This window comes from Xyrauchen texanus, chromosome 19 (genome assembly GCF_025860055.1).
Source record: "Xyrauchen texanus isolate HMW12.3.18 chromosome 19, RBS_HiC_50CHRs, whole genome shotgun sequence".
In the NCBI taxonomy this organism is placed as follows: domain Eukaryota; kingdom Metazoa; phylum Chordata; class Actinopteri; order Cypriniformes; family Catostomidae; genus Xyrauchen; species Xyrauchen texanus.
This window is the reverse complement of record NC_068294.1, coordinates 40,598,590-40,653,518: the sequence shown is the minus strand read 5'-3', so window position 1 is coordinate 40,653,518 and position 54,929 is coordinate 40,598,590. Positions and strand designations below refer to the sequence as shown.

Sequence of the window (54,929 nt, the reverse complement as noted above, 5' to 3'; positions counted from 1 at the left end):
GCTGGTAATCTGGCATAACAGGCATTTTCCTGGTGGGCCGACGCACTTTGGGGCCGATCAGGGATGGACTGGCCACCGGGAGAACCGAGCAGGCCGGTGGGTTGACGAAATGTGCTGAATGGACCGCGATTTCTGAATTGTGTCCATTTTAATTAACTGAGTTTTACCTGCTGATCCATATACAATGCAGCCAAAGACCAGTACAGACCATCATTGATGTATATATATATATATATATATATATATATATATATATATATATATATTCTTTAATGCCATTCTATGAGGACATTCTTCTTCTTCTTTGGATTTATTGGCAGTATGCAAACCAGCTTAGATGCATTTCTGCCACCTACTGGGATGGTGCGTGAAGCATTGATGAAGAAGGTTTGATTTGATTTGATTTTATATTGTATAATGTTATTGTTCCTTAACTAACTAACTAACTAAATATCGAAATACAGTTAATTATTGTTAGGTATTGCTACATCAACAGGCAAATACATAAATGAATAAATGTATATGGAAATTGATATTTGTAGAATTATTATTAAAAGACAATGAAAGACATTATTTTGAGTGTACTTTTTGATTGACCTTACACATGTTTTTGCCCACTGAGTAGCACTTGTGATTATATTATGCATTATCTTCAATAAACTGAATGTCTATGAGCTTGTTTTGTGCTTATCTTTAGTAAGTATTGAAAAGAAGCACTGTGGTATGCAAAACTTCCCCAATAGTCTGTCAAACCTTTTTAACTCACATTATAAATGCTTGATTTCTTTTTTCTTAATTTCATTATAAATACATATTCACACCTTAAAGGTGCACTTAGCAATTTTTCTTCTTTAAAAAAAATTAACTCCTAAAGAGATAAATTGTAATTTTGCAATATATGTAGGATATCATGACAACTCATATGAAAATAAACACTCCAGTCATATCAGTAACCTTATAAAAGCGGTTTTATTCTTCATGGAGAGGGTCCCCTCATGGGGGCGGCCATGTTAGAATCAAATGACCAGCCGAACACTACTCCCTTAATCTCAGTAACCATCCTGTTATTTGGGTACCTGTTATGTTAGGATACTGCAGTGAATACTACATTTCTACAATGCCATCTGAAACTTTAAACTATTGATTTTCAGTGATGCAGCATCCAAGCCACTAGGTGTCAGTGTAAATCAAAGATGAGACAAAAGATACCGAGTGCACCTTTAATAAAACAAAATTTTCAAAATTCATGATTTATGTCATTATACAGCAATAAAGCATATTTTAGTTTTCATTTACTGATGCCATTGCAGAAATTCACTGTCAGTGACCAATAACAGCGCGGTTAGATTAAGTGAGTAGTATTCGGCTGGTCATGTGATCTAAAATGGCCGCCCCCCCATGTGCGGACCCTCTCCACATAGAATAAAACAGCTTTTATAAGCTCACTTATGTAACTGGAGTCTTCATCTCATGTGAGTCATCATCATTTTATATATATATATGTTTCAAAATGACTATTATTTTAATTAGGAGTAAACAATTTTGAGGAAGAAAATAGCTAATTGCACATTTAAATGTTTGTGTTTCATGGGAGGAGCAGCCATTTTGCATGTCCCCCATTTCATCACTAATATATTTTTATGGATTATATATAATATTTAACAAAAAATCAAATGATACCCACGTTTAGTTTTATTTTTATAAAAAAAATACCATGCTTTCACTGTCTATGCAGTTTCTTATAAAATACTTCATACATTTACTGAGAAAATAGATAACAGGTTTGCAGATTTAGACTACATTAATCTATAGTAGGATACTAGCTGGTTATTTGAGGACCAAATATGACAATAAATCATGAGACAATAAATCATATGGCTTTTATTGAAATCTTTTTTAAACATTTGTAAATAAAACAGTTAAAACATAAATAAAACAATAAACATATGGCATATAAAACAATGTCCCACATATGTGGCAGTTTTGTAACCTTTTATCTATTATTCTATTTAAAGTATTAAAAATGTTATTGCTATTGATTGGTCATTAAGACTATAGTATACGGTTCTGTCAACTGCTCAGAGATGAATGTTGACCTCACTGTGTGTACCATCACCATCAATAGTGCTGTCATTGCCATCTGAGAGGAATCCACTGCCGGAGTGATGCGTCTTACACTCCAGCGCTGTGACTCTTTGCTTCAGGCGCTGTTGAGTGGCCGTGTACTCACCCAGTAACCGCGCAAACCGTGTCTGTAGTATTTCAAGAGAAGCTTCCAACCGCGCCAATTTCTCCTCTACCTGTTCCTCTCCCATTCCACCAGATCCCATCTCCTCCAAAAGACCTTCTTTCAGAAGAATCTGTCTTCCTCTCTCTTCCAAAACCTTCTTGGCATCTGGATACTCCATAACAGCTTCCATAAGATCGTCTTTTGACAAACAAAAGAGGTCAGAGTAGCCGATACTTCGGATGTTAGCTGTGCGACGGTTGCCCGTTTTGCTACCTTTGATGTTGAGGATGCTAATCTCGCCAAAGCAGCTGCCGGCTGTCAAGTGTGCGTACTGGGTCACCCCATCATCAGCCACAACAGCAAGACGTCCCTCTTTGATGATGTACATCTCTTTTCCAATGTCCCCTTTTCGGCAAATGTAGTCTCCAGGGCTGAAAACCTGCGGCCGTAGCTTCAAAACCAGTTCCACCAAAAGGCCCGCCTCACAGTCCTGGAAGATACGGACCTTTTTCAATGTTTCCAAGTGCACGTTGATGGCGATCTCGGCCCGTAGTTTGTCGGGCAGGTTCTTCAGGACTTCTTGCTCATCGACGGCTTTCTTGTTGTTCCACAAGTAGTCAAACCATTTGATGACCCGAGCTTCTAGCTCTTTGCTGACCTTTCGAAACTGCATGTAGTGTTTGATGGCATCGATGCGAGATTGGAACTCGGCTCTTGTGGCATTCATGTTCGAAATCATGGATCCTACGTTACCAACGATGGTGGCGAAAATGAGAACGCCAACGAGGAAATCAAAAACGACAAAAAGATACTCCTCATCACGCACTGGAGCGGGCATTTCTCCAATGGTCGTCAACGTGAGGGTGGACCAATATAGGCAGTAGACGTATCCTCGCGTGAGGGTCCCAAACTCGGGATCTGAGATGTTTGGGTAGACCCATTGGTCAGTTCCAAAGCCCAGAGACTTGGAGATGGCAAAGTAGATGCAGGCATTCCAGTGGATGATAACTAGGATGTAAAGCACTAAGTTGCAAATGCGAAACATGTTTGGGTAGTTTGTACGAGTCTCGGTGCGGTCGAAGAACTCAAACAGGCGTGAGAAGCGTAGTAGACGATTGAAACGCAGCTCAGGAACATGGATGCCAATGGCAAAGTAGGCTAGATCTGTGGGAAGTATGGAGAGCAGATCCAGTTTGAACTGTAACATATGAAAGTAGCTCTCTCTTAACCTTGTGAGGTCCTTGACCAGAAGACCCTGCTCGAGGAAAGCTGTAATACAGAATTGAATTGTTAGTTTCTAAATGATTATTTTTTGCGAAAATTTACTCAAGTATACCGCATTTTTGCATGTATAGGCGTATATACTGGTCATACTCACATATCCCCTTAAAGAGTATTTTTAACGTTTATAAACTGGCCCCATTTACTTCCATTGTAAGTGCCTGACTGTAATCATGACTTTTGTTTGCCCACATACTTTGGCCATGTTGAGGTGTATAAATGAGATGTTTCTAACCTGTTCTCAGTCTCACACAGGTATCCAATATATATATGACGTCAGAGATATAATCCAAAACCAGCCACAGAATGAAGTTTCTAGTTTGAAGCTCATCAAAGCAGGCCCTGTGTTTGAGATGTATAATGATTCACCATCAGCTTGAGAAAGTACCACCCCTTTCACATATAACACAATGACACTTATTTACATGAATCATCATCAAAATGAGATCCTGAAACACACACAGTCGCTCGTGAGGTTTAATTACACCACTTGGATTCAGGGGCGGAGCCACAACACAGAGCAGTCTGTGGTGGCACAGAAATGTTCGGGCAGCATTTTATATCGTCGGACTGTGGTGGGGGGTTGAGTGGATACAATGGGACCGGGACGGAGAGGTTTGGCGACCTTGGTGTGCGCACATGTTTGTACATTTGTACAGAGATGATTTGACCTCTAAAGAATGAAAATGTACCAAGAAATGACCAAAAAATGACTAAAACAGCAATTGCGAGAGGGGTGGCCAATGGGGTGGCCAGGCTTCGGCCCATGGTGGCCACGGCCACCCCATTGGCCACCACCTAGCTCCGCCACTGCTTGGATTTAACAGAAGAACAGCTGCTAAAATACCTTCCTTACATGCCATAAGGAATATTTCAATAAAAAAACTCTTTTGTCTTTCTAAGGCTAATTTCATAGCTAACATTGTATGTATCCTAAATACACACATGTAGATCATATTGTCAAAGTAATCGCTTGATTGGAAATGACATCTAAAAAATATTCTACCTAAGTGATAGTTACCTTGATTTTCTTGTTTTTTTCAAACATCACATCATCTCAAGAATGCATACTTATGGATGTACTTTAATGACAAAAGTCTTTGAAAAAAGCACTATTGTATAAAATAAACGCATTGCATTAACAGTGATTGCATTATTAGGGGATGCCATTTTATATGGTTGTTTAAATAAGTTTAATTATAAATTGAAATTCATCGTTAAAATTGAACAATAAATATTCACCTTGCAAAGTTCACATCCAAAATATTCAGTTTTTCAAAAATGTCCTCTTTAATATTCGACAGGTAATATTCGTCCATAATATTTAGTTTTGCAAATTGTCCTCTAAAATTTCAGTAGCTCAAATTTGGTTGGAAATTCAACATTGTACATCCTGACAATGCAGGAAAAGCAGCAGAGTGCCGATGCTCAATCTTCACTTGTTGTTGATCAACACCACCTAGCGGTGAAGCCTAGTAACCGCAAGTGAAGGTTGAGCATCGGCACTCTACTGCTTTTCCTGCAATGTCAGGATGTACAATGTTGAATTTCCAACCAAATTTGAACCACTAAACCTTTAGAGGCCAATTTGCAAAGTGAAATATAACGGACCGAATATTACCTGCCGAATAAATAAATGTAATATTTTTCAAAAAACATAATATTTTTTATATGACCTTTTCTTTTTTTTTTTTTGTTCTTTTTTTTTTGGATGCTGAATATTTATAGAATTTTTTAATGATGAAATTTTGTTTGAAATGTTTTCAATTGAAATATTCACAGCTTAATTATACAACTATATGAAATAGCATCCCCCAAAAACTCAAGCACTGTTTATTTTTCAGTGTGCTTTTTTGTTTCAAAGACATTTGTCATACTATACTTTCATGCATGCTCTTCACTGACTCTATATTTGTTTTGGTTTACAAAAACACTTACTTTTGAATAAACTTTATCAGGGGCAAAATAGACTGGTGTGGTGGTCTCAGAAGTTTTGAAAAAATTATAGAAATCATTTTCACATGGTAAATATCGAAATGATAAAAAAAAAATTTCTTTGTTTATATTATAATAGTTTTATATTTGTAAAAAAAAAATATATATATATATATATATATATATATATATATATATATATATATATATATATATATTTAGTTTTCTATACATGACATTTTTAAGAAGTACCAAAAATACAGCAAAGGAAGAAGGCCTGGCAAACCGATTCATTTTTAACGAGACCATCATAAAACAAATAGAAAAAAGTTGAAATATGTTCATTTTAATAAAACCCAACCACTGGGACGTAAAAGTTGTGAGAGTTGAAGAAACTTTAAACTCAATATTTAAGCCAAAAGTTGAGAATAATGTGTGACAAATGTACATAATTCTTTGTTTTTACCTCGCCACCACGAAGCACCAGTTGTACAATACAGCAGTGGCAATAACAAACAGCCAGCGGTAGTACATGTCATCAGCAGGTGCCATTATGAAAACATCAGACTTCTTCCTGATAAAACATTTTTAGCCGTTAAGACATCTATTAAAATTTCAGGGCAATGAAGATGTCTCGTCTAGATGATGGTTTGATGTGATAAACTCACTTGGTTTTGGTACTGTTGTGCCCATCTTGGGCATCAGTTCTACTGATGCTGATTCGGCTGGGTGCGATTTGTAGCTCAGGGCCCCGGAAACGCTCTAAGAAAGAATCGGGCCTCTCCTCCTCCTCCTGAAGGCCTTTATGGGCCCAGTCTCTGAGAGTGACCACCATACTCACCAGCCTTTAAAACAGAGGAAACTAATGAATCAATAACAACTTCAAGAGAAGTTATTTGCATGGCTTTAGCATGAGGCTTAGAGTTGTATGCCCTGATAAAATCCGAAGAAAAGGACATGCAAATGTTTTCTTTTTCAAGCATTTTCTGTTCCTAGACTTTTTGGAAGTCCTAATCTTGTGAAGTCCATCTGAGCAGGCAAGTTCTTCTCTACATAAACAGAATGGAGGTGATTTCGATTCATCCTCCAATACCTGTTCGGTATGCATAGTTGATCATAATATGTATCTTTGTATAAAGTTCCTTCATTTTAGATCACATGCCACCTGCATGTGATCTAAAAAAGCTGTGACTATAGATAAATCAATTGCAGAAGCTCACCTTGACATGGCACCTCTGCCACGGAACGAGTTCTGTGAGTTCAGTCCACAGGGTTCGATGGTGGCCACTCGCTGCAATTCCGAAGAAGTGTCATCACATATGGACTGACCACTGCAGTGACAACAGAGTCAAGTTGGGATTTATACATACTGACAGACTGTATTTCACCATTAGATAACTGATGAGAATTGTAGAAGTGCAAAAATAGCCGAAGTTGAAATCTCACCGGCTGAGAATGCTATCTGCTCGCTCTGATTCATCTTCAACTGAAGTCTTTACAGACAGTCTGTGAGCAGATAAATCCATGCTCTCCACCAACACTTGGCCCGTCATACTGTTAAAAGATTTTCCGTATGAATATCCTTCAATAAAAGCCATTTATTGGTCTCCCTTCACAACTGCATAATCTAAAATCACAGTTGCACAAGAAGAGGGCCACTATTACACACACTCTAAACCCTAATGTTGTCTTAAAGGGATAGTTCACCCAAAAATGAAAATTCTCACATCATTTACTCGCCCTAATGCCATCCCAGATGTGGATGACTTTCTTTCTTTTGCAGAACACATATTAAGATTTTTATAAGAATGACTCAGCTCTGTAGGTCCGTACAATACAAGTCAATGGGTGCCAAAATTTTGAAGCTCCAAAAAGCAATAAAGGACTTAAATATTTATCTGTTTCTCACCCACACCTATCATATCACTTCTGAAGACATGGATTAAACAACTGGAGTCTTTTGGATTACTTTTATGCTGCATTTATGTGCTTTTTGGAACACAAACATCTTGGCACCCATTCACTTGTATCCTGAGGACCTACAGAGCTGAAATATTCTTCTTAAAATCTAAATTTGGGTTGTATGGAAGAAAGAAAGTCATACACATCTGGGATGGCATAAGGGTGAGTTAAGGATGAGAGAATCTTTATTTTTGGGTTTAAACAACCCTCCTAATACTTTCAAAAAATGCCAGTCAAAAAATGACCGGAAAGATAAAAGGTGTCTTTTTTTATTTTTTTGGGATGATTAAAAAAAACAAAATTCTCCAGAGTAATACCAACAAAATTATGCACTTTTTATAGGATTTTATGCTATTTGGATCTTTTTTACTTGTACATTTCTCAATTTGAAAAGATGCAATGACCAAAATTGACCGAATCGTAAACGTTTCTTACCTTGGGGCCACAATTTTTTTCAATGATTTTGTGTGTGTGTGTGTGTGTGTGTGTGTTTGCATGCATGCATGTGCATTTGTGACATGCTTAGTGTCTGTGATTCTGTATGTGTTGGGTTGTGTGTTCTGTCTTCTGCTGGTTTTAGTCTCACCCATTTATTCCCATGTGTGTGTGTGTGTGTGTGTGTGTGTGTGTGTGTAATGGGCATTGTGGGTCACACCCCTTCAATTCTGTCTGCCTGTGTTCTGCATTGTGGCTAATTTATAGATTTTATTTGACAAATTTCAGAAAAAAATGCTTTGTGTTATAGTCTCACTGTTCGTTGTGTGTGATTGGGTTTTATAGAGTCACCCCCTCTTTTCTATAGTTCTTTCTACATTGTGGCTGATTTATAGATTGTATTTCACAAATAATAATTATTTTTTTAATTGTTCTGCATTATGGTCTTTCCCATTCATTTCCTATGGCCGGTCAATTTTGACCACAAAGGTAAAAATGCTTTGCTTATTCAGTGACATATATGGCATATGGAATCAAGTCCATTTGTGTGTGTGTTCAGATAGCAAGTGGGAGCAAAGCCACCAAGCCTTGTACCTATCTGAGAGAGGAAAGCATTTTTTATTAAATCTGAATTATCGATTCTGGTCAAAATTGACTGACATTACTGAAATGTCAAGTCAAAATGTTTGAGCTCATAACGCAAATATCTATGTTCCTTGAACTTATTTTTCTACCAGCATAGAAAAACATTTAAACTGATATTACACTGGTAATACATGGATTGTTTCCCATTTTGTATGTAATTAAGTATGTGTTCAGGGCATATTTAAATGCAGTTTGTAAGTAGAGCAAGTTGTCATTCAGCCAGTGCTTTTATCCAAAGTGTGTGATGTTTTACCCATTACAAAAAAGGAAATAGCTCCTGGACCACTTCTTAATGTGTTTGAATTGGCAACTTTTTCAGTATGTTGCTGTTTCACATCTACATATGAGTGCATAAGAAACACACTAAAATTAAATGAAAGACATACCAACCAATAATGTTCTTTTTAAATCAATATTATCATTATAATTAATTTTATTTGAAAAAATAAGAAGTTTAATACAGAATAAACGTTACTCAGTTATCTATTTAAATTATAAATATATAAATTGCAAAGTTACTGTGATGGGTTTAAATGATGTAGCACTTTGTGTATGAAGAGGATTGGCCAATGGAAAACCCTTGTTTGTTCTCACCCACTATAATATTTTTTTATAAAAAACAATAAGAAAATCTGAAATAAATGGCAACTTTTCCTTAAAGGTGCTGTAAGTGATTTTAGCCATTATACTTCCACTAGACTGAGCAGCTGGATTAGCCATGCCCCCTCTTTCCAAAACCCTACTTTACTGAGGACAACACTGAACAGAAACAGTTGTTAAAAACAACAGCAGCAAAATAGCGCCCTCAACTGACAACTGTTATGAACCACATGGCATAAAAATGGCATTAAGCCTCAATAATTCGCTTAAACTACAATACTATGAGAACGAGCAAAATGATTGACAGGTCGAAAGCGTTTACAGAGTCTAGAGCTGTCACAGAGACAGATGAGATATCTCAGGACACTTTTTTCAGCAACATGTTTTGCATTTTACATTTATACATTTATGCATTTGGCAGACGCTTTTATCCAAAGCGACTTACAGTGCACTTATTACAGGGACAATCCCCCCGGAGCAACCTGTAGTTAAGGGCCTTGCTCAAGGGCCCAACAGTGGCATCATGGTGGTGCTGGGGCTTGAACCCCCGACCTTCTGGTCAGTAACCCTGAACCTCAACCACTGAGCCACCACTGCCCCCACTGTTTTGCATAACTTTCCACGGAATAAGTTCTTGCAGCACCTTTAACATTATTTCTAATTAATTGAGATTACTTAGATTTTTCAAGACAATCGGTTTGCATGCTTTTTCCAAACGTACTTATTTGACTCAAGTAAACTAAACTTAATTCTTTAACTAGCTACAAGTAAACTTAACTCATCTGTGATAAAAGTCAGTGGCGCCTGCAGCTGTATGCACTGCACATGCCATGAGCGCTCCGACTGACCTGAGAAATTTGTGATGTTTTCTCATACAGTAAAACAGTTTTGGGATATTTACGAACACAGAGAACAAACAGCGCTGAATACAGTGAAAATATCTTTGTACAACGGACTGTACAAACTGAACGTGTTTTTGCATCCGCTCGTGCTGTTTTTCAATCGTCTTCCATGTAAACATTCGCTAGATGGAAGTCTTTTGACAACTGCGTCACATTTCTCTGTGTTTTTAGGATCTCTTGCAGGAGCGCTGCATTTTTAGAAGCCGTGTCAAGTTAAAAAGAACTTCCTCAACTGATAAAAACACATTCTGCTCTTTTCGTTGTGGTGCATGTAGCTTTTTTAGCAAAAGAACGTGTCTTTTCTGAACGATTACTTCAAGAAATGTTTTTAGACAATAGTTACATGACCGCTACTCATAAATGAGAGAGAGAAAAAAGCTTCTCTCTAAGTCATCAGAATTTAATGCTTTGGTTTTGTTAAAAAAAAAAAAAATCCCACCCCCCAGATATTAGGCAGAGTTATGTGCATACCCTTAGATTACATTTTGCAGGCGCCCATGATTGAAGTAAAAAAAAAAATAGATATATTTAATGAGGTTAAAGCACGTGGGAAGTTATGACAGGACTCTAGATTAGAGACATATGGCACATTGGATTCTCCTCAGTACTTCTTAGTGCACATAAATCTGCAATTTTGGAAAGTACAATTGAGAAGAGAAGGATGGCTTGAATATAACAAGCCTTAATTTCACCAAAGGTAACACTAATATCTACATAGGTTCCCTACATAGTCTCTCACAAAGATCTGATTGGGCAAATATCTCTAAATATGACTTAGAACATCCCCATCTATTTTGTTTTTAATTAATGCGCATAATGCAACATTTTCTGAAACACTATAAAATGTGCTATCGACAGTTATGGACAAGACGCTTCCATTGTTGCTTTATTCACTCACCTGCCAGTTTCGTCTTCTGTCCTTTTTGGTTCCTTGAAATGATGCTACGTTTTATTTTTTCATAACTTTGAAGCCTCTGGACGGTTCAGACACTGTGGGAAAAGTCCATTTTTGCTGAACCCCCACCATATTTCTCTGATTTCAGTGTTTTACTTGGACAGCTCATGGATGTGCTTGTATTCCTGCTGAAGCATCATGCAAATGACTGTGGTCCGCCAGACCCCTGAACACAGTGATTGAAATGAGGATGAGATGGGAGATAAGTGTCTAGGGACAGGGAGGGGGACAGACAGCAAAGACATGAGATGAACATGGAGAGATATTAGCATATGGCACTTGAGACATCACACAGCTCTCCCACCTCCTCATATCTCACTCCATTTCTCTCAAAGTGCTTTAACATGAATCAAAATGTCTTATTTTGTCTTTTACATGGAACATTTGTTTATCTTTAGATTGGAGCCTCTGGTGTAAACGGCCTTAAATGCATGGTCCAGTGATTACATCCATGTCTTCTGAAGTGATACGGTAAGTGTGGGTGAGAGACAGATTAATCTTGAAGTCCTTTTTTACTATAAATCTCCACTTTCACTTTTACATCAAATGTGGTGCATCTGAAAGTGAAAGTGGAGATTTATAGTAAAAAAGGACTTAAAGGACTTTGATCTGTTTCTTACCCACACCTGTCATTTCTTTTCTGAAGATACAGATCTAGATTTAACCACTGGAGGTTTATGGATTACTTTTATGCTGCCTTTATGCGCCTTTTTGGACCCTCAGATTTCTGGCCACCATTCACTTGCATTGAAAGGACGAACAGAGCGGAGATATTCTTCTAAAAATCTTCATTTGTGTTCAGGAGAACAAAGAAAGTCATACACATCTGGGATGGCTGGAGGTGAGAAAATGATGAGAGAAGTTTCATTTTTGGGTGAACTGTACTTTTAAACCGTCGTCTCTCAAATAATTTAAGTGTATCTGTTATTTCAGACAATTCAGGTATTAGTCGGTTCATATAAATGAATTAATGGTTCACTTATATGATTCACTGATTCACTTGAGCCCACTCAGGCTTAAATGGACTTTGCCTTCTTTCTTTTGCTGTTTATCACTATATTTAGATTCAATTACATAAAATAAGGTGGGTTTTTTTTTAGCTTATTTGTGTATATTTATCGTCATTTTATGTTACATTTAATGTTGTCACCCTATTTGTTCGACCCTTACAAAAGTTACAATTGAATCGACAGGTCGGTATTTGTATGCTACCATCAGTCAACCTCAGGCAGAGTGAAGCAAGGTGTGCTCGAGGTGGCACATTACTATACTACTCTTTTAGTAGTTGACCGATATGTTTTTTTTAATGGCAGATGCTGGTAGGCTGTTGCCTTATAAAATTCCATGGTTTACATTGATAAAAGGACAGTTATTTTTAAACACTATTTACTCAAAATTAATAGATTTGAGACCAACATGGGGTAAGCAGCACTACAAATCCTGCCTTTTATATTAACTGCTGATGACATGAGTCAGTAATACAGCAGCAAATGCTCTTTGTAAGTAATCGAGTATTGGCCAGAGCAAAGGCTGCATCAAACACACGCCGCTGTGTGCAATCAGTGCACTTCAAAGACACAAGCATCTGCTGGAATAACAATAAGCCTCAGTGTATGAAAGCCTCTCGTCTCTCTGAACACCACAGGACTGTTTTATTTGCTCTAAATAACACAACTACAGAAACATCAAGCCCATTTAAAAATTCAGATTTTGTGGATTCTGAATAAAAATGATTTCCCTGCTGGAAAAAGAAAATAGAAAATATTATACCAGCCTAATCTGGCTGCCTAGACTTAGTTTGTATTCCAGTCTGGCCAGGATGGTCAGTCAGCTGGTTTTCGAGGGGTTTTTGACAACATTTCAGCTATTCAGACCAGCTAAAACCAGCTAAGACCAGCAAACCTAGGCTGGTTTAAGAGTTCTTGTTTTTTTCCCCACGAGTTTGTCATGAGTTTAGAAGTGCAGCGGGCAGAGAAAAGGACATTTAGATTCAATTTAAGATCAAAGTCAATATGAAATGGCATTCATAACCCATTAAAAAAGGTCATGACATGAGGAATCAAATTTTACTTTGAGTTTGAGAACTCAGAACTTCCTACTCGATACAAAAAGAGCATTTATTTAAACCAAGCTGCAAAAATGGCTCATTTGGAATTTGTGGATTTTGTGACATCACAAGGACCAAATATATCTGCATATAACTGCCTCTTCAGCAAGACATCAATGTCGCACCCTTAGCCCTGCCCACCGGCACTCAGTCAGACAGGTGAAGAGGAGATGGGCCTCATCTGTCATGGGAGATTCATTTACACCAAAGGGGACTCAGACAGGACACCTTCCTAAAGTTTTTTTCAACATTAACATGCACTAGACGAACTGCTTTGACCGTAATCATGCATCTCGTACCATTTTTATTTAACTGTTTATTTTTTAACTCTTAAACCAGACCCCCATTTTGTGTCTTGCTGTTTTGGGTATAAACGCGTCTAGGAGGCGTTTTTTCTCTCATTTATGCCATTTATAATTGCTGGTCTAATTAAACATGGACCAGGTTGACATCTATGACTGTTTTGACAAATTTCTGGCGATGTGTGTCGCACGGTACAAGCACAACTTTTAAAAATGTGTCTGTTCTGGTCCTTTCCACTTCTGCTTTCGGCTCATATTAGTATAGATTGCTTTCAAACCAGTCACAATATGATTCAATCTTGGCAAAGGAACTGTTATTGAAGGATGAGGCAGTTAACAACAATATTGGACCCCGTGGCAGGGTGGAGATTTCACACACCCGGCCCCTAATCAAGCCTCAGAGAGGGATAAAAGGCAGACAGGAAGCTGCAGTGCGGGAGGGAGATAGATTTACGTACAGCTGTCCGACACCTGTGTGTGTTTGTCTTTTTGGTCAAGTTTTATATTAAACAATTATTTATATTGTCAAGCCGGTTCTCACCTCCTTTCCCTTTAACCCCTTTACAGACCACATCGCAAAACTTTAAGTAAACAGCTTTGTTCATATTTATATTTTGTTCAGTATTTCAAATGCCATGACTGTTTATGGTGCTGCTGTGCTTGAGTAAACAGTTTAATATCTTCGGATGCATTGTTTAGGAATGCGTGTTATGTGTAAATCCTGAAATGTAGTTTTATAATGGTGTGGAGCTTGTTCATTCTCTTCCGATCGAGTTTCAAATATGGCTTTATTGGAGGGGCTGCAAGATGTTAGCCAATCAGAACAGCGGGCATTTACGTTTAAGTTTTAAGATGGTGCTTAGACCAAAACCAAGCGTTTCAGACAGAGGGCCAGAGACAGGGTGGAAAATGATCATATATGACCAAATTATGACTCTTTTGGTAAAAAATAAATAAAATAAAACGTCTCTAACATTATCAGTGTAACTAATAATTAGATAATAAAATTATATATATATATGTAAAGAGTATGTCAACAGAATATTCCAGAATGAAAAGTTCTTAGTTACTTATAGTCATCTATGCACATTAAGCTGGGACACATTTTTAGCTTTGAAAAAAATACATTAGCAATTCAGAAAAAAAACAAAAACATGCTGAAGCTGAAATAATATGAACAGTTTTATTTTCTGCTTTATTTGCAATGTTTTTCAGTTACAGACATTTGGTGTGAGCTGCTTCGGTCCAAAAGTAACATGCTGCGGTAAGACCAGCCACTTCCAGTTTCGTTCCCCGGCAACTCGGTAACAGGTTTGACATTGAACACATGTTATAACCTTCCTCTGCAAATCAAAGTTGCACCTCTATTTTTAATCTTCGTACTGAACAAACAACATGAATCGGTTAATGCTTAAAGCTTTAAGACATATTCTGAGGAGTGTATTGCTTTAAATATAAAATATAGATCATGCATAGTTCATTCTGTCGGATCTCTATTGTACGTAAAAAGCATTGTTTCGTATACATATACATAAGACAAATTGTACAATGAGATTTAACAACGGAATGTGTAAAAGCATCTCACCAAAAATTATGTATACATATTATTCTTTCCTGGTAAATTCCGTAACATGTATAAAACTTAAGGAAAATAAGCGGTCTATGACTTAAAAACAGAAAACTAAAACACAATTGTGTGCTGCATAGAGGCAATACTGCATCTAGTAAGGCCAGTTGTGATGCTACCATTCAATGCTGCCAAATTGAGAAGGCCATTTTAAACTAACCCGAACTTATTTGATCAATTATGTAAATATAGTATTTCAAAGCAGAGCCTAGCTTGGCTTGAATCCAACGCAGATATGCTTTAGTCATTTGATTGAAGATATAATTTGACATGGGCTTGTCCCTTTCACAGAGCTGCTATCTGTGTGGAATCATAATTGCTTTGGTCTTAAAGAACCAATCCTCCCTTTCCAAAAACTCCCCCCCCCAAACTTTGTAGTCCTGCCAAACTTAAAAATAATTCTTTAACATCTGTTGGCAATGTTTTTAGTTTTTTCTTTTCTTAAATTGTGGTTGTAATAAATTTACTGAGCCAGAAGCATTTCAACCAGCAAAATGGCTTTTGGGTAAGACATCAGCGTTTGATTGGCAGGATCCCGTTTTACGCCCTCTTCATGCCTCTGCCCATTAGACACGCGAACACAGTCATCACCATCTTGGGTTTCACCTCCACAAGATCATCGGGTAGAGCGTACACACGAGCGCCAATTTTCCTGGCCATGGATACAGCATACCTGCACATATGAGATTCATAATGAAATATTGTATTGATCCAATTTTTACTGCTCTTTAAATTCATGGCAATGTTTTACACTTATTCTCTCATAAATTTCATAGCTGAATATGTTTTTGTATCATTACCCCACAGACAGTTCTGTGGTAACAATGACATCAACAACAGAAACTTCAAAAAGACCTCATTTTAATTGACACTTGTTAGAGAACATGTAAAAATGATATATATATATATATATATATATATATATATATATATATATATATATATATATATATATATATATATATATATATATATATATATATATATATATATATATATATATTATATTATATTATATTATATTATATTATATATTTGGGCTTTCCATTTAACTATTCAGTGAGATAAATTTGATTAAAAATAACGCATTAAAACAATTAATCGCAATGCCCCCGGACTGTAATAAGGAAGATTCCTGAGAAATGATAGCTTGTAGTACCACCTGTTTACTCCAGAGGGCAGTAATTGAAATTTCATCTGTATGATCAACGCGCAGTTTATACAGTGAACAAAACAACCCTTCAGCAGCAGCACAACACAAACATGCGTTACCTTCTTGCGTTCAAAACACTTGATGGAGCGCAAATCCGAACTAAATGATCTCAAGATGTGTTTAAAGATTGAGTATTAAACTATATTTAACTTGACTCAGTGACCTAAAAATTTATATTTATGATGCAACGCATCCAAGACGCTACACAAGCATGTCTGACGCTTGTTGAAATTGACGGGTCCTTAAAAAAGCCCTCATAATAAATCTGATTGATAAATTCACTTGTGAAATGGATTGCTGTGAACTGTATGCCAATGATTGACTTATGATCAATAATATGGTAGTAAACATTACATTGTATTCTAAAGCTGTTTTTTTTGTATTGTCTCATCAATGATTAACTCTTCTGTAATGTATTTTAATTATCTGAATATTTTTTATTTTATATACGGTGTATATATATATATATATATATTTTTTTTATTTGTATTTTTTTTTTATATTTAAAGACAACTATGTATAATTATTTTATCATTATATATTGAATTATTGTTATATGAGGGGCTTTCTCAGCAAATATTTGTATATGCGATTAATCACGATTAACTAATTTAATTAACATTTTTAATCGATTGACAGCCCTAATATATATATATATATATATATAAAAAGATCTTTAAATGTGACAGTGATGAAGTTTCAAAAAAAACTTCAACAACTTTCAGACCCAATAAGTGCTTTTAAGGTTCCTGACTATTTATAAAATAATAATAATAATAATAATAATAATAATAATAATAATAATAATAATGATAATAGCAAACAGATTTTTTTTTTAAATAAAAAATAAATAAATAAGTAATTACATAGACTTTGGCAAAATGTTATGTTATTTAATAAAAAATATATATTAATAATGATTATTATAAATAATAATAATAATAATAATAATAATAATGTTTAAAAATACGATAATGATAGTAAATAATGCTTCCTGTTTTTTCTTCCTGTGTTGAAAGTGGAAAGACATGTAAATGTATGTGATTAAATTGTCAATGTACTAAAAAAGTGCAGTTGCAGAGATACATTTTTCATTCTCTGTTGACTTGATAAAGCTTTTTTAAAATGCGATTAAAAAAAACATTTATATTCCCTAATCTTAAAAAGAGTAATCTAAAAATTCTCCATCACGGTTTTGTCAATAATTAATTTACATTATTATTCATTTCTATATATATATATTTCTTAAATATTAAATATATTTTATTTTTATTTATGAAAAGTGGAATTTATTGGCTTGCAACAATTACTGTAGAACGACCCCAATATTGCTCCATCTAAAATAAAAAATAGTTACAAATATGTATGCAGAATTTTATACCCAATACAAAACACAATATAAATATTCAATATAATATTCAAGTGCAGTTGCAGAGACACATTTTTCATGATGAACTTGATTTTTTTAATGTAATGTAATTTACATTTTTTCTATTCCCTAATATTAAAAGGTAATCAGAAACATCTCCATCACTGTTCTGACTGTAATTTATTATATATCGATTAATTCATAAGCTCTTGATTTGATTTCAATATGATTTGATTCGATTCTGACTGCACATAAAGAACACTGTAAACTAATCTCACTTTGCATTGTCCAGTTTGTCCACATCACTGAGGCTTCCTCTCTTGACGAGGTCATAGTTGACGGAGTTGGGCTGGATGGCATCAATCAGGTCCAATACTGCCAGACTGGAGCTGATCTCTTTGTCCTACATCACAGAACACTACAGGTTATTCAACCCAAGCATGCAAGTATACTGAATACTGGACATTGTATGAAGCATGTGACAATTATGAGGAATTCCAGTTGGATACATGAAGTATAAAAACGTTCAAGTTCACCTTGAAACTTGATATTTTGCTTGATTTTCCCGCATTTGACAGTGTTTTATTAACCCAGTTGACGATGATGTCATCGTTGACTTTCTGTCCGTCTCCCAGATCCTCAAGGACATTTAGAGTGTATCTACAGGAGAAGACAGCAAAGAAAATCTGCACATGAGAACTACTGAACATGTAAGCAACCTTAAAAAAATTGACATCTTATTTAGCCAACAGGGTATGTCTAAATGTGTTTGGTGTTTTACCTCCTCATGAGTTGCCAGACGAGGGCAAGAGTTAGTGTGGGGTTCCCATCATTCAAGTCTTGCCCCCCGATGCCCACCAGTGAGAAATTGGCTTTGGTCTTCCCTAGTTCCACAGCGTAGTTACAGTTCTCCAGCTGAAAGTGCACAAACAGACAAACACGCTCTTATAAAGATGATGGAAATCATTTTAGTCCCATATATCAAAAATTCAAACTTTCCCTTAGGGGGCCTGGGTAGCTCAGCGAGTATTGACGCTGACTACCACCCCAGGAGTCGCGAGTTCGAATCCAGGGTGTGCTGAGTGACTCCGGCCAGGTCTCCCAAGCAACCAAATTGGCCCGGTTGCTAGGGAGGGTAGAGTCACATGGGGTAACCTCCTCGTGGTCGCTATAATAAGGTTCGCTCTCGGTGGGGTGCGTGGATGCCACGGAGAATAGCGTGAAGTCTCCACACACGCCATGTCTCCGCGGTAACGCGCACAACACACGTAATAAGATGCCACAGATTGACGGTCTCAGACGTGAAGGCAACTGAGGATCGTCCTCCACCACCCGGATTAAGGTGAGTCACTATGCCAACATGAGGACTTAGAGCGCATTGGGAATTGGGCATTCCAAATTGGGGAGAAAATAAAAAAAATTAAAATTTCCTTAAATGAAGTGCTCACCCAAATATGAACGTTCTGTGATCATTTACAGCACGTTACGTGCTCATGTGAGAACTTGCATCAATTTGTGCTAAAAACAAATGCAAGTTTTCACTTGAACACGCTAGCTAAAAAAGAAAATTCAGTCATAATTTACACCATTTTGCATGTTAATGCTAAGAAAACAATTTCTCGCATGAACACGTAAGCCACTACTAGTGTACACGTAGCGCTCCTGAACGTGCATGAAGTCAAGAAAAAAGGAATTGTTTACCCAAAAATCATAATTTACAGCGTTTCGCATGTTCACGCGAGACCCTGCGTAGTTTAGTGCTAAAAACAACGAAAGTTCTCGCTTGAACGGGCGTCACTGGGAACGATCACGAAGTTAAGAAAATAAATAGTTTACCCAAAAATGTTAATGCGTAAATAAATTGCATCGTTTTGGGCTAAAAACAAAGAAAGTTCTCACGCAAATGTGCATTACTGTGAGCAAGCTTCTCTCATAGCACACATGAATGTGCACTAGAATAAACGTTTTTGTCATAATTTACGTTTCGCATGTTCAGGCGAGATCTTGCGTAGTTTAGTGCTCAGAAAATCAGTTCTGGCTTGAACACGCAAGCCACTACTAGCAAACTTCTCTCCTAGTGCTCATGAACACGCAACAGACATCAAGAAAAGAAATAAAAAACAATTTTTTTTTAATTGTTTCGCATGTTCACTTGAGCGTAGTATCAGGCTAAAAACAATGCAAGTTCTCACGTGAACGTGCATTGCTGTGAGCAAGCTTCTCTCATAGCATTCGTGAATGTTCAAAATGTTTTCATAAGTTACGATTCCGTTGTTCACATGAGAACTTGCGTAGTTTAGTGCTAAAACAACAAAAATTCACGCATGAACGTGCAAGTCACCGGGAGTGAGCTTCTTTAATGGCCCTCATGAGTGCACAACAGAAGTCAATATTTTCACTGAAATATTACCTATAATTCAGATCCTTTCATCAACAAAACTTAACGAATGCCTTCAGAAGACTTTGAATATGTCGCACGAGTCATACGGACACTTTTGACAGTAATGTGTTCGACAGAAGAAAGAAAGTCATACAGGTTTGGAATGACAGAATTTTCATTTTTGGATGAACTATCCCTTTAAGAGAGATATCACATACATAGGACTCCCAAACTTTACAGAAGTCCACTACCATTTTACTTTCACATTGAATTTGGTGTGTTGGTCATGACATTGGTATACATAATTTTGAATAAATCATCAGTAAAAGGATCTACAATCTACATGTAATGAATTAAGCTGCATAATAATGTCACAAGGCAATACCTTTTTCATGTTGGCCCCTAGTTTTGGATATGGTGGCTTGTTGACTTTGTTGTTCCAGTCGACAGGAACCTTGATCTTCTCATACAGCTGCAGGATGACCAGAGCATCTTGAAGATCACTAAGAAGACCAAAACAGATTCATCACTTTTTATTCCCAAAAAACACTCCCCAAAAACCTTTATTTTACATGCAAGTTTTTGGGCGTAACCCAACGAGGTCAGAAAGGAAAGAGTGTTTGCGATTTACCCATATAAGTGATGCACATGAGGACTGACACCCAGAGAATTCATCCAGTTCCTGAATGTTCTTTCTTCTCTGGTTTCTCCTACAGAGATCAAAACAAGCATAATTCATCTTTTAGATATTCTACCCATTTTTTTTTCATCTACTGGGCAGAAATCAGATATGAATCATCTCTACAAATACATTTTTACTAGTTAAAATGCTAATGGTCGAGATCAGCAATGGAAGAACTAATAAGACTATAAGTACTAATAACTGTTGATATCAGTGATAGTAAAAACATTCATTCTTGATATAAAAACTAACGTCATTATTCGCAGATTTGATACCCATGCTTGATATCAAAAATGGAATTTGAAACTAGTAAAAAACCTTTAGTAAAAACTGTTATTAAGGGAGTCCCGGGTTCGAGTCCTGGCTCAACTGGGCATTTCTGTGTGGAGTTTGCATATTCTCCCCGTGTTTGCATGGGTTCCCCCCACACTAACATGCAGGCTAAGTGAATTGGAGGCTCTAAATTGCCCCGTAGGTGTGAGTGAGAGTCCCCCAGCCACTGGGGGTTCCGTCAGGAAGGGCATCTGGCGCAAAAGCTGTGCCAAGTCAAATATGCTGATCACGGATGGTCCGCTGTGGCGACCCCTAATGGGTGCAGTCGAAAGAAGATGACGACGCAGACTAGTGTCTAAATACTGATATCAACAATTATCATTTTCACTATTATTCCAATGCTGATATTAAGAATTAGCATTTCAACTAGTGAAATCTGAATATTATATTGATCTATAACTAATATCCTGCATGTGCTTACATTTTGAAAGGGCTTGCAATAAGACTGCAGCCCGATTCTAGATGCGACATCAGACTTATTAATATGATGTCTACCACAAGGGGGCACAGTTTTATACCACTAGGGCGTAAACTGTTGAAACCTCAGGAAATGACCCAACAGCCCCTCCCTTTGAATGTCGGGCTGACATGCCACATACAATACCATTAAGTATATTTTTGGAAGCAAATGTTTGGTGGCAACGTCACCGAGTCTCCTGAGTCATTACGTGGCAGATGCATTTAGTAAATGCTAAAATGCACAAAACGACAGGAAAGAACAACAATCATAATAACACCCACCCTCCAGAAGTCCCCAGTTGATGTCTTGATTCTCGGGTTTGGTCAGCGCTGGGTACTTGTTGAAGAGATTGGCAACAAACGCCAAGTTGAGTTTAGGGTTGCCAGACACAACGTCAGTGGAGGTGACAAACTGCCTGCAGCCGAGTCTGTCTGCCTGCTGCAACATACAGTCCGCTCGCTTCAGGTCATCTTTCTCCTGCAGAACGGAGACGAACAGAAATCACTGTACTTGGAGTCTGACAAACTTGGTTAATCTTCTCTTCTCTGCTTCAGTGGGCCGAAATTGCTTAAGCCACATATGCACATAACAAAATATTCTCCAATTCTGCATCATGGGTCAGTGAGAGAATAAATCGCTCCAATCAAAATAAAACAGAATTAAGGGTGATTACAAAAGTGAAAGTGCCAAGTTCATAGGGTGTGCAACAAAACCTTGCTGGGAGAAAAAAAACAAAGCTGGTTATAGATGGTCTCCAAGCCTGGCCAAGCTGGTCTCCAGCTGGTTTAAATGGTCAGCCAGCTGGTCTGGTCCAGCCGGACCAGTACTCCAATCCCCTTTAAAACCAGCAATCAGCTGACCAGGTTAGCCTGGTTTTAGCCATTATATTTCAGCAGGGAAGTCAGGCTGTGTTCAGGCTGTGTTCCAAAACTTATTCAACATATTTTCTAAACAAAAGTCACCAAATCCTTCTTGTAGGGCCCTTCTACGAGGCTGTTAGCAAAGGGTGCATGTGATGACATTTACTGGCATTTCTTTTGCATTCATTTAGTGAAAAGCATGCCTTGATTATTTCAAAGCATGATTTTTACTGTATTTAAATTCTTTGATTCAACATTACATTTATTTATGGTTCCTCTGAATGATTTATTTGTTGTTGTTTTTCAAAAACGTAACCTTTCAAGCCATAAAAAAGTTTTAAAAAAGGAATATTCCGGGTTCAACAGAATTGACAGAACTCGCGTAGGGTTAGAAATTAACTTGATTTATTAAGGGGCAAAATTTGCCCCCGGGATCTGATTCTTTGGGCCATTTTTTGACCTTGTGTTGTAAAATATATTTCAAATGAATTACTTCAGCAAGGCTGTTACCTACACATTTACATCAGCACCGACTCATATTTTGGGAAATGTATTACGCTTAGAATAAAACATTAGGATGCATATGAAAATATAAAAAAAGAGGGCATTTTTTGCCACTGCATTTTGACTTTTGCTGCACTTTCAGTGCCACAAGCCCCATTAATTTCTGACCCTGGTCTCTTATTTATTTTTAGAAAAGAAAAACTCGTGGCTACATTAATGCACTTGCACTGAAAGTGAATGGGGCCAGTCCATAAACGTTAAAATACACACTTTATAAAAAGTATAGCATGATTTTAGAGTGATAACACATTAAGGGTTTGCCAGCTTTAGTGTTTACTTGATTACAGGGTTTGGCAGCATTACGTTGTCATGACAACAAAGTTGCAATATTCAATATAACGTTACACAGATAAGGTTAGTAAGCGATTGTTATCACGCTAAAGTCACGTTAACACTAAGTCTTGTCTATCTTTTGAAACAGAGTGTAATTTAGTGTAGTTTACGGACTGGCCCCCATTCACTTTCATTGTAAGTGCCTCACTATAGCCACACTATAGCCACTGTTTTTTTTTTTTTTAATAAACGAGGGCCAAGTTGAAAATCTTTTTGCGCCAATCAACATTATGCCACAAATGTTGCCGATTGAGCTCAACTTGTATTGAACCCGGAATATTCCTTTAACACTGGGTCATGTTCAGCTGTCTGTCTGACCACAGCCGCCTCATTCAGCACACAGTCAACAACAGCTCTGAGCATCATGTGGGGTTAAATACACACATGGCAGTCTACAGTGACACGCAGGGCATTCAAACATTCAGGCCTCAGTGTGTTTGGAGGCTGCTGGGAAATGGGCGGCATTATTATGGTCCTCCAGCAGTGAATGATTTGAATCATAGTATATTGGGGGTGGAAATTGGCATCCGCAGTGAGTGCTGTGATGTGGTTTTCAGCTCATTTTTAAATTGTGCCTACTGGAAGTCATTATCGTAAAAGTTATTTTGAGGATAAACATGCTTCCTTAGAATCTGCAGTTGCTTTTGTCAATATAATTTACAGTATACGCAATTATTTAAAGGAATGGTTCACTCAAAAATTTAAATTACAGTATGTCATAATTTTTTTCACCCTCATGTTGTTCCAAACCTGTATGAATATCTCTTTTTTTTTCTGGGGAACTCAAAAGGAAATGTTAAACAGGATGTTAGTCTCAGTCACCATTCACTATCATTGTATGAAAAAAAAAAGATGCAATGAAAGCATATGGTGACTGAGATACTCCCTTACATCTCCTTTGATGTTTCATGGAAGTCAGTCAGTCATAAGGGTTTGGAACAACATGAGGGTGAATAAATGGTTTCATTTTACATATTTTTTTTTACAGTAATGCACTAAATACACACGCAAATATGTTGGACACACCCTCCAAAGGGAGGCTTTTGCATGTGCACTCATTAAATACAATTGTATTTTGAGTCAATATGGCATTTATAGGTTTATTTATAGGATTGTACGATATCATCGTAAATCCCTGCTATTTAACAAGTGTAAGAGTAGTTGATGAGAATGCACATGACACTTGTCACTTGAAATGTTCATAATTCACAAAGAAAATACAACATTATGTACAAGAAGCAATTGCACCACTGATGCACACTTAAATAAAAACTATTGGTTTTTGACAACTAAAAAGTAGGAAGACTTCCAGAAATTTCCTGTAGTGTGTCATCTAAAATTGTCCAGCTCTGTCCTGACTTACAATGAGCTGCTGATGTAAATTAAGCTTTGATATCCTGAAATAAGCCACACTCCTCTAAGAGCAGCATACTGCTGGAACCACTTACAGAACATTAGAACTTCTAAAAGACCTCAATTAATGCCATGCTTAGTCTCCTTTTTGTACTGGTGCATGATGCAGAAATGTTGAATGAGAGATGTGCACTGTATAGTGATAATGAACTCACGCTGAAGCCTGACATGTTGATGTCAATATGATCTTCACCCTCCTTCTGGCCTTTAGGTGCGATCTGGTTGAGCAGGTGGAAATAAGCCTTGGAGTCCTTCAGATTTGAGAGAGAGAGAGAGAGACAGAAAAAAAATCAATATAAAAAATCTAAAATACATGGAGGGTGATGCTACCTTCAACTCATGATGGAATGATTGTATTTGCAACACGAGCACCCATGAACGGCGCTACGTCAATTAAAAAGTCACGGTGGAAGCTAACTGGTATTAAGCCAGATTATGCCAACAGGCTTGCAAAATTTTTTATTTATCAACATTATGCATCAAAATTTTTCAGTAGAAATATCTATTTTCTCCCCAGTTTGGAATGCCTAATTCCCAATGCCCTATAAGTCCTCATGGTGGCGTAGTGACTCGCCTCGATCCGGGTGGCGGAGGACGAATCTCAGTTGCCTCCGCGTCCGAGACCATCAATCCGCACATCTTATCGCGTGGCTTGTTTGAGCGCGTTACCGCGAAGACATAGTGCGTGTGGAGGCTTCACGCTATTTTCCGCTGCATCCACGCACAACTCAACACATGCCCCACCGAGAGTGAGAACCACATTATAGTGACCACGAGGAGGTTACCCCATGTGACTCTACCCTCCCTAGCAACCAAGCCAATTTGGTTGCTTAGGAGACCTAGCTGAAGTCACTCAGCTTATCTAAACATTCTTAAAACAAGGTGGATTTACTTGAAAAGCTAAATTGTGCATGACAATAAGACTTGTTTTAAGTGTTGAATTCAGGTTTAAGATATTTCAACTTTAGATATTTTTTCTTGAAAACAAGAGTGCAAACAAAGATTCCCTATTATTGTTTGTTGCAGCATGAGAACGATAAAATACACCGATAAAGCACCAATAACACGAATGTGCATCCTTTGCGAGTTATTTTGTTGAGCTAACACTAAAAAAAGCTTCCAGAGTTTGTCGGGAAGTGAATACAATAGAAAGAAATACCAAATTGTCCATTACATGCAAGTTGGAACTCTCCAGGAGGACTTGAAGGCAGCATAAGATATTTACGTACAACTTGAAGAATTGAGGATGGACACAATCCATATGGAGATATAAAAAAATATGAGGAACAAGCAATCATGCATGAACTTCAGAGAACATACATGACTGGGGGATTTCGGACATCAAATGAATATAAAACAAAACAACAACAACATGGGAACCATCATGCCAGGGAGCATACATTAACTGATCTGGCAGTACATTTGACAAAGTACCTTAATAGAGTTTGAAAAGTCTCTTAACTGCAGCGTAGAGAGAGATCAGACAGATACGTCAATAACTCAGATCAGATATCCAGAGTGATATCTGAATAAAATGGATGTAGTTGTAAGAAGTCAAGAGTTGAACAGGAAATCATATAACAGATTATGTCACACTATATCACACTATAGGAGTGGTGGTGGCCTAGTGGGCTAAAGCACATAACTGGTAATCAGAAGGTTGCTGGTTTGATCCCCACAGCCACCACCATTGTGTCCTTGAGCAAGGCACTTAACTCCAGGTTGCTCTGGAGTTAAGTGCTCTGTAAGTCGCTTTGGATAAAAGCGTCTGCCAAATGCATAAATTTAAATGTAAATGTATCTGCGATATCATTCATGTCTGTAGCACAAATAGTGTGGGACAAGTTACGTGTCAAAGTGAAATACGAGGTTTCTTCAAACCACTAAACCATGAGCAACAGTAACAGTGATGCTTGATTTAGCAAACACCGCTAACTACAATGACAGCACAACCTCTGTTGTATTGACAGGCACACATTATTCCAGTCAGAACAGCAGGTTTCTGTGCTGGCTCAGCAACACTGACTAATGTTTGTTTGGCCAGGACTGTGTTTATAGTTCTAGAAAAGGGGTGGATGGTCTGAGAGAGAGAGGAAAGAGATCAAATGTGGGCTCTGAAAGCTGAGCTGGCTGTACAGCAGATGGACTGAGCAATACAGAGATTGAGCTATAAATCCTTCTACCTTGCTTGTTTGCCCAAGTCCACGTCCACACTTAAACAGTCCACATTGATACATTTCTTTTGAAACGCATCTACTTCTCGATGTTTTGGCCTTCTGTTCATGTTGGTCCAGCGAAAACGAAGCTTGCGAAAAAGCTCTCCAAAGTGAATAAATTTGAAAATGCTGTATTCACGTTATAGAAACGGAGATGTTCAAAAACAATGATGTATTTGCTGTATTGAGATCCATGGCATTCAGATGGAAGCCCATGTTGAGGTGGTGTTTTTGTGCCTGCTATTAAAGATAAATGTTACTTTGTATAACCTTCACATTCCATTCCTATTCGTAATTGCACAGGACATTTTTTGTGCATGCGTAGTAAGTGGATTTAAAGAGACAGTTCACCTAAAAAGGAAAATTCTCTCTTTGTTTATTTATCCTCATGCCATGCCAGATGTGTATAACTTACTTTCTTCAGGAGAACACAAACAAAGATTGTTTTTTTAAGAATACCTCAGCTCGGCATGTCCATACAATGCAAGTGAATAGTGGTGGCGTAGTGGGATAAAGCAATGAACTGGTAAGCAGAAGGCTGCCGGTTCGATTCCCACAGCCACCACCATTGTGTCCTTGAGCAAGGCACTTAACTCCAGGATGCTCCGGGGGGGATTGCCCCTGTTATTAGGGCACTGTAAGTCCCTTTGGATAAAAACGTAAAAAAAATAAATAAAAACAATTAATGGTGATTAGACATTTGTAGCTCCAAAAATCACAAAAGGAAACACAATAACCTTTGTGGGGTACATCCATATCTTCAGATGCCATATGATAGGTGTGGGTTTAATTTAAAACTGTTTAAAATGTAAATCCTTTTTACTCTAAATCTCCACTTTCACTTTCAGATTTGAACATGAAATTAAACAGGCATCACATGTGGCTTTCAAATGTGAAAGTGAAAGTGGAGATTTAGAGTAAAAATATAAATTAAATATTGATTGGTTTCTCACCCACACCATCATATCGCTTCTGAAGATATAGATTTAACCACTGGAGTCATATTGATTACTTTTATGTTTCCTTTTGTAATTTTTTGAGCTACAAAGTTCTGGTCACCATTTACTTGCATTGTATGGACCTAAATAGCTCTAGAATATTCTTCTAAAAATCTTTGTTGTGTTCAGCATCATCATGCCCAATCCCCAACACTCTCTAGTTCCTTGTGGTGGCGCAATATCTGCCTCAATCTGGATGGTGGAGGATGAATCTCAGTTGTTTCCGCTTCAGAGACCATCAGTTCGCTCATGTAATCACGTGGCTTGGTGAGCAGGTTACCGCGGACCCTTTTAGCACGAGTGGATGAAGGTAACCCAGGTCATTTTCCCCCTTCCATGCAACTGGGTCAATTGGTTGATTAGGAAGCTTGGCAGGAGTCACTCAGCACACCATGGATTCGAACTTGCCTATGGGGCCGTTTGCTCGAACACGTTTTTGCGACGTCTTTGACCGTTGTGCTACATCTTGCTGTTTTTCCCGGCCCACACGACTCCACATGCCGAAGTGTCCTTGGGCAAGACACTGAACCCCATGTCGCTCCCAATGGCAGGCTAGCACCTTGCATGGACTCATTGGTGTATGAGTGTGTGTGTGAATGGGTGAATAGGACACAGCATAAAGCGCTTTGGTAACCTCTAAGGTTACAAAAAGCACTATATAAGTGTAGACCATTTACCATCTGTCCACAGAACCCTGGTTGAAAATAGCATCAGCTTTCATATTTACTAAATAAATTGGATAAGGCCACTAGCACAAATCTCAGGTTTAATATCCTCATGAAGACATCCGTTTGGACAGTGTGTGATACCTCATAATCAGAAGAGCTCATACAAACTGACCTTTATATCATGGCTGAAGTTGTTGATCTTGCTCCAGCCAGCGTTGTCCAGGTGGTAGTTGGCCCATCGGAGCAGCAGTTCCTCTGGAGAAAGTTTCATCAGATCCTCTATAGTCTCTCCGTCCCGCAACAGAGCTGCCAGAGCTAAAATAAAACACACGGTGACATCCAGACTTTCACCATCATATTAAAAACTCAATGCAATCAAAATTTCAATAGATTGAACCAGTTCATGTCTGTAAGTTGAGTCCCTCTATATGCTAGCGTTCTCCTAAAAGTTGACCAAATTACCATTTTAAGAATTCTACTGGCAAAGAGTTTGAGGACAGACATTAAAGTCCCCAAGTTCAGTATGGGAGCAAATAAACTGTTCAGTCCAGTAAAATGAGGTCAGGTTTAACAGCTCAAGTTTGCCACACTGTCAGTTCTGTCAGTGAGGGTTAATAATTCACTATCAAGAAGAAACTAAATCAGCTTGTCATGATTCCTGGATGTTGTCATCACTTGTTGTGGCACTGTTAGGATGTGTGTGCAACAGTGACACGTACCCTCATTTCTGCTCAGCTCGATGTCAGCGAACAGACCGATCTTGATGATCTGCCACAGAAGGCCCAGGACCAGATGAGGTTTCCCCTCCCGCAGATCTAGAGCCCCGATGTTCACCACGTGACAGCCGATGGCAGAGGCAGAGTTAAGAGCCAGGTTTAAATTTTCCTGCAAGACAGAAGCAATGATCACACTTACACAAACAAGAATCAAGCCATGCAAGAAAAAAATAAGCACTTGTATTAAAAAAAAAGTTATATATTACTGAATATTCAATATATATTCTAATGGGATTTTTTTGTATTGCAGCATTGATATTAAAGGGGACCTATTATGCAAAATTCACTTTTACGTGGTGTTTGTACATAAATTTGAGTCGGCAGTGTGCACACAACCACGCTACAATTTTAAAAGTCCACCCACTCCTCTTTCTTATATATCTATTAATCAAAAACAGTGTGTGTCAAAATGAACGGTTTTCGTTTCTGCTCTAAAGTGAGGTCACGTTAGATCAGGCCACCCCCATGACTGGTGACAGACTCCACCCTATTATTATAGATCCTCCCGAGTGATCTACACACAGTCCGCCATTTTTCCCCCGCTCAGAAGCAGATATGTGCCCCAAAACATACATATATGTGTGTGTATGTTTGTGCAAATCATTTTACACCGTGTGATTTTGTGAATGAGTGTTAATATAAATATGGATTTTCAATTTTTTTTATTCTCTAAACTACTGTTCGTGTTCCAGCTTTATATCCTGAAGATGTAAGTATCAAACTTTATATTTTGTGAATGTTTGCAAATCACCTTTCCGAATGTGCTTGATAGCTGATTCCACGGCTAATGCAGCTAAAGTTAGCATTGTCTCTGATTGTATTCACGGAGACCAGAGCTATGTCGGGGGCGGGGAGAAGCAGCTCATTTGCATTTAAAGAGACACACACACGAAAAACTGTGTTTTTGATTCCACCCAAAATGAGGCATTTACAACCTGGTATAATAAATGATCAGTGGGGTATTTTGATCTGAAACTTCACAGACACATTCTGGGGACACCTGAGACTTATATTACATCTTGTATAAAGGGGCATAACAGGTCTCCTTTAAATACTAAAACACAAACATGCATATATAAGACTATATACATAAATACATACATACATACACACTGTATATAATATTAATAACATAAATATATAATTTATTTTTGTTTTATTATTTATAACTTTATTTATTTTTCCCCTAAATTATCAAGTTCATAATTGGAATTTTTGTAAAAACGTTTCACTTCAAAATGTTGTTATCCTCATTATAGTCTTTATAAATGTAAAACCGTATATTTTAATACTGTAATACCATAATTATTAATGACATTTTTTTATATATATATATATATATATATATACACACACACATATATATATACATATACACACACACACACACACACACACACACACACACACACACACACACACACTTTAAATTAGTATAAATAGAAATCTATATATAAATAAAATTACATATTATTATTTATCTATAATTTATTATAAAAAATGTTTTGCACAGTAATGAGAACTGGTGCATAATTGTCATGAAACTGAAATATTATTATTATGGTGTGAAATCTGAAAAAGACATGTTCCAACACGTGTTATAAACATAATGCTGGAAAACAGTTTTTTTGCAGTTATGACTCGATAAAAGTTTACAAATGAACAAATGAACCTCGGACTGAATTCCCTTACAATCTAAACTAGATCTATTCTTAATTTCAAATAAAGAAGGGACCATATATAATCAAACCTGTATTGTGAAGGGTGTAAGTTTCTTCTTGTTGATGGTCCTCTCGTCAATGGTATCAGGCACTGACAGGTTGATCATTTTACTAACAGAACACAAAAACATGTGAATTTGGGAGGATTCTTACATGACAAAAAAAAACTATGAAACCACAGACGAGCCATTTATTTGGACTCACCAGAGCACAATACCATCACCCACAGCCTTGAAGAGAGAGTTAGCGTTGGGGTCCATGGGCAGCACATGTTTACAATCAGGGTCATGTTCCAGCGCAGTGTTGATCCAGTTCACGAAGGCAAACCTCTCCTCCTCTGGACGAAAATACAGAAAACACGTTCACAAAGTACCAAAAAGTGTATTTAAATATGTTACCATAAGTACTTTTTTGTACACCCCTAACACTACCCTAGTAGTGTTTTTGGGAATTTTATTTTACCGGAGAATGAGTGCTGTGTGCCCGCGCTGGACAGCTCAGACGTGCCGCCGATTGCCAGGATGCCCTCCTTCCTGTTGATGGCCTTCCTGAAGCTCTTTGCGATGTCACTGCTCTTCAACTCCTGGAAGATCTGTGGAGACACACATGAGAGCAGAGTGATTCAGAGATCCTGGTTATAATAACCCGACTGATCTCCTGATTTTGCAAAAAGAAATTATGTGCTTCATTACACGGTCACAAATCGGTATTAACCCTGTTAAGGCGGACATTAAACTATTTTTAGTAACATGAGACAGACTATAATAAGAAATATTTTTTTTTTTTTTGCACATGGATTATATGCATCTTAATTATATCCTTGAGGCCCAGAAATACATTACTTAAGTTTTTCTTAGCCCATACATGCTAAAGTGGTAAATCTTGAGGTATTTTCAGGAGGACTCCTTGGGCTTTTCAGAGATACCAAATGTTTGAGAGTTTAACCATGACAACTTCCTCTCCTTGGTCTATAAATATGGATTGAAATGTATCACATTGAGAGATCTAATGAGATCTTTATAATGACAGAGCAGGCTGCATTTACTGTATGTATATATATATGTTTTATTTGTATTATTTTGTGGCGGGCATGAATGTAATGATGATTCAGAAATATACCTCAAAGCCTGTTGTATCATATTTGATACATGGATTTCAAAGGGGGTTTTCAATAAAATAATATACAAAATTTTAACCAAACACACGTTGCTTATTGTGACAAGGAGGAGGGCGTGGCCGGGCCCTAACAATGGACACCCGGCGCTGAATAAACCCAATAAGTCGGGAGAGGGATAAAGAGTAGCCGGGGACGCCAGTTCGATAGAGCGATACACGCAGCAGTGTTCGTATGCGTGTGCTTTTGTGCCAACTAAAAGTCTTTTGATTGTTAACCAGGTTCCTGGTTCCACTTATATTCAGCAAATACTCATTTTAATATATCAGTAACAATATAATCATTTATATTGAATACTTTATTAAAATATCATTTATCCCGACATAAGAGTAACTTTTCGGGCAAGTCTGCTGCCATTTTAAATAGATCGATAAAACATTGAAACCACTTTTTTAACAAATAAACACTAGATTGTGAAACATAAATGTGTGAAACTTTCATACTAAATGTTGTTTGGTTCATCAGCTTAAACAGAGAGTGATACAGGAGCCGTTAAACGTTGTCATATTTGATACAAACGGCTTTATAGGGTAAAGGAAGCTTTGAATAATTACTAGGTCCGCCCCCGACCAAAGATTTTCCTAGTCGACAAGTAGTCACTAGTTTAAGCCATTAGTTGACTAGTTGTCGCACGTTTATGATATTAATTTAATATTTAGGGGCATCAGAAAATGGTTTGAGTTCCAGGGCTGAGTGAGAATGTTATAAGTAACATTGCTAACACTGTTCTACATTACAGATAATACTAAACCGTAATAATGAGCCTTTAAAATATACATTTTACTAGCGCGCGCGCACAAAGCGAGCCGAAGCGACATTGGCAAAAGCGGTAATGATTCTGAATCTGTCAGAAAAAACAGCAAGAGACGATCTGAACATTTTGTTAAATTATAGAGAGAAATGCACATTCAGGTCGTGCCGACAGACGTTGATCTCGGGGATCGACGATAGTCAGAGTGATCGCCAATAGCTGATACCTTTGATGATGTCAAGATGATATTTGGCTCGTTTACCCATTAATGTATTAAATTATTATTATCAAATGAATATTACAAATAATTTGCCCACACTATATTATATTATTAAGAACACATGACAGAAAAGCGTCTATGTGCATGTATGATGTGCTGTTTGTACGGAGGCGTGCAGTCTCGTGGAACAAGCGCATGTATAAGGTTCTCACTCTTTCTTTCCTGTCTTCTGAATTTTTTTTGCAAGAATACATCATCTATTAATGCTGCAGATGACCTCAGACCCCTCATCTCAGTTCACTTTATTTCCACAGAGCAGTTCATTGTGACCACAACTCTATACATCTGTAATTAAATCAAAATACTACATAAACCCATTCACCACGAACCCTGATTTATATTTCAGAGATTATTATCATTATAATAATTATGTTTACATTTATAATTGTTTTTATGTCTTCATTTGTGTAAGTAATTTTCTGGCTGTATGTTTAGACAGATACTTGCCAGACGATAAATGGAAAGGTGGTTTAATATATATATATATATATATTTTTTTTTTTTTGTATTGTCTAGCCAATGCTTGACACGTCTGCCACAGTAATGTGATGCATTTTAATTATCGGATATTTTTTATATATATAAATGATTGTTTTTATAAATTAGCAGGGTTTTTTTTTTTCTTCATTTTTCGTACATTGCCTTGCACATTTCTTGCACATAACTTCTACCTCCTTATGCTGCTGGCACTGTTATGGCCACCAGCCATATACATATATTTACACATTTACATATTTATACCTCATTTTGTACAATGCACCTTCAGTTTATGCTTCTTCATTTGCACCTTGTACTGTATTATAGACATTTGCATTGAGTTGGTTTCTGCTTCTCTACATCATAACTTTGCACTAAAAAAAAAAAACATATTGTATATACTTATATATTTTTATATATAAAAGAATTGCACTTTTGAATTGCAAAAGTTTGAATTAGCTTGTTTTATTTTAGTTTTAATACGCATTGATCGTTTTATAAAAGCAGTAAGGCACTCCGCTGTATGTTATGCCTAACAAAGCCCTTTAGCCATGACTATATTCACAATATAGCACAACCTCTTATATTTTATTGCTTAAATACATGGCAACCAGCACACTCACACATGCAACAGCACATGTGAATTTCTTATTTAAAAATACCCAAACACACATGTGGTCCAAAACACATGCTGCATTTTAAAGTGTCATATATGCCCATAATATGTGACATGTGGCATGTTTGTATAATCAAACAAAGTCTTTTAGTGCCAAGTGGATCATCCAGTAAACTGAAGCTGACAGCAGCTGCTCATAACCTCCTCCCAGCAGAGCAAACAAACACAGGGCCATTCACAGGACACACCATTTACAAGAAGTGTCAACAGTCTCAATGAAACAGTACGGCAGTATAAGCCACAATACCATGACCAATGATATAGAACAACTACTCAAAGATTTTTTAATTACAGTGCCCCAAAAAGTATACGTAGTACACTTAAAGGGATAGTTCACACAAAAATGAAAATTCTGTCATAATTTACTTGCCCTCATGTCATTGCATTGTATAACAAAAGAGCTATGACAAGAAAGTGTCCAATTACACAGAGCACAAATATGTACCGTTTTATCATTTAAAACCAAACACATTTATCTGTATGAAATGTTTAGCTTGAGAAGTGTACTTGTGCTATCTATCGGTCTTTCAAATTAACGCATTAGATAAAATAGCAAACCAAGTGGCATTTTAGACATGGTTAAGTGTGGCTTAAGTGTCCAAATTCATTTAGTCTTAATTATTAAGACTAGTACTATTATTAAGACCCCACCCCCACCCCCACCCCACCACCACCACCACCACCACCCTTTTTTTTCTTTCTTTTTTTTTTACTACTATAAAATGGCACTTGGTTTTATATTGTGTTATATAATGCTTAAGTGTTGATTAAGTGTCCGACTAGGTTTTGGAGCCACTGCATAATACTAATAATTGACCGCAAAGGAAATGACTATAACAACAATGAACTGCTATAAAAGGCCATCTGGATTGAGCACTGAAACTCTGATCTCATTCTACACCATATTGTCCATGTTGGTCAAAGTCTGTTTATCCCGAAGCTACTGCTGAATATGCAAATCAGGGATATAAAGCCGTAAATGACGCACTCGGAACATTTAGTTTTAATTCCATTATGCATCATTCTGACATTCAAAGATAATTAGTTAATCAAATTTCACTTTATTCAATCAACTCAACTAAAAGATTCACAGCACAATATCAGAACAGTAAATGTTATAAATGTTTTTCTGATGAAAATGGCATCTGAATTGCAAATGAAGTCAAAAGGCCCAACAAAGCGTTGACTCACTGGATACAATTTATTATACAAAGCGTGACAATGAAAAATGTGTAATGTACCTTTGTTTCCAACTAGCCTTTGTAGTTTAGGATTGAGCCTAAATGTTGATATACGTTCATATAAAATGCTTTAATACATGTTACACTGAAAAATGTACATTCATTTTTGGTATGTTGCCCTTTTGCTTTCATGATCCAAAGATGAAAGAACATTGTGTGTGCTTTAATGGAAGCAAAGATATCAAAGGGGTCCGTCGCTAATGTCACTAATTTGCTTACATTTGATTATTGAGCTTGAAATAGTGCCGAATATTACACCGATCAGCCACAACATTATTGTGTACATCCCGCTCGTGCCACGAAAGCAGCGTCAACACGCTTCTCAGAATAGCATTCTGATATGATGATATTCTTCTCACCACAATTGTACAGAGCGGATATCTGAGTTACTGTAGACTTCGTCAATTTGGACCAATCTGACCATTCTCCATTGACCTCTCAACAGAGAATGGCAAGACTGGTTCAACTGGATCATTAAAGCATTAAATATATAAATATTTATTGTGCCATCATATTTCTTTCTTTGGAATGCTTCAAAATCCTAAACTTTGTTTTCGGGTCTAACCTCGATTTTTAATCCTAGGTTTTTCAATGCGGTTTCGGATTATTTGGTGTCACAGAACAGATCGTGTATGAAATGAAAATGAAGACACTTACAGACACAAACTCATCAAAGCTGATCTTATTGTCCTTGTCCTTGTCCCCGTCTTCCATGAGTTTCTGGATGATCTCTCGCACTTTGTACCCCGGCAGCGGCAGATTGGCCTCTTTAAACAGGTCGTGGAGCTCGTAGTCGGAGATGAAACCATTGCCATTCAAATCTACAGTGAGACAGCAAATTCAAGGTGAGCTTTGGTGTCGATATCTTGCAAGCTTGCTGTCATCTAGCAAGTACAAAATGATGGTACATCATTTCACAACGTTGCATTATAGTTACAATAAGGTTACATTGCAGTGCAACTTTCAATTTCATTTACCAAAAAGATCAAAAGCAAACAGCAACTTTCAAAAAATTTACATTTGAATCACAAATACATCTTCATTTTATACAACCAAAATAAAACGTTTTAGAAATGTTGAAAACACCTAATGGCTGGGTTTTCTTGAAGTAGCCTCAAAACATCAATTCCTCCATGAAAACAAATCCATACCAACCTGCGATGTCCGTGGAATGTTTTGTTTAGGTTTTTAAATAACGTAATCCCAGCATTTAAATCACGCTTCAAAAACATCGTGAAAACACTTGTAGTTATTTATCGCAAAATGCATTTTGGGATTGCCTCATTGAAGGAAATATTAGTGGTTGGCCAAAAAAAGGGTATCTTGTAATGATGCACAATTTTGCTGCCTACCGTTAATGCATTCGCATGAGTACCTATTATAACTTCAAATGTTGTCTGCTCACCAGGTTAAAGAATAAAGCATAATTTAATGAAATGAACAGCAGTTGCTAAGCTTTAAACATTTAACAAACAACAACATCTGTCTTTAAAACATAACGCAACATTAAAATAACCATCAAGTACAGCTAACCAAGGAGTTTCTCAAGTGTTTCAATTTAACACCATTAAATGACCAACCATTTAGAGGTTCTGCCCAGATTGCTGGAGAAATCAGATAAATGGGGGAAAATACACACTGAAGCTCATTCTTGTCAAGAACCATGCAAAACATTTCAAATCCAAACTTATTATAACAACAACTCGAAAACGCTGGGGTCTGGAATGTCTTAGAAGGGGTCTAAGATCACAGATGGCAAAAAAAACTTCTCATATGATTTTTTCAATACTTGCTATAAAAAACTCTTTTTGTGATGAATAAATGACAATTAAAAATGCTTGATTAAAGAGCAAGAGCTCGAGTGTTTAATTGGTTGTTTTGAACATTAGACTGCTATAAAAAGGGCAAATCTAACAAAAAACGGTCAAGAACATGCAGAGGCCATATTTCACCCAAAAAAAGAAATTATATTTTGTGTAATCAAAATGAAAACTAGTATAAAGTATCTTTCTACAGTATAATTAAAAAATATATATATTTTCATTACTGTAATATATTATTTAGATTATAAAGTAAAAGTTTAAAGTACAATTAAATCTCATTTTCATTACTGTAATGTGAAAAAAAAAGTATATATTATTTATATTGTAAAGTAAAAGTTTAAAGTACAATTAAATCTCATTTTCATTACTGTAATGTGAAATGTATAATATATATATATATATATATATATATATATATATATATAAAATTTTGATTGTAAAATACATGTGTAAAGTAAAGCTGTAATTGTAAAAGTACTTGTTAAAATGGTTAAAAGTAACATTTTAAGTATAACTACATCATGGGAGTGCTTGATGTACTAAATTTATTAACGCTTTAAATAAATAAATAAAATCATTGTGTCCAAACAGGACATGAGAATAAACTTAGTCATAGTTGCTTATATTTAGCCTATTTCATTTGAGGCCACTTTTTTGCAGGTAACTTGTTATGCAACAATCATGGCAACTATTCAGTGTAGACAAGGTTACTGAATTTAAAAAAAATACACTTGGCAAGTTATTTTTTTTTTTAAGCAAAAATTCACAAGCCATGGATCAAGACTGCATTAGTGAACACTATTTATTCAGCACAGATTTATTTTATTTTATCTTTGCAAAAGTAAATTTACTCTTAATCATCAAAGTCTTTAATCAAACTGAACAAGAGACTTGAATTCAAAACCGTGGAGAAAAAGAGCAGAAAATCTGAATGTTTCCTTATCAAGAATTTTTGAAAAAGCAACAGATTGCTGTCGCTGATTTGCAGATAGCAGTCCACGAGGACGTTCTGAGCGCCAGGAAACAGCTGATGCCAAAAACCTCAAGAGGGCGATTGAAAAATCCAGATGTTTTTCTGAGCAATAACAATGCAGATGGTCACGGAACAAGTCGCACAAGTAAGTAGAAAGAGAGACAACAACATTACAAAAGATAAAAACATTACACAATCACATCACAAATCACATTTCTCGAGCATGACCAAACAGTCTAAAGCAGTGTTTCTTAACTGGTGTGATGCAAACCAAAAATGGATTTGCAGGTCTATTCTAATCAGGTTGCCAACCTAAAATATGCTAAATGCATATAATAAAATGCAACTAATCATATAAATGTGCCCAGTTAGGATAGCAAGATAAATAGGTCTATCCATTTTTAAAAGGAAGGAGAAAATGCTTCTCATAACTTTTATAGTTGACGTCTAATGCTTTGCATTCAGTGAAACACTACAGCATTCTGACGCAACTTAATTTGTTACTTGGTAGAAGCTATCCAAATTAGGCAGATGTCAAAATGGACAGGTTGCGGGACATGTCCTAATCCTCCAAAACCATTACCCAAACTAAAACGTAACATACAAACAATTGTATTGGGTCGCTACTTGACGTCCAATGCAAAATTCAGGTCTTGAAGCAAAACCAATTGAGAACCACTGCTCTAGAGTCTCCCGTTGCATCCATTCATTTAAAACCAGAAATTAAATGAGACATTTGTGAAGACAGTTTTCTAAACCATAGTAGTAGCTCTGAAAACAATAAAGTAGGCGTTTTCACCGATGCAAGGAAAACTAAATCTGTAGAAATCCTTATATATGTAAATTACAGTGAAAAGGACACCTTCACAGGCAGCATTCCATGTTGTGATTGGAGTCTCCCAAACTGGTTGGACTGGAAGAACACTCACCAACTTTCTCGAAGGCCTCACGCAATTCCTCCAGATCGTCTTTTGATATCTTCCCTGCCATCTTTCTGAAAACCACCTGACGCGCTCTCACTCAAATGATATTTCTCCTTCTGCAGAGAGAAAGTCAAGTATCAATCAATAACAGCATTCCATTGTGACTTCAATAATCCTGGTTGGAATAATGACATTATTAAGTGATTTTCCAACTTTTTGTAAACACTCACTGTTGCCTCTCTTCTGAGAAACAAACCTGGCAATGGGATTGTACAGTAAGATGATAACGTATGCAAATGACATGCAAATGTCTATCAATAATGCAAGTGCAACAGAGTCAACTATATTTGGGCAAAACTTATGTTTTAGGGGGCGTGTCCAAGCTAGTCCCTTTGAATTCAACGCCACCATAATGAAAGTAACTCGAATGACGTGACTAATGACAAAGCCTTTTGTCTGAATCCATTTTAATGCCAGAAAATGGTAAAGGCTTGGCAAAAGTTCAGCCAAACAATGAAATAAGCACATTAAAAAAGCCACTAGAGTCACAAATGCAGTTATAGCATGTTAAAGATGGTAGTTATTAAAAAGGAAGCTAAAACAGACTAATAGAAAAACACAATAAAACATTAGCTGAACTGACGAAAAAAAAAAAAAAAAAAGATTATTTATCAACTTAAGTGAAGAGCCAAATCCAAGAGAGCCAAAATCAGCATGTTGATTTATCGAGTTACGATAGTGTGCAAAAGAAAACGTCTGAATACCAGATGCAGCCTGCACTGAACTGTCCAACAGACTGCTTTAGTTTACCCGTAAAAGATGGCCAAACAATTATTTAAAAAAGAAATTGCATAGACCTCACCACACAAACATACACCAAATGCTGCATATCTATAAAATGCCTTACAGACAAGGCAAATATTTGTCCAGGACATCACTTATGCAACAGCTGATATACTCCGCAATATACTTCTAATTGCAGTATTATGGCACATCAATATGTCTGTGTGTTACTAAGAGTTATGAACATACTTTGCTGACATACCTATTGAAATGTGGCTGTACTCATAACAACTAAACAGAGAACAGATTTGCCATGTCATGCTTAATCATACCCCACTGTACATGACTTGAGAAGAGACTCCGCTCATAAAAGTGAGTGAACAGCACAGCAGCACTCTAGGCTGACCGAGACTAGTTTTCCTGCTAGCCACTACCCTTCATTAACCTTGATGATTCAGAACACACCCACAGTGCATGTCGACATCTCCATTCACAAAGACATCACACTGCTTTATGTTTTTTTTCATCACTTCATTACGTCATTCAGCGTTGCCAGACGTCCTACCACACCCCAATGGGACAGGATGGAATAATAGACTTCACGAGTGTTTTTAAACCGAAACTCTTGCCAATGTTATATAAAGGTTTAGCATGTAAATAACAAGGCTTAAAGATCCAGCTAGATGAACGTTACTGGCCAATTTTGTTTCAAGGTCCACATTTTATGTAATCTCAGAAGGCAAACACAGAAACTGCAGTGGAAATTTTAGGTTAAAGACAAAAAACAAAAAGGCCTAATACCTACACTTGCGGAACCCCCATCAATACAAGTTTTAGCACGCTACATGCCTTCAATGAATCACCCATTTCGTCGCAATTCAAATCATCCGATTATGTTCCAGGAATGCTCCTGTCAAAGCACTCAAGCTTCAAAAGATGCGTAAAGAGAGTCAAATTTGACTATGGTTTGTTTACTCCCCAAATGACCGAAGAGTGTTCTGAGCTCATGCACAAATCCAAGCAACCTTGTCTAGTCACGAGTTTTTCAATGTCTCCAGAAGACTGTAAATTGTAAAGTGATTTAACTTTACGCATTCAAAGTCATTATCCAACATAATGCAAGTCACAAAAGCCACAAAAATTCCAGTTCTTAGGGTTTTAGTTTTAAAACCGAAGGCTGACCATGTGCTTCTTCACACAAAGCAGATTTACTAGCCTGAAAAGATGCAAAAAACATAACCCTTCTTTTACCTCCAAAACGGGTTCCTACACTCCAAACGATTTGTTGCAATCTAATGCAACAAATGTGGACTAAATGCAATGGAGCATTGTACAGATGCTGCTGCAGTTATCAGATCAACAGAGAAGAGAACGAGACAGATAAAGGGATTTTCCCCAGTGAAATACATTAATGAGACAGTGTGGGACATAGAGAGAGACCAGAAGACAAAAAAACAGAGATAATTGAACCCAACCTGTGCTGAGAATGTGGCTGTATGCAGTAGCAGTCGCAACAGAAGAGGCAGTCCTCGCTCCACACCCTTCCAGGATAATCTGAAACACCAGCATTCCTGTCTGCCTCACAAAGACCTACGGTTGCAAGTCATAACACTTCCTCCCAAGCTATGGGAGTAGCGGACGGCATGTCCGATGGAGGGAGGAGGTAGAGGCAGGCGCAGACAGAGAGAGAGAGGGGGAGGGGAAAGCATGACTGTTTTTCTTTACTACCAACGTTGCTGTCCCAGATGTCCCGAATAGCGCAATAAAGCCACAAGAGAGATAAATGGGTGTGGAAAAGTTAAATGCATCTCTCAAATCTGTATACTAACACTCATAATGCCTTTAAATCAGACGCAAAGTCCTGTTGCTTTAAAAAGTCACAACTTGGAGGGGGAAAAATAACATTGTGGACAGACATATGCTGAATCACTTGGAAACACATGCTGGACATGTGATATCTTTGCCTGTTGATGATCAGCATAGAAACTGCAGCTGTTAAGCTACAAAAATAAATACATCATTTTGTAAAATCCTTTTTTCTCAAAATAAAGATTTTAGGTTAGAAATTATATGAATGCATTATTATTATATTAAATGTGTTTTCACACATTTTTGCCTTTAACAGTTCATATTAAAGTGTCTTGTTGTGTGACAATGACATTTTTAAAAGTGCATACGTTCCATCTCTCTCAATAACTCATTCTGTGTCCAAAGATGAGATCCACGCACCCATGTCACAGAATAATGTCTCTTAATACCCTTTCTGTTTTTACAGTCAGTTGTTCATAACATTATTTTAATCGTTTAATTCTAATCACACATTTATGGCTCAAGAAATTATGCATGTCTTCTCTTGTTATATGCTCTCACTGGCTTATGCTGCTAGTCTTAAAGAGACAGTAACTGATTAAGCACATGTTCTACATATTAACGTAAATACTTGAAAATAGAACAAATTATGCATGTAAACAATACAAAATGTAACAAATATATATATGTAACATAATATATGCAATTTCAAGACATTCATTGATGGAACAGACTGAATTTTAACATCTTCATAAAAGCTAAAATGTGACCAATTCAATGAAAAACTAATGATAAAATGATCATTAGTTTTTGAAAGCTAAAATGATAAAAATTCTTGTTGCACTTTAATCTGTTTTGAATACTATTCTGATGCTAGTGAAACTTTTTAAGTATGGCACTTTCCATACCACGGTCTCCTTAAGATGATTTGCTTATGTTTTCCTCTTTTGTAAGTCGCTTTGAATAAAAGCGTCTGCCAAAATAATAAATGTAAATGTAAAATATTATTTGTAAAATTAATATTTTTTTCAAAATGTACCTAGAAGGGTTGCCTATTAGGTTCCTTTATAATTAAGAGCATTAGCTGAGAGAGAATTTATTTTATATGTAAACAAAATGGACATGGTCACAGAATTGTACCCATATGAATCGAATCGAGATCGGAATTAATATGACTTGGTATAATAATGTTTGATATCATTTTAGATAGAGTTTAGCAGGTCACAGCACAGGACAAAAGTACTTTGTCAACAATTTTTTTTAATCATTTGACAACACAAAACCTCCTGCCATTGCTTGGAAAATAAAACGTTTTGTGCTCTACTCCCAGCTATCAATGGTAAAATAATTTCAAGGATGGATAAGCTGGTATTTAACAAAGACTCTTTCGTTTGCTAATGAAACGGGCTGCATAACAGAGCGTTTCCTTAAACGAGGGCACCACGAACTGAAAACAGTACAGTTTCAATTCTGCATTCAAATAATCTAATTTGGCACTGGCATCATAATCTTATTTCTCATAGACTAAAGCACAAGCCATTGTCTAACTGCAGATACAAACTCTAAAACTCCAGAGCTTATCATGCTTTTTTAATATCACCAGTATGCTGAAAGCAATGCCACAAATTCCCAAATTTAGAGGGGCGGAGAGACAAATGTTTCAGAATACGATGGCAGTATTGCAGTGAAATACCAAAGCAACATAGGGCCTATTTCTTAAAAAAGAAACATCTAATTTCAACTCACCAACAGCAACGACTAAAAGCATGGAACAAAAACTAGGCTATATTTTTGCATGTCCTTAAGAAAATGTGAGTGTTGTTTGCCTGTGCAATACACACCATAACGATACTAAAATGTTGTGAGTGGTTGCCAGGGCACTGCTAAGATGTTCTGAGCAGTTGCTATAGATTGTTCTGGGTGGTTCCTTACTGTCCCAAGTTGAAGGAACCCATTCCTAAGTCTCTTTTATGTGGATTGGGTTCCTCCAATTTATTCACAAGTTTTATAGTCCCACCAGGAAAAAAAAATTCAGAACACTTCTTGAAGTAATCGCACACATCTCCTCGACAAGCCACAGACGGCATTCACAAACAATAGTTCTGAACTTTTATAGATTGTAAACAGTGTGGAAACTCATTGAGGTTGTTTTAAAATCAAAGGATTTTTCTTGCTCTGTCTATAAGCATACTCTAACACTGCCAACCCGAAACTTTCTTGCCAATCCGCCCAGACTATTTACCAAGAGTAAGCAGCAAAACAGGTTATTTAACAATTGTTATGGTTATTAAGCCATAACTATGAGCTCATTAACATATGACCACCTACATTTACATATAACTACTGAGTATTCAGCACTTTCGCCTGCCCTAAAAATGACAATGTGAAGCACAGAGCATTTGCAATCAAAGAGGTTATCCAATCATAACAAAGCTCATTTATATGTAAAAGTTTTAAAGGTACAGTAGCAAAAACAGCTTTTCCCCCCATTGTGAAAACGTCTAAATATGTTGCCAGAGCACTGATAAGAATTCAATGAGATTTTGAAATTCTTTAAGCTCAGGTTACAACACAACAGATCGCCTGTTGTGAACAAGTCGTATCTTGAAGATCTGGACTGTTTGGTTTAAAAAGGCAGAACTGCAGCGGAACAACTTCAGTGACTAAATACCACAGTGTGATTCCAGCACAGAAAAATTATAATCAGATCTTCTTTTTAGTCTCAACCCTGTTGTTCTGAACTTGCTGGCATTTGGTGCCTGAGGAATAATGTGCGGAGGAGTGGAACAAAGCATACTTCAGAACAAACAGTGAAGACAGGTGTGCACTTACAGATCTTTTTGCAAACTCAACCTGCATGGGACGTTTAGTGAGATAGAAAGAGAGAGTGAGAGTGCGAGTGAGAGTGATACCCAATTACATCTTGTAACCAGGGAAGAACAAAATCAATGTCAAGAGGATTTACCAGGTCATATTTCATCTCAAAGTCAAAAGAAAGAAATTAGAAATAATTTTTTGCTTAAAAAGACAATTAAGCCCATTTTTGGGACCATTAGGTTTTTTGCACTGTGACATTTTCTTGACAATTCATTACATTTCAACCCCAATTCTCATTACTGTAATGCATAAAGAACATTTAAATTGTAATAATAGCATTATTTGTTAAAGAACCTTTTTAGAAATTAGGGATGCACTTTTATGAAAATGTTTGCCACCAGTTTTAACAAATATCTACAAGCCATTACCTCTACCTATATTTTGTCACTTACTCACCCTATTTTGTCATCTTATCACCGTTTTACTTCAGAATCATGCTTTAAAAAAAATTCACTTCTAGTGCTTTGTCCATTTACACTCGTAAGCGTGATTTATTAGCAGTTAATCGTGATTAATTGCATATTTATTTGCAGTTAATCATGATTAATCAAGTTTTGAAAGTGCAGACATTTGACTCTAAAATGTAGGGATGCACCGAAATTTCGGCCACCGAACAATTTCGGCCAAAAATAAAAAAAATATGTTTTGTCCGAATGAGAAAACAGGGCAAAAATATGACCCGATATATATGCCTCCCTGCCCCTCAGTGCTCAGGTTTCACTCTCGATCGATCTAATCATAATCACCGCCGCTACCTATACGCATACTACGCAGTCTGCGTAGGGCACCAACTCCCTAGGAAGGCACCTGAAAGTCCACCGGGTGCCCTTCCTCGCATGTTATACATTATTCGAGGACCCGAAAGCAGTTGCAAAACACAGACGATCGCTTCATGCTCATATTGCGAACACGACAATCCTCTTGACTTCTGGCGCATGAACAAAGATCGCTTTCCATTGCTTGCGCGGATTGCACGCAGGTATTTATCTGCACAAGCACCAGCACACACAGAGAGAGAGAGAGAGAGAGACTATTCAGTGCAGCATCTCATGTTCTTGAGTTGCCAGAAAGCTGACACTTTTACTGAAATAGAAAGCAGTCCAATTTGCTGTGTGTATAGCAATTACATTAGAATAGGTTTAGCCCTGCAAAACTTTGTTCTTCACTTGAGGCTACATCAGTCGTTTACAGTTTGAGTTTGGTTTTTATTTCTATTACTGCTGTTTAGCACAATAATTTTATATTAAAGTATAAATACGTTTTCATAAACAGAAAAGAGCCCCTCTGCCCATTAAAAGAAGTAAGTGCACTTAACTCCAGGTTGCTCCGGGGGGATTGTCCCTGTAATAAGTGCACTGTAAGTCGCTTTAGATAAAAGCGTCTGCCAAATGCATAAATGTAAAATATTTAATATTGTTATAATATATTTTATGTCCAATTTTGCTGTTACTTTTAATAAAAGTGTGATCATTTTATTGATTTGTAGTTTTTCAATTCAGATTAATTGATAATTAATCAGACTAATTGGGAACTATCCCCCACATACAGTAGTGGCCAAAAATATTGGCACCCTTGGTAAATATGAGCAACGAAGGCTGTGAAAAAAAATCTGCACTGTTTATCCTTTTGAACTTTCATTAAAACATTTCACAAAAATCTAACCTTTAATTGAATATCTCATTATGAAATAAATATCTTTCTCCAAAACACATTGGTCACAATTATTGGCCCCCCTAGAAATTCTTATGAGTAAAATATATCTGAAGTACATTCCCCTTCATATTTTACATTTTTAGTGCACCTGGGAAACTAGGAACATGAAATTGTTCAGAAATGACTTCCTGTTTAACAGGGGTATACATGAGGTAACACACCGGCCAAATTCACTTAATGATCAATCACAGAGGGCTAGACTAAAGAATAATGTTCTGATGTGTGGCAAAAGGCTGTGGCGCTTCACAAAATGGGAAGTGGCTATTAGAAAATATCCCAAGCATTGAAAATACCCATTTCCACCATCAGCGCAACAATTAACAAGTTCCAATCAACTGGAGATTTAAGAATCTATATTGTGTCTATATTGTCTCCATGCACAGTGAGGAGGATGGTTCAAGTGGCCAAAGAATATCCAAGGATCACAGCTGGAGATTTGCAGAAATTAGTTGGGTCTTGGGGTCAGAAAGTAAAAACAAACAACCCCCCAAAAAAAATGTTTGGGGGTGGGTTTCAAGAAAAAAAAAAAGCCTTCGCTTTCATCCAACAACAAACTCAAGCATCTTCAGTTTGCCAGACACTACTGGAACTTCAAATGCGACCGGTTCTATGGAACAAAAAAACAGCTTTTTGGCAGCAAACACCAGAGATGGGTTTGACGCACACAGAGATGGAAAATGTACCCAATGCCCACATTTATATGTGGTGCTGGATCTTTAATGTTGTGGGCTGTTTTTCTGCCAGAGGTCCTGGACATCTAGTTCAGATACATGGCATCATGGACTCTATCAAATACTAACAGACAAAAAAATCTAAACCTGGCTGCCTCTGACAGAAAGTTTACAATGGACGCTGATTGGATCTCCATGATCCAAAACAATCATCAAAATCAACACAAACGTGGTTTAATCAAGGTTCTGCCATGGCCATCTTTGTCCCCTGACCTGAAGCCCATAGAACATTTGTGGGGTGAACTAAAGAGGAGTTTGAATTGGAAGGATGTGTAGAGATTCTGTATGGAGGAATGGTCTCAGATCCCTTACCATGTGTTCTCCAACCTCATTAGGCATTATAAGAGAAGACTCAGAACTGTTATCTTGGCAAAGGGAGGCTGCAAAAGGTATTGAATAAAAGTGTGCCAATAATTATGGCCAATTAATTAGATATTTACCCTGTTTCAATTGTGTTACTTCAATTAAATGTTAGATTTTTGTAAGTTCAATAGGATAAACAATGCAGATTTATTTTTTTGACAGCTTTCTTTGCTCATATTTACCATGGGTGCCAATATTTTTGGCCACTACTGCAGGTTGCATTTTCATTGCAATGGGCATTAAATCGCTTGAATTCTACAATGTTAATCTGCTGGCAGACTGAGGCTATCCGCTTTGCTACAGCAATTATGAAGCAGCATTCATGATTTGCTTCAGGGTATCAACATGGTGGATATGCCTTTGGTCTAATAATTATCCCATAATTATTGTTCACAGATACATCAGTGCATTCCTTATATAAATGTACCTTTAGGGTTTATACAAAAATACTTTAAATACTAAATACTTTAAAGTAGCATTATCTTGTTAAATATTTATTTCACTGGATAATGAAAATACATGGCATTATTATGGTTAGGTAATACAGTGTTTTTAATTTACAGTAAAAATAACTATATTGTGCAATAGACTGTTATAAAGTGTTACTGTACTACAATAATGAAAATCACAAAAAAAAAACAAAAAGGTATGTTTAATTGTCACAAAAATAACGTCATACTGCAACACACAGCATCTTAATTTTTTTCTTTTGATATTGAGGTGATATGTGTGACCCAGAAATGTTTTTATGAGATTGAGCCAAATATCCTTTCTTATATAGTGTGAAGGTGGAGATTTTAAGCGGATTATACTGGGTTAAATAGGAAAATTCACTCAAATCACTCCAGAGAAAGCGGAGCAATTTGATGCTGTAGTGATGACAATTCAAGCAAATGTATTGACACCAAACAGCTCTATAGGAGAGTATGTAACAATCTTTCATCCATTCAAAAGATCAGCCTTAAAGGTGAAGTGTCTAATTCGTTTGATGTTAAAACACCTTTACTTATCTCAGCTTGAATTGCAGAGACAAATACAAGACAAGTAGACAAGACAAGGTTGATCGCAGCGAAAAAAGGCTCTGTGACTTGTTCAAAACATTGCTCTGTTTGTTTGAGCATCCCAACCACCCCATCTTAGCAACACAGACTTAACCAATGGAGTGAATTTCAGGCGACCAATGGCAGATTGAGGAAGTGTTCGGGAATCTGTTTGAAATCAGTAATTATTTTTGCAATTCCATTTGTTGATGCTAGTGGTGCAGAAATGACTCACTTCAGTTATATAACTTCTTTAAAAATACATAAAGTTTAAGTTATGGAATCAGGTTATAGAGTGAATAAAGTGAACTTAAAAGCATCTAGTATGCATCAAAACAACTTACAGCTAGAAGAGTGTTGATAGGTTTGGGCTTTTTTGTTGAGCAATTAAATTAGAGGAAGGAATAGCTGTAGATTGGTGATATGGCCTCTTACCAGCATTCGATAGAGAAACGCATTAAACAGTAAAGAAAGCACAAGCATGTGAACTCTATGCCAAGAGAAGAGCAACGGTATTCACAGCGCCCAGATTCACAAAGGCATACTTGGAAATGTTAGTGGTGCATTTATATTTGTTTAATCAGGACAGGAATGTTTAGTCTACAGTCTGCACTGGTTTAACATGGATCATAAAGCATAAATAAAACCACTACAAAACCACTTAAAAAAAGACTACTGGGATGAAATGTGAAGTATGCCATTTTAGTGCCACTAGCATTACCAAATGGATTTGCAAATATCATGACATGGACCTCCATCTGCCATTGGTCGAGTAAACAGATGACCCCATCCAAAACTCACGCCATTGGTTGAGCCAGTGTTGCTGTGTCAGGCTGGTTGTGATAGTCATCTCTACATATTAAACAAGGATAGGATAAGGTATTTAACATTGAAAGCGATATACAATACAGCTTTAAAATATGATTTCAAACGTATGTTAAATTTTGTGGTATTGAAACAGAAATATAAACACAACAAAAAAGCCCTGCATATAGTTACATGACTAAATTCTCCTCCCTTCCCAGTAGGTGGTGATATGCACAAAGAACGCGAATCACCAAAAACACAAGAATGTGAGAGTGAAAGTGGAGATTGTAAGTAAAAAAGGACTTGAATATTGATTTATTCTCACCCACACCTATCATAATCGCTTCTAAAGAAATAGATTAAACCACTGGAGTCATGCGGATTACTTTTATGCTGCCTTTATGTGCATTGTGGAGCTTCAAAATGTCGGTACCCATTCGCTTGCATTGTATGGACCAACAGAGCTGAGAAATACTTTCAAAGACCTTTGTTTGTGTTCAGCAGAAGAAAGAAAGTCATACACATCTTGGATTACATGAGAGTGAATAATGATGAGAGAATTTTCATTTTTGGGTGAACTATCCCTTTAAGACTTACATTGAAGGGCATCTGCCTTACGCCTTTTAAGGGATTAAGAGAAAGCGGTTTAACATACCTAGGTTTCTCCCTGAGAACGTGGCTTACGTGGTCATGTAAATGCATAAATGGTGTTCCCACAGATTTTTGAAGAGTGCGCATGTGCGTGGAATGGACCGGATAACTAACATCACAGGATGGAGCCATACACATCATATCAACAAGTCAACACAGTGGAAACAATTCAACATTTCTGTGAGTACAGAGGGAAAAGGGAAAGTACATTCACTATAAAATATACCCATTTATATACACAAATTTTTATTATCGACTGGCCCTCACATCCACGTTTGCACGCTCAAGTACACTGGAATTTGACATGAGAGGTAAACCCCACTATTACAGTGCAATTCAGCTGCAGGTTGCGATGGAAAGTAAAAGCATACACAGCAACAACTCTGGAATCTCTGGAAACGAAGCGAAGCAACAGAGAATAAAATAGCGAAGTCTTCCTCGAAACACATTATGCAACGTGAAATGTTTGCTTTAGAGAAAGCTGCTTACTGACCGAGATGCAAGTATAAGGAGGTATAGAAATATATATATATATATATTTTTTCATATATATATATTTTTCATATATATATATATATATATATATATATATATATACGTATATAAATGGGAACGCCACTTTCTCACAATGAACAGCTTTCTGGCGTCCATGTAAATGAGGTCATAGACATAGGGGTGGATTCTATTGACTTGGACCAGTAAGAAACAACACCGCACCAAACCAAAACACCCTCAAATCATTTCGATTTTAGAAGAAAAAATTGGGGTGGAAGTTTCTGTTCTTCGCAAAAAGTCAAAACACAGAGCCCTATAGACGATGACAGTCAAAATGAATTTAATAATACCATGAAAAACATTACTTAATTATTTTACCACAAGACTTTTTTTTTTCAGGCATGTGGAATATTAGTTTGGGAATCACAAAATAAGGTAATCTTGAGCCAATTCAATCTGTGGTGCATGCAGATCCCAAATAAAAACTGTATACAATGTCTGTGGTGAGGTCAACTTCACTAAATACTTCCTGTAACTAATTTGAGAGGCACAGAATCATCATGTAGACAGTAATTTAATAAAGATTTAATTGAGATTGATTAAGTAATGCTCGGTACTCATGAATAGGAGTAGAAACATCCTCCTACAAACATTGTCGAGGTGTTTTGGCTTGACATCACTTTAACCTCGGCCTTGACAATGGCATCCAAACCACACAGTTCTCCACAATGAAAGGGCGACAACTGTGATAAGCGATAACATACACTTGTGACATGGCTGCCAGTTACACTTACGGCTAAAGAATGAAGGGGTTTGAAGAATGTGAGACAGCAACTGGGAGAAGGATACAACCACAACATGAGCAATGACAACATTGTCTTTTATACAACACATTTCATGCCAAAGTCAGACAACATTTAACATTTGCCAAAACCACACATTCCGGTCTACACCAGCAATCAGGGAATACTTTCAGGAATCACATCTAGGTCTTTGCACAACTACTATAAAACTCACACTCCTGAGTGAGAATACAGTTGACTTCCAGTAGGAGCAATTTCAATTTCATTTTGTACTAAAAGGGATGTTCAGAGTTGCATACTACTCCTATTAAGCCTTCAGTATACACCATGCATACCGGGACAGAATGCAAACAATCTGTATGCATGGAATATATTTTACATTTATGCATTTGGCAGACGCTTTTATCCAAAGCGACTTACAGTGCACTTATTACAGGGACAATCCCCCCAGAGCAACCTGGAGTTAAGTGCCTTGCTCAAGGACACAGTGGTGGTGGCCGTGGGGTTTGAACCTGTGACCTTCTGATTAACAGCCCTGTGCTTTAGCCACTACGCCACTACCACCACCACTCCACAGTGTAGGAATACCTGGATGCCCAACAACATTTGCCAAAATATGCAGTGTAGCCTACAGCTTATTTGCATGAAATATACATGGAATACGGTATCCGACAATGCATTGAGTCAGACTTGATGTTCTATGTCTGAAATCATTTCAAACCACAATCCTATCAACTGATATTTTAAAAGAGGGTGGAAAAGATGTATTATTGTTAGAGGTGATAATTGGAAGCCTCTTGTGAAAACAATTACTCATATCATGAGTCAACATCATAGCATATGTTGAACTGTGAATAAAAACCATACTGCATAATGATTTGCATAGTATTTTGATTTATTTTCTCCCAATTTGGAATGCCCAATTCCTCGTGGTGGCATAGTGGCTCGCCTTAATCCGGGTGGCAGAGGACGAATCTCAGTTGCCTCCATGTCTGAGACAGTCAAACCACACATCTTAACATGCGGCTTGTTGAGCATGTTACCGTGGATACATGGTGTGTGTGGAGGCTTCACGCCATCCAACACGGCATCCACGCACAACTCACCACGCACCCCAGTGAGAGCGAACCACATTATAGCGACCACGAGGATGTTACCCCATGTGACTCTACCCTCGTTAGCAACCGGGCCAATTTGGTTGCTTTGGAGACCTGGCTGGAGTCACTCAGCAGGTACCGGATTCGAACTCGCGACTACAGGGGTGGTAGTCAGCGTCTTTACCAAATGATGTCACCAAATACAAATAGCAGTACATCATTATTACATTTCTAGTACTCAATTTAATATAGATTAAGACTTTGTTCAAAATGGAAAATTGTTGTACTAACTTCTGCATACTAAACATTAGTATTTAAAAAAAAATTGGTACATGAAAAGATGTGCAAACACTTCCACATGTACCTCACTATGTTGCATGTTTACATCAGCAAAAGGCATCCATTTATTACTTCCGAAATAAATATTATATTAATGCTTTATTTTCATCAGATTATCAACATTTAATCAGATTTGGATTATTTTTCGACAGCACTATTAAAGGAATAGTTCACACAATAATTAAAATTCTCTCATTATTCACTTACCCTGATGCCAACCCATATGTATGTATAATTGCCGTTCTTTAGTAGAACACAAATTAATTAACTTTTAAATAGCGCCTCCTGCCAACAGCTGACGCGAAGTGTGACATAAAAGCGTCAGCGAATTGACGTGAGAATTTGGAAACTCTTTAATTTTTGGAATTTGGAATTCAGCTTTATAGTATTATATATTATATAGTATTATTTACAAAAGAAGAATGAACATCAAGCGAGAGTTCGGCCATTTCAAACGGCATCAGAGCCCTGGATGGAAGTGCCAATTTAAAGCAAATTACTTTTTAATTATCGACTTGTTTCTTAGATAAACCTATCGATTCACTTCAGAAGGCATTCATTGATCAACAGAAGTTGTGTGGATAACTTTTATGCTGCCTAAATATGACTTTTGGACCGTCAAATTGCTGGCACCCGTGTACTTCTATTATATATGGACCTGACAGAGCTCTGTCTTCCTCTAAAACTCTTAATTTGTGTTCTACTGAAGAAAGACAGTCATACACATCTGGGATGGCATCAGGGTAAGTGAATAATGAAAGAATTTTCATTTGTGCGTGAACTACTCCTTTAAAAAGTGTTAGATAAGCCTAAATGGCATTACGATTGAAGTTGATATCGCTGGTTTAGGCCTTCCATCCACAAGGAAGGTTGAGTCAAATGCACGCCATTGTGCAATACAGTTTTTACAGATACCTGTTTGTGTATACTGCATACTACATTCCTTGTAGAAGTATGCAATTACAAAACAAACACACATTTGCACACACTCTATTTGTCTCAGGCTAACAGGCTACAAGTAAATTAAATTGTATTGTGGGATAAAACAGATGAAATACTAAAAAGAACACACAACAGTCCTCAGGTTTATCACGATCCGATACTTTATCGCGATCCGATACTTTATCGCGAGCAATCGGTAAGGGCGTGTCATACATTTTTCACTTGAAATGTGTTAAATGAGAAACATACACGTCATCTACATTCTCCGTTCATCAAATCACATCTGTTTATTTATAAAAACACAGTCACACATACTAAAGTCTACAGCTAAACACCAGCCATCGCTAGCACAAAAATAATGAATATATTGAGCATGAAATCAAATATAATTATTTCACACTACAGTACATGCCTGGATACGCTTTTGAAAATATTTAGCCTAAATGTAAGTTAATCAGTGTGGGCAAATGATGAAACAGGTACCTTGTACCTAATATTCAACTTCAAAACAGTCAGTTTCACACTCTTGAGTGTAACATTTATATGTAGAAGGCAATGCAAATATAATGTATAAACGAATGCACCGATTTTTCGTTCTAATAATACTAATAATACAACGTGCTTTTAATAAGACAACAAAAAAGTGCGCTAAAATAGTTTAATAAGTTTAGTAACTTACTGTGTCCGTCCGTGTGTTTGTTGCCCTGCTGACGTTTCACTCTCTCTCGCACACACTGAACTCCCACATCAATGCTGTGGCTTAAAACCTAGTGCGCTACCTACCTAGACAACATTTTTTGGCGCGTCACAGGCACGCGGCATTTCTGAGATTTTAGCCGCGCCTGTGACGTCCCACAATGCTGCAGGCAACACACAAGATGCCCCAAAACGATGTCTATAAAGTAGGATGCATTCGGTTTTAAGCTTATGATTTAAAAATACAATCATAAAAATGCAGACTATGTAGGCAGCACACTAGGTTTTGAGACGATGGTGATCAAAACAGAAATCTGAAATGGCTATATATGTGAAACATATGTTAAATATACAAACTACATGTTCATATATGGGTTTTTACTTGATGTAAAAGTCACATAGGTATACTAGCATAGATATATGGAACATAGCCTATATCTCAAAATACAAAAAAGATGTTTTCGTGTATGTAACATATTTTGAAAAATACTAGTAGAA

The 54,929-nt window shown here is 36.9% G+C and overlaps 2 protein-coding genes across 3 annotated transcripts; both read right to left on the bottom strand.

The window, feature by feature from the left end:
* Positions 1-1,986: 1,986 nt before the first annotated feature.
* On the bottom strand, positions 1,987-6,999 carry cnga2a (cyclic nucleotide gated channel subunit alpha 2a). Its single transcript, XM_052150211.1, has 6 exons — positions 6,893-6,999; positions 6,667-6,777; positions 6,115-6,291; positions 5,913-6,020; positions 3,747-3,853; positions 1,987-3,499 (listed from the first exon to the last, which is right to left on the bottom strand). The coding sequence occupies exons 1-6, from the start codon at positions 6,997-6,999 to the stop codon at positions 2,079-2,081; spliced, it is 2,031 nt and encodes a 676-aa protein (XP_052006171.1). The 3' UTR covers positions 1,987-2,078.
* A 7,524-nt stretch (positions 7,000-14,523) lies between these two features.
* pls3 (plastin 3 (T isoform)) lies at positions 14,524-54,554 on the bottom strand. 2 transcript variants are annotated; one of them, XM_052149847.1, is made up of 16 exons: positions 54,415-54,554; positions 39,292-39,401; positions 36,224-36,387; positions 31,430-31,559; positions 31,172-31,304; positions 30,997-31,078; positions 29,190-29,355; positions 28,643-28,785; positions 24,744-24,839; positions 21,700-21,895; positions 20,575-20,653; positions 20,329-20,446; positions 18,345-18,478; positions 18,100-18,223; positions 17,842-17,966; positions 14,524-15,654 (listed from the first exon to the last, which is right to left on the bottom strand). In XM_052149847.1, the coding sequence occupies exons 2-16, from the start codon at positions 39,350-39,352 to the stop codon at positions 15,522-15,524; spliced, it is 1,884 nt and encodes a 627-aa protein (XP_052005807.1). In that variant the 5' UTR covers positions 39,353-39,401; positions 54,415-54,554; the 3' UTR covers positions 14,524-15,521. The 2 variants fall into 2 exon arrangements, with proteins under 2 accessions (XP_052005807.1, XP_052005806.1); XM_052149846.1 differs by lacking the exon at positions 54,415-54,554 and adding an exon at positions 41,544-41,709.
* Between the last annotated feature and the right edge of the window lie 375 nt (positions 54,555-54,929).

Bases quoted from the DNA above. Each gene is read 5' to 3' on its own strand.
- cnga2a (XM_052150211.1), bottom strand. From the start codon at position 6,999: ATGACGGGCCAAGTGTTGGTGGAGAGCATGGATTTATCTGCTCACAGA. The intron at 6,778-6,892 runs GTGAGATTTCAA...TTGTCACTGCAG, and splicing joins GCAGATAGCATTCTCAGCCG to TGGTCAGTCCATATGTGATG. The intron at 3,500-3,746 runs GTTAGAAACATC...TCTGTATTACAG, and splicing joins CTGTGTGAGACTGAGAACAG to CTTTCCTCGAGCAGGGTCTT.
- pls3 (XM_052149847.1), bottom strand. From the start codon at position 39,352: ATGGCAGGGAAGATATCAAAAGACGATCTGGAGGAATTGCGTGAGGCC. The intron at 36,388-39,291 runs GTGAGTGTTCTT...GTCTCACTGTAG, and splicing joins TGAGGCCTTCGAGAAAGTTG to ATTTGAATGGCAATGGTTTC. The intron at 18,479-20,328 runs GTATTGCCTTGT...GTGCACTTTCAG, and splicing joins TAGGGGCCAACATGAAAAAG to CTGGAGAACTGTAACTACGC.